General features: G+C 48.8%; 1 long non-coding RNA gene across 1 annotated transcript; it reads left to right on the top strand.

The window, feature by feature from the left end:
- The first annotated feature begins 2232 nt into the window (after positions 1–2232).
- Positions 2233–24698, top strand: LOC144598026 (uncharacterized). The gene is made up of 3 exons (XR_013547815.1): positions 2233–2321; positions 23028–23100; positions 24221–24698. It is a non-coding gene; the product is annotated as an uncharacterized LOC144598026 (long non-coding RNA).
- The last annotated feature ends 37722 nt before the right edge of the window (positions 24699–62420 follow it).

Below are 62420 nucleotides of genomic sequence, written 5' to 3'. Positions count from 1 at the left end.
ATCTGCACCGCTCTCTCATTTAATATAAAGTCATTAGGTCATAAGGAATAGGAGTAGAATTAGGCCATTCAGCCCATCAAGTCTACTCTGCCATTCAATCAAGGCTGATGTATCTCTCCATAACCTCTGACACCGGTATTGATCAAGACATGCAGGTTTATAGGTTAATTGGCTTGGTATAATTGTAAATTGTCCCTAGTGTGTGTAGGATAGTGTAAGCGTGCGGGGATTGCTGGTCGGCACAGACTTGATAGTTTGAAGGGCCTGTGTCTCTGTGTCTCTAAATTCACTGAGCAGCCAGTACTATTTGGGATGGTACAAAACATAAAGCAGTAACTCTGCGAGTCAGACAGTATCTCTAGAGGACGTGGGTGGGTGATGTTTCAGATTGGGACCCTTAAAACCATAAGACATAGGGACAGATTTAGGCCATTTGGCTCATCGAGTCAACTCCACCATTCAACATGGCTGATCTATATTTCCCTCTCAACCCCATTCTCCTGTCTTCTCCTTTGATGCCCTTACCAATCAAGAACCTATCAATCTCTGCTCTAAAACTAAAACAAACTAAACATGATGGCTGACCTGCCGAGTTACTCCAGCACTTTGTGTTCTGCATAAGATTCCACCATCGGTAGTTTCTTTTAGACTTTTAATCAGTGCAGAAACAGGCCCTTCGGCCCACAAAGTGTGTGCTGACCAACAATCCCCGTACTATCCTACACACTAGGGACAATTTGCAATTTACAATCTTTTACCAAAGCCAATTAACCTACAAACCTGTAAGTCTTTGGAGGGTGGGAGGAAACTGGAGCACCTGGAGAAAACCCACGTGGTCACGGGGAGAACGTACAAACTCCATATAGCCAGCACCCGTAGTCAGGATCGAACCTGGGTCTCTGGCGCTGTGAGGCAGCAGCTCTACCGCTGTGCCACTGTGCCATTGTGTCACTCTCTGTGCACACAGACGTTTACACACAAGTTTACACTGAGACGCCAACTTCCAGTTTTCAACAGGCACATACACTGGTTGCTGCCACTCAACACTGGGCGCATAGGTACTCATTGAAGGCTGTGGGCCACAGCCTGAGTGTACATCAACCTGAGCTCAGGTGAGTATGTACAGGTATACCAGGTGAGTGGGTGCATGCATAGGCCCCAGGCAATGGGGGGGAAAGGGCTGATACGGTTTCCATAAGATTGTCTCCATCCCAAGAGGGTCGAAGTTGAGTGTGCATGCATGGGTCCAAGGATGTCTGCAGTAAACAGGTCCAAGGTCAGGTAGATGTGGTCACGCAATAAATTGCAGCAAATTGTGGAGGCAGCCCGGGCCATCACACAGACCAACCTCCCTTCCATTGACTCCATTTGCACCTCACGCTGCCTCGGCAAGGCCAGCAGCATAATCAAGGACCAGCCGCACCCTAGCCACTCCCTCTTCTCCCCTCTCCCATCGGGCAAAAGGTATAGAAGTGTGAAAATGCACACCTCCAGATTCATGTATTGTCTTTCCGCTGACTGGTTAGCATGCAACAAAAGCTTTCCACTGTACCTCACTACACGTGACAATAAACTAAACTGAATTGAACTGGACCAATGCCAGGGTGAATTTGAACAGAGCAGAGGTAAGCGACATAGGTGCTAGCTTGAAGTCAGGGGACATTAGCAAGCCCAAGACCATGTGTGTGTGAATAGGTCCAGAATATCACCACAGAGGGCTGTGGAGGCCAATTCAGTGGATATTTTTAAGGCAGAGATAGATAGATTCTTGATTAGTACGGGTGTCAGAGGTTATGGGGAGAAGGCAGGAGAATGGAGTTTGGAGGGAGAGATAGATCAGCCATGATTGAATGGCGGCATATTGATGGAGTTTGTACGTTCTCCCCGTGACCCACATGGGCTTTCTCCGAGATCTTCGGTTTCCTCCCACTCTCCAAGGACGTCCAGGTTTGTAGGTTAATTGGCTCGGTATAAATGTAAATTGGTCCTTGTGTGTGTAGGATAGTGTTAATGTGCGGGGGTCGCTGGTCGGAGAGCATGTGGTTGGATGGAGGACCTGTTTCTGTGCCGTATCTCTGAACTAAACTAATCTGAAATGCCTGCAGAGGGAGCAAGGACACTATTCTTTTAACATTACAGTACAGTACAATCATCGGTAAATTCATTGACAATGCATGACCCACTTACACAACATCTTATTCACTTCTTTGTTCATTTTTTTTTTTCTCAACAGGACTTCGACTGAAATATTAAGCATGTCTCCATATTGAGCTTTACCTCTGGTGCCATTCCGCTGAAGATATAAGATCCACATCAATCAGGTGAATACACACACTTAGGTTTTCATTTAATTGCGCGGAATAATGGATTACAGGACTGGAGACAGACAACAAAACAGGACCATCGTCATATCTTTAATTTCTTAATTGCCCACTGACTAGCGGCAAGAGAGCTCGCAGTTAATCAGTGAACAAAGGAACGACAGGCTGTACTTCAGAAAGACTGCAAAGCAAACAGAGAGGGACCTTGGTAATTCTTAAAGCAGTCGTGTAGACTCGGCAAGGATGGGAAGCTGGAGTTCTGTTGAATGCTTTGAATGCTTTGAATAAGTTCAAAAGTGATAGGAGTGATAGAAGACGGCAGGGGAAGAGAAAAGACATTGTGGCCTTCCATCACAGTGAGGAGGGGACTGGAGGAGACTCACTCTGATGAATGTTTCTTTTTTTTTGTGTGTTTTGTGTTGGTTGGGGTTGTGTAATTTGCTTATTTCATTGCTCTTATCGTTGGACTGTGGGTGACGAAATCTCGTCCAAAAGACTTGTTTTTTGGATGACAAATAAAGATATCCTGAGCAGAATTAGGCCATTCGGCCCATCAAGTCTACTCTTCGGTCCATTCAATCATGGCTGATCTATCTCACCCTCCTAATCCCATTCTCCTCCCTTCTCCCCATACCCCCTCACACCCGTACTAATCAGCCATGATTGAATGGCGGAGTAGACTTGATCGGCCGAGTGGCCTAATTCTGCTCTTGGGTGCTGTTTATTTGGAGATTACACCTTCTCCTTGTGACCTCCTGGGGGTTTCCTCCGTTTTTCTCCCACATCCCACAGGCATGGGGACATAGGGCGGCACGGTGGCGCAGCGGTAGAGTTGCTGCCCTACAGCGAATGCAGCGCCGGAGACCCGGGTTCGATCCCGACTACGGGCGCTGTCTCAACCAAATGACCTGCGTGGGTTTTCTCCGAGATCTTCGGTTTCCTCCCACACTCCAAAGAGGTACAGGTTTGTAGGTTAATTGGCTTGGTAAATGTAAAAATAAATTGTCCCTAGTGTGTGTAGGATAGTGTTAATGTGCGGGGATCGCTGGTCGGCGCGGACCCGGTGGGCCGAAGGGCCTGTTTCTGCACTGTATCTCTAAACTAAACTAAAAAAGAGGGCAGTGAGATCCTTAATGATAGATTAAGGGTCTCTGACCCGATGTCAACCCGACTACGGGCTCTGTCTGTACAGGGTTTGTACGTTCTCCCCGTAACCTGCTTGGGTTTTCTCCAAGATCTTCGGGTTCCCCCCACACTCCAAAGACGTACAGGTATGTAGGTTAATTGGCTTGGTAAATGTAAAAATAAATTGTCCCTAGTGTGTGTAGGATAGTGTTAATATGCGGGGATCGCTGGTCGGCGTGGACCGGGTGGGCCGAAGGGCCTGTTTCCGCGCTGTATCTCTAAACTAAACATGCGGGTTTTGGAGATTAACTGGCATCTGTAAATTGCCCTGAGTGTGTCGGGAGTGGATGAGAAAGTGGGTTATTAACAGAGAACTAGTGTGAACAGGTGATTGATGCTTGGCATGGACTCAGTGGGCTGAAGGTTCTGTTTCCTCGCTGTTTCTCTCAACCCTCTCTCAAATAAACCATCTGATTCTTGAACCAACCTGCAAAACCGTAAGCCTACCACAGCAATGGATCGTTGCAGACCACCTCTTATACCACCCTCAACTTTTTTCCCAATTATTTATTTTTGGATGAACGTCTTTTTTTTTTGTTGCAGTCTTCTTTATTTCCACTGATCTTGTAGAATTGATGTGTGATTTATGTACAATTCATGTTTCTGTGTGTTTGTCTGAGTCGATGTGCCTGCGTTGCTGCTAGAAGCAATTGTCTTTGCACCGATACTGCACTGTACTTGTGCATATATCTGTACTTGAGATATACTGTATCTCTAAATCTAAAAAATCTAAAATCATATGTCTGAAGAACGGTTCTGAAACATCACCCATTTAGTTTAGTTTAGTGATACAGCGTGGAAACAGGCCCTTCGGCCCACCGAGTCCGCACCGACCAGCAATCCCCTCACATTAACGCTATCCTACACACACTTGGGACAATTTACATTTATACCAAGCCAATTAACCTATAAACCTGTACGTCTTTGGAGTGTAGGAGGAAAACGGAGATCAATAGACAATAGGTGCAGGAGGAGGCCATTTGGCCCTTCGAGCCAGCACCACCATTCAATGTGATCATGGCTTATCATTCTCAATCAGTACCCCGTTCCTGCCTTCTCCCCATACCCCCTGACTCCGCTATCCTTAAGAGCTCTATCTAGATCCTGGGGAAAACCCACGCAGTTCATGGGGAGAACGTACAAACTCCGTACAGACAGCACCCGTAGTCAGGATCGAACCCTAGTCTCTGGCGCTGTGAGGCAGCAACTCTACCGCTGCGCCACCGTGCCGCCCAAATTCTTTTTCTCTAGAGATGCTGCCTGACCCCCTGAGTTACTCCAGCATTCTGTGTCTATCTTCGGTATAAAACAGCATCTGCAGTTCCTACTCAATAAACTCAACTTGACTTGACTAGTTGGAATTAAATTTGCGGCCCAGACTGATTTTCTTTCCTGCATTCAACAGACAGGCCAGCAGGTGGAGTGAAATTCTCCCATTTGGAGAGCTGCAAAAGTCATCGAAGATAGACACAAAAAGCTGGAGTTATTCAGCAGGTCGCACAATATCTCTGGAGAAAAGGAATAGGTGACGTTTCGGGTCTAGACCCTTCTTCAGACTGAGAGTCAGAGGAAAGGGAAACGAGAGATATAGACGGTGATGTAGAGAGATTACTGAACAAATGAATGAAAGGTATGCAATAAAGTAACAATGATAAAGGAGACAGACCATTGTTAGCTGTGGGCCAGGTGAAAACGAGTTACAGGCAATGAGACTCAACAAGACGACTTTGAACCTGGTAAAACGACTTGGGTGGGGGGGAGGGACGGGGAGAGAGGGTGGATGCAAGGGTTACTTGAAGTTAGAGAAATCAAGGTTCTCACCGCTGGGTTGTAAGCTGCTCAAGCGGAATATGAGATGCTGTTCCTCCAATTTGCGTTTGGCCTCACACTGACAGCGGAGGAGGCCCAGGACGTAAGGGTCAGTGTGGGAGTGGGAGGGGGAATTAAAATGTTTGGCAACCGGGCAAAAAGTGGCCCACTGGCTGCAATGAAATTCCTTGTTCAAATGAAGCGCATGGAGTAAACAGTATACAGTCTGAAGAAGGGCCTCGACCCGAAACGTCACCCATTCCTTCTATCCAGGGATGCTGCAAGTCACGCTGAGTTACTCCAGCATTTTGTGTCTATCTTCGAGTAAAGAGTATACACACAGCAATGGAAACATAGAAACATAGACACGTAGAAAATAGGTGCAGGAGTAGGCCATTGGGCACTTCAAGCCAGCACCGCCATTCAATATGATCATGGCTGCTCATCCAGAATCAGTACCCTGTTTCCTGTTTTCTCCCCATATCCCTTGATTCCATTAGCCCTAAGAGCTATATCTAACGATCAATGATCGATACAGAGAGTTGTGAATCTGTGGAATTCTCTGCCTCAGAAGGCAGTGGAGGCCAATTCTCTGAATGCATTCAAGAGAGAACTGGATAGAGTTAAGGATTACGGAGTCAGGGGGTATGGGGAGAAGGCAGGGACGGGGTACATTGAGAATAAGCAGCCATGATCACATTGAATGGCGATGCTGGCTCGAAGGGCCGAATGGCCTCCTCCTGCACCTATTGTCTATTGTCTATTGACATTAAATACAACGACAAGTGCTAAACAGTGGAATGGTGCAAGTCCATAAAGTGGTGCGAAAAGATATTAATGCATAAGTGCATCAAAGAGCAACTCATGGGATGTGCCGACTGGCCACGAGAATGAATATGGGTGGCACGGTAGCGCAGCGGTAGAGTTGCTGCTTTACAGCGAATGCAGCGCCGGAGACTCAGGTTCGATCCTGACTACGGGTGCTGCACTGTAAGGAGTTTGTACGTTCTCCCCGTGACCTGCGTGGGTTTTCTCCGAGATCTTCGGTTTCCTCCCACACTCCAAAGACGTACAGGTATGTAGGTTAATTGGCTGGGTAAATGTAAAAATTGTCCCTAGTGGGTGTAGGATAGTGTTAATGTACGGGGATCGCTGGGCGGCATGGACTTGGTGGGCCGAAAAGGCCTGTTTCCGGCTGTATATATATGATATGATATGAATAAGGCATCAAATATAAAATACCTTGGAGGCCAAACCCGAGTGAGGGTCAGCCACCCACACACAGCGGGAAAGTGGGGAGGGTGAGCCAAGTGTGAACCATCTTATTCTTCTTTAAAAAGATCACACGCAAGCGTGCACTTGGAAAAAACCTTTCGAGATTTCCAAACGCTCTGGTTTAAATTATGTTCGTGAGCAGAGTATTTATTTAACCGGAATTTACAACTTAAACAATTTTGTTAACATGCAGTTAAAACTTAATTGTTAGTTGCTGAGTTGGAGGCAGCTGCAAGTGTACTCCAGTGCCAATTGTATACCATAACAAACCCTTTTTAAAAAACCCCAGAATAAATCTAAAGTGTTTGAAATTACGGCAATAAATAAGGTCCAATTGGGTAGAGTCATCCAAGGTACAGCATTTTTTTTTAAAAAGCACAGTTTTAAACCACAACATGCTGACAAAAGTAAACACTGGCAAATGTAAGCATTCCAATAGTCTTTGCTCATTTATTAATTTTCACCGTGAAGTTTGTTGCTTGAGGGTTTGGTATATTTCTGAACTAAAAACTAATGCTGAGAACTATATTCTGCACCCTGTATCTTCTCCTCTCTAAAATCTCCTCCTTTCTAAAATCTCCTCCTCTCTTCGACGAGAGTTTAGCAACATGCTCTCTCGCTGCTCCCCCTCTGTGATTTCTCCTGCCCTCCTACTCTACGACCACATCTTGATCTCCTCCCCTGTATCTTCCCCTCAGCTCTATCTATTACTTGAGTTTGACTTGATTGTATTAGTGCATAGTCTAATTTGATCTGTTTGGATAACATGCAAAACGAAGCTTTTCACTGTACCTCGCTTCGGTACATGTTACAATAATAAGCCTGAACCTAAATTTAAACCATCCTGTAAATGGGGAAGACGTAAACGGCTCGACGGTAATCGTGTATCGTCTTTCCGCTGACTGGTTAGCGCGCAACAAAAGCTTTTCACTGTGCCTCGGTACACGTGACAGTAATCTAAACTGAACTGAACTGGACTTGGTGAGTTAATGTACCACTTTCCACTCACTGTACGTTTTCCTCTGTTTTGGCTGGGTTCCGTGATAATTTTAAGCCAGGTAAAAATGTTCACAAGTTTTGTAAGTCACCTTGTTGGATGTTGTAGCAGATGGCTGCAGAATAGAAATGTTCTCTTGGGAAGAGTCGTGACATGACTGGGTTAAATAATTAATGGTTGGTTAATGCTTCACAAGAAAAAAATTGCAGGAATGTTTGATAAAACATTTTCCTGAGGAGAGACCATAAATAGAGTGGGTGCACTTGTCATCATTTGGCCCGAACATGGCTCCACTTTATTAGCTGAAGAAAGGTCCCGACTCGAAACGTCACCCATCCATTTTCTCCAGAAAATGCTGCCCGACCCACTGAGGTACTCCAGCATTTTTTATGTCTGTCGACGGTATAAACCAGCATCTGCAGTTCCTTTCTATTCCACTTCATCAGCTCCTGTTATCCATGACAAATTACAAGTACTTTCTGCTTATTCTGTGGGAGATCATGTGGACCTTTTCACCTCTCGCCTTTGTCACTTGCTCCACCTGTCTGCTAATCACCCCTCTTCACCTGTATCCACCTATCACTCGCCAGGCTTTGCCCCACCCCATCTCATCTTTCCAACTTTCTCCCCCCCCCCCCCCCTCCTCTATCGGTCTGGAGAAGGATCCCGACCCAAAATGTCCTATGTCCATCCCCTTCATCACTCTGTTTTTGCTTAAGATTCCAGCATCTGCACTCTTTCATCTTGCTAATGTCATGGGTTAGGTGTAGGAAGGAACTGCCGATTCTGGTTTACACCGAAGAAGGACACAAAACGCTGGGGTAACGCGACGGGTCAGGCAGCACCTCTGGAGAGAAGAAATAGGTGATTAAGTGGTAATGATTCCCGTACGCTCGCACTATCCCGCACACCACAGACAACTTACAGTTTTTGCCAAAGCCAATTAACCTACAAACCTGTACGTCTTTGGAGTGTGAGAGGAAACCGGAGCACCCAGGAAAACGTGCAAACTCCGTATACAGATGGCACTCACAGTCAGGATAGAACCTGGGCCTCCAGCGCTGTAAGGCAGCAACTCTACCGCTGCGCCACCGTAACTGTGGGTCCACCTACTGTAAGTGTTTGACAAGAGTTTTCATTGCTGAGGGCACTCATCCTGAGCTGCAGGGATGGCATTTTGTGGGCGCAGGTTAGGCAGCCTGCCAGGCACAGGGGTGGACATGTAGCTTGGTGGGTGTTAACCTCTACTCTTGGTCGATGCAGACACACCACCCTAAGGTCACAACCATCAATCTAACCCTCCTCCTGGCAAGAGTCATGGAGTCATAGTCATATTGCAGTAAACAGGCCCTTTGGCCCAACCTACCTATACTGACTTCTCTCTCCACAGCAGCACAGCTGGTAGAGCTGCTGCCTCACAGCGCCAGAGACCCCAGTTCATGTCATAAGGGATAGGAGTAGAATTTGGCCATTCGGCCCATCAAGTCTACTCCACCATTCAATCATGGCTAATCTATCTCTCCCTCCTAACCCCATTCTCCTGTCTTCTCCTCATAACCTCTGACACCCGCACTAATCAAGAATCTATCTATCTCTGCCTTAAAAATATCGACTGACTTCACCTCTACAGCCTTCTGTGGCAATGAATTCCACAGATTTACCACCCTCTGACTAAATAACTTTCTCCTCATCTCCTTCCTAAAAGAACGTCCTTTTATTCTGAGGCTATAAAAGGACGTCCTTTAATTCTGAGACTCTAGTCCTAGACTCTCCCACCAGTGGAAACATCCTCTCCACTTCCACTCTGTCCAAGCCTTTCACTGTTCCGTATGTTTCGGTCCCCACATCAGGCGCTGCCTGTGCGGAGTTTGCACGTTCTCCCGGTGACCCGTGAGTGTATTCTCCGGCTGCTCCGGTTTCCACCCTCGTCACGTTTGTACGTTAATTGGCCTCTGTAAAATTGCCTCTCGCATGTGTAGAGCGTGGATGCGAAAGTGGGATAACATTGAACGAGTGTGAATGGGTGATGGATGGGCGGCGTGGACTCGGTGGGTCGATGGGCCTGTTCCCATGATGCATCTCTACACCAAACTAAACGAAACTAAGATGCCTCAAGTGCCGAACGAAGCATTTGACAGTGACAAGCCCATGATAAAGAAGAGATGGCATTTATAGATGATTTCACTGGATCTTTCAAAAACGCTTTATAAACCACAAATTAGATACATAGAAACATAGAAAATAGGTGCAGGAGGAGGCCATTCGGCCCTTCCAGCCAGCACCGCCATTCAATGTGATCATGGCTGATCATCCACAATCAGTAACCCGTGCCTTCCTTCTCCCCATATCCCTTGATTCCACTAGCCCCGAGAGCTCTATCTAACTCTCTCTTAAATTCATCCAATGATTTGGCCTCCACTGCCCTCTACGGCAGAGAATTCCACAAATTCACAACTCTCCGGGTGAAAAAGTTCCTTCTCACCTCAGTTTTAAATGGCCTCCCCTTTATTCTAAGACTGTGGCCCCTGGTTCTGGACTCCCCCACTGTACTGTAAAATTCCTTTGCGGTACAATCACTATGATACATCTATCAATGCAGCTGGGGCCCACATTTCCTGCTGTTGTAGTGCTGCATAACACTGAATGGTAATTAGCTATACACCCCATCCATATGATGAATTTGAAAGATAGAAACTGGGACGAGGGTAGAGTTGTGAACCTACTGCCCACACTGAGGCAGGCTCGCCTGTTCCCCAGTGACTTGGTCATCTGACCAAATTTCACTGCTTGCCTGCTGAATTTATTACAGATAACAGTGCAAAATCAAATCCTTCCACACGAGGTGCTGTTATTCTTCTCCTGCCGTCTGCCGTTTCTCATTTACATAGTTTTGCGGAGTTTCTGGCATGAAAGCTTGCTAATTATGCACAGTGACATTACCAAGATCACATTGCCGCACCTTAATTTAAAGCCAAGACTCGTATTTCCGAACAGGCACTTTGCCAAATGTGATACTAAAATAGTTATGTTGCTGAACTCGTAAACGGAAGATCGACAAAAAATTGCTGGATTAACTCAGAGGGGTCAGGCAGCAACTCTGGAGGAAAAGGAAAGCAGGAAAGTTAACCAGAAGTGTGTAGGAAGGAATTTGCGGCACGGTGGCGCAGCGGTAGAGTTGCTGCCTTACAGCGAATGCAGCGCCGGAGACTTGGGTTCGATCCTGACTACGGGCACCGTCTGTACGGAGTTTGTACGTTCTCCCCGTGACCTGCGTGGGTTTTCTCCGAGATCTTCGGTTTCCTCCCACACTCCAAAGACGTACAGGTTTGTAGGTTAATTGACTGGGTAATTGTAAAAATTGTCCCTAGTGTGTGTAGGATAGTGTTAGTGTGCGGGGATCGCTGGGCGGCGCGGACTCGGTGGGCCGAAGGGCCTGTTTCCGCGCTGTATCTCCAAATCTAAAAAAAAAATTCTAAAACTTCTTCTTTCGTGTCCATCATCCACGTTTCAAATGTTACATCGCTGTCATCATCCGTCCTGAAAAGGGCGCAAGCTTCCAGCGACAATCAGTGGGAGCCATGTCGACGCTTCTGCTATGGGGCCAGGAAGGAACTGCAGATGCTAGTTTAAACTGAAGATGGACACAAAGCTGGAGTAACTCAACGGGTCAGGCAGCATCTCTGGAGAAGAGGAATAGGTGACGTTTTGGGTCGAGACCCGTCTTCAGACTGAGAGTCAGGGGAAAGGGAAACGATAGATAGAGACGCTGGTATGGAACACATGAATGAAAGATGTGCAAAAAGCAACGATGACCATGGAAATGTGGAGCCCACAGTGGTCCATTGTTGGCTGTGGGCGAGGTGATAACGAGTAACGCAAACGTTGAAACTCAACAGGATGACAGTGAAACTAGCAGGACGACTAGGGTGGGGGAGGGATGGAGAGAGAGGGAATGCAAGGGTTACCTGAAGTTAGAGAAATCAATATTCACACCGCTGGGCTGTCAGCTGCCCAAGCAAAATATGAGGTACTGTTCCTCCAATTTGCATTTGGCTTCACTCTGACTGTGGAGGAGGCCCAGGACAGAAAGGTCAGTGTGGGAATGGGAGGCGGAGTTAAAGTGTCTGGCAACCGGGAGATTGTGATGGGCGAGGCGGACTGAGCGAAGGTATTCAGCTTGGTCTCGACAATACCAAAAGTCTGGTTTAGTAGCACAGATGGGCTTGAGAATTAAAATTTTCCTTAAAAAAGAAACCGGGAAATAAAAATCAGATATCAGTCCAATAGAGTCCACAGAGTTGTAGATTTTTTTCTTGGCCGCAGTGGCCCAGCGGTAGAGCTGATGCCTTACAGCACTTGCAGCGCCAGAGACCCGGGTTCCATCCTGACTAAGGGTGCTGTCTGTACGGAGTTTGTACGTTCTCCCTCTGACCGCGTGCTTTCTCTCCGAGATCTTCGGTTTCCTCCCACACTCCAAAGACGCACAGGTATGTAAGCTAATTGGCTTGGTGTATGCCTAAATTGTCCCTAGTGTGTGTAGGACAGTGTTAGTGTGCGGGGATCGCTGGTCGTTGCGGACTCGGTGGGCCGAAGGGCCTGTTTCCGCGCTACATCTCTGAACTAAACGAAAAAAATAAATTAACGTTTGTGCTTTTGGGAAACAGAAAAATCATTGCCCCTATCTGGTCTGGATTTACATGGAACTCGAGTCTAATATTAATGTCATTCTTAATTAAACCATGAAAGTGATTTAACAAACAACTTAGTAACAACAGTCATAATGGGCTTCACAGAATGTAGAGTAATCATTCTGATACAGCAATAATTAACCATTACAATTAAACTCAGATGATGCCTGTTTCTTGCGCTGTGAGATTCTGTCTCCTGTGTCCAACAGTTATCACAAGTCTGCAAGAATATATATACTCGGGCAACAGAATTCTCCACACTGATGATTCCTTATCGGGGCAGATCCATATCTTGCTTTCCTCCACGATGTTATAAACACTGATTGCAGGCACCAAGATAGGACAAAAAGTAAAATAAAGATCTGATACTACCCTAAAGGTATAACATAGGCGTCACAGGGATGCTGCGTGTCCCGCTGACTTACTCCAGCATTTTGTGTCTGTCATGGACAATATGTTGCTGAACGAACCATCCAGCGGCCACAGTGTCGTGGCTGGTAGAACAGCTGCCTCACAGCGCCAGAGACGCAGGTTCGATCCTGACCTCGGGCGCCGTCTGTGTGGAGTTTGCACGTTCTCCCCGTGACTGCGTGGGTTTCCTCCGGGCGCGATGCCATGGGGAAACAAAACAGGGTCTCATAGAAACATAGAAAATAGGTGTAGGAGTAGGCCATTCGGCCCTTCGAGGCTGCACCGCCATTCAATATGATCATGGCTGATCATCCAACTCAGTATCCCGTACCTGCCTTTTCTCCATACCCCCCTGATCCCTTTAGCCACAAGGGCCACATCTAACTCCCTCTTAAATATAGCCAATGAACTGGCCTCAACTACCCTCTGTGGCAGAGAATTCCACAGATTCACCACTCTCTGTGTGAAAAAAAAGTTCTCATCTCGGTCCTAAAAGACTTCCCCCTTATCCTTAAACTGTGACCCCTTGTTCTGGACTTCCCCAACATCGGGAACAATCTTCCTGCATCTAGCCTGTCCAACCCCTTAAGAATGTTGTAAGTTTCTATAAGATCCCCCCTCAATCTTCTAAATTCCAGCGAGTACAAGCCGAGCCTATCCAGTCTTTCTTCATATGAAAGTCCTGCCATCCCAGGAATCAATCTGGTGAACCTTCTCTGTACTCCCTCTATGGCAAGAATGTCTTTCCTCAGATTAGGAGACCAAAACTGTACGCAATACTCCAGGTGTGGTCTCACCAATGCCCTGTACAACTGCAGCAGAACCTCCCTGCTCCTATACTCAAATCCCCTCGCTATGAATGCCAACATACCATTCGCTTTCTTCACTGCCTGCTGCACCTGCATGCCTACTTTCAATGACTCGACCCGAAGCATCATCTATTCCTTTTCCCCAGAGATGCTGCCTGACCCGCTGAGTGACTCCAGCATTCTGTGTCGCAGGTTCCCCTGTGTCAGTTTGAGTTTGCGGTGGTATTTTCTCTGGAGCTTTCGTTCTTAACACACATATAAAAGAAACTTGTCCCGATGGCACTAAAAGATTATTCTTGACATTACCTACCCCAGACTGAGCTGTGAATAGAGTGATTTAGTGCCCTGTGCAAGAGTTTAGAAGGAGATGAGGAGAAATTTCTTTAGTCAGAGGGTGGTGAATCTGTGGAATTCATTGCCACAGAAGGCTGTGGAGGCCAAGCCAGTGGATATTTTTAAGGTAGAGATAGATAGATTCTTGATTAGTACGGGTGTCAGATGTTATGGGGAGAAGGCAGGAGAATGGGATTAGGAGGGAGAGATAGATCAGCCATGATTGAGTGGCGGAGTAAACGATAGGCCGAATGGCCTAATTCTACTCCTATCCCTTATGACCTTATGAGCCCTTGATACCGATTGAAGGTAGACACAAAATGCTGGAGCAACTCAGCAGGACAGGCAGCATCTCTGGAGAGAAGGAACGGGTGACGTTTCGGGTCGAGACCCTCCTTCGATACGATTGCTGCTTCGAATGCCCTGGGCAAAGTCGGGAAACCTGTGACATCCTCTGACTGGGCCAGGGAGCATGGGAATTAATTAAGTCGATAGTCTGGAATTTTAATTTGTTTCGTCGTGGATGCTGTCAGAGTAAACTGTTTGGACTTTTCGAAGACTTCTTGATTACACAGGGTATGAAAATCCACTGCTATTAAAAACTGCTCTCAAATTCAATCTAAAACAGGAAGCAGGAGTCACTGCAGATCAAACATTGCAGTTTTCAATTTATCGTTGCTTGTGAAGTTTATTTTTTGTTTTTAGTGAGGAGGAGATTTTGATATCATAGACCAGAAAAATAATATTTTAGCAGTTGAAAACGCTTATGGCAGTCTTCAGATGCTCAGGGCAAATTCAAATGTGTTTCAACACCGTAGGGTGTTTAACGTCTCCAAGCTTTCTCTGCGAAGGCCACATGTTGGCTATGGTCGAGGCTACGACCAGTTTAATCCAGGATGAGTCGCACCCCGGCCATTTCTCCCCTCTCCCATCGGGCAAGAGGCACAGAAGTGTGAAAACGCACAGCTCCAGATTCAGGGACGGTTTCTTCCCAGCTGTTATAGTTTAGTTTAGAGATACAGCGCGGAAACAGGCCCTTTCGGCCTCCTCCGGGTCCGCGCCGACCAGCGATCCCCGCACACTAACACTATCCTACACCCACTCGGGACAATTTTTACATTAACCAAGCCAATTAACCTACAAACCTGTAGGTCTTTGGAGTGTGGGAGGAAACCGAAGATCTCAGAGAAAACCCACGCAGGTCACGGGGAGAACGTACAAAGTCCGTACAGACAGCACCCGTAGTCGGGATTGAACCCGGGTCTCCGGCGCTGCATTCCCATGTAAGGCAGCAACTCTACCGCTGAGCCACCGTGCCAACTGGAGAGCAGTCCTGAACTACTATCTACCTCATTGGAGACCCTCGGACTCTCTTTGATCGTGCAACTCTCTGCAATTTCTTGCCATCTTCCATAAGTAAGGTAGAGTATACTTGCAATGGAGGGAGTGCAGATTCCTGGGATGGCCGGACTCTTGTCAGAGGAGTGATCTAACAGACTGCATATATATATTGTCTCTTGTGCATACAGACTAGTTGTATTGGTAGAAAGATACACCATGGAAACAGGCCAAAGGTATCACAAAATGCTGGAGTAACTCAGCAGGCCAGGCAGCATCTCTGGAGAGAAGGAATGGGTGATGTTTCGGGTCGAGGTCCATGGAAACAGGCCTCCAACGCACCAAGTCCACGCGATCTCCTTTTCACACTAGTTCCATGCTATCTCACATTCCCATCTACACAATAGACAATAGGTGCAGGAGGAGGCCATTCGGCCCTTCGAGCCAGCACCGCCATTCAATGTGATCATGGCTGATCATTCTCAATCAGTACCACGTTCCTGCCTTCTCCCCATACCCCCTGACTCCGCTATCCTTAAGAGCTCTATCCAGCTCTCTCTTGAATGCACTCACTACACACGAGGGGACGATTTACAGAAGCCCATTCTCCAACAAACCTGCACATTACCTGACTTTAGAGATACAGCGCAGAAACTGGCCCTTCGGCCCGTCGAGTCCGCGCCGACCAGTGATCACCCAGCACGCTATCACTACACACACACACAAGGCACAATTTTATCCCAAGCCAATTAACCTACAAACCTGTACGTCTTTGGAGTGTGGGAGCAAACAGGAGCACCCGGAGAAAACCCACGCAGGTCACAGGGAGAACGTGCGAACTCCGTACAGACAGCAACCGTGGATTGAACCCGGGTCCCTGGCGCTGCAAGGCAGCAACTCTACCGCTGCGCCACCGTGCTACACCCTGCATCCTCCTGGAGCTGTTTGCGAAGAATTTATTTTATAGAGCAATTCAATGTTTCATAAAAATTATGTTTACAAAAACAACAACTTTCTGTTAGCTTAATAACTTTGCTTTGGGCAGATTTCCCAGCGAGGTATATTATTCAAAGAAATTAAAAACCATGTTAATGATGAACATGGGGAATAGGACCAGGAACCAACAGCCCAGCTGTTTGAGCCTCCTCCATCATCAAACGCCCGTCGGTAGTCCCATATTCCAGCTCCATTAATTCCAAGTGTCTTTGTTGAGCCTCGTTATTTGTTAATGTAATCGCAGCAGTGCTTGTGCCATGCAGAAACAAAGAAGTGCTTACGCCATGTAGAAACATAGGGCAGCACGGTGGCGCAGCGGTAGAGTTGCTGCCTTACAGCGCTTGCAGCGCCGGAGACCCGTGTAGGTAAATTGGCTTGGTAAATGTTAAAAAAAAATTGTCCTTAGTGTGTGTAGGATAGTGTTAATATGCGGTCGTGGGCCCAGCCAATTAACCTACACGCCTGCACGTCTTTGGAGTGTGGGAGGAAACCGAAGATCTCGGAGAAAACCCACGCAGGTCACGGGGAGAACGTACAAACTCCGTACAGACGGCGCCCGTAGTCAGGATCGAACCTGAGTCTCCGGCGCTGCATTCGCTGTAAGGCAGCAACTCTACCGCTGCTCCTCACTGTGCCTCCGTATGGCACATGCTACAATACTTTCATTTCATCCAATATTCACCCTATCACCACCCATGATTAAACATACTGTATCCATTCATCAATCAATATCATAAACATTCCATTTTTAATTTTTTTTTTTTTACTGCCCATGATGCCTCCTGGGCATGCAGGGCAATAACAAAGGTTCTCCACTCCTGTCTGTTCTGGGCTAGTTTCTGGACACTACCCCAGGTCAATTCCATAGTTTTCATTTCCTCCTCTACAGTTCGACACCATGTGGGTTTGGGTCTCCGTCTTTTCCCTTCTGGTGTTCAGTGCAGGGCTATTCTTGGGCTGCTGTCTGCTTCTCTTCTCAGTACATGGCCAGTCCAGTCCCAGCACTTTCTCACGATGATGGTATCCATACTCTCTTGCTGGCATTGAGCAAGGAGATCTTGGTTGGATATGGTGTTTGGCCAAAATATTCCAAGGATTCTTCTCAGGTTCTTAGTATGGAAGACTGACAGCTGGTTGATGCCACTCTCTGTCATTCTCCAGCATCCCGAGCCATGCCAGAGGGTGGAGAGGACACAGCTCCCGTATATCTTCAGCTTGGTCTTGGTGGTGTATTGCTGGGACCGCCATACATTGTTCAGCATTCTGAAAACATTCCTCGCCTTGTTTAGCCGGTTCTTAATGTCATTTTGTGCTCCACCATCGTATCTGACTTTACTACCAAGATAAATAAACTCCTCAGTTATGGGAAAGTCGTTTCCATTCACTTGGATTGGTAAGGGGTTTTTGAATGTTTAGTGTCATTAATTCAGATTTCTTCTGGTTTATCTTCAAGCCAATTTGTTGTGCAAAGTCACTAAGGCGGGATGTTTTTACCTGCATGTGTTTGTGAGTGCGGGAGACCAGAGCTATGTCATCAGCAAAATCAAGATCTTCCAATGTTGAGAAGAGGGTCCATCGTGTGCCTCTTGCTTGGTCTTCGGTTGCCTGACGCATCACCCAGTCAATAGCAATATTGAAGAGTAGCGCTGGCATCACACACCCTTGTCGAACTCCTGTCTTCACCTGGAATGTGTGGTTACTATTCCCTACTCTGCAAGAGAAGTTGGCGTAGAAGCTCTTAATTACTTCGACGATGTGCAGTGGGATCCCATACATTCGTAATACAATAGTCAATAGTCAAGTTTATTTGTCACATACACATAAATGTGCAGTGAAATGAAAGATGACCCACAGTCCAACAATAAGAGCAATAAAAATAAGCAATAACACACACAATCATAAACCAACACCAAACCAAAAGAAACATCCATCACAGTGAGTCTCCTCCAGTCACCTCCTCACTGCGATGGAAGGCCAGAATGTCTTTTCTCTTCCCCTGCCGTCTTCTCCCGCGGTCATGCTATTGATGTTGCCACGTTCCAGGCCGCGCCGGACGGTGAAAGGTCCGCGGCGGGCCGACCCAAGCCCCGCGATTCGGGGAAGGCGAAGACGCCGACGCTGCCGCTGCCTTTACCACTGCCGCTGCACATCGGGGCGGTCGTTGCTCCCGTCATTGAAGACCACGCCGGGCGGAGAAAATCCCACGGCCTATTTCAGGTCGCGCCGGATGGTGAAAGGTCCGCGGCGGGCCGACCCAAGCCCCGCGATTCGGGGCGGGCGAGCTCCCGATGTCGGCCCCCACCCAGGGGAAGCTGCGAGCTTCCGACTTCCCCGCGGCCGGAGCCTCCACAGGCGAGTCCCAGGTGGAGGCCGCCAGCTCCAGGTGCATGGCCGATGGTAGGCCGCAGCGGGAACGGAGACACGACCCAGAACAAAAGGTCGCGTCTCCGTTCGGAAGAGACAATTTTACATTTACAGTTCCCTTTCCCCCCCCCCCCCCCATAGTACACAACCCCAAAAAACTACATCACATTTACACTACAATCAAGACAAAAAAACAACATAAAAACACAAAGACAGACGGACTGCCGGTAAGCCGCAGCTGACAGGGCAGCGCCCCAGAGACTGTCCCGGTGAATGCTGTCAAATCCTTTCTCGAAATCAACATTTCATTATAAGCTTGAAAATCCCTTTAAAATATACAGGAGAATTTGCTTACAGTGGGATTTCCACAGGTAGGAGAACATGGATAGGTGACGTTTTGGGTCGGGACCCCTCTTCAGACTGACGTTTCTGCATGTTTCTACATATTCCCCTGAATTTGATTTTGTTGGCTGCTTTTCCAGAGGCAGCATGGTGTAGCTGGAGCCAATGGCAGTGGGTCAGGCAGCAACTCAGGAGAACATGGAGAGATGGAAAGGTGACGTTTCAGATCAGAACCATTCTTCAGATTGATGGTACAAAGAGCTGCAGTAACTCTGTGGGTCAGGCAGCATCGTTGGAGAACATGGATGGGTTACGTTTCAAGTTGCAGCCCTTCCTCAGCCTGAGAAGTAGAGACGTATAAAATTATAAAAGAGCTAGACAAGCTAGATGCAGGAAAAATGTTCCCAATGTTGGGGGAGTCCAGAACCAGGGGCCACAGTCTAAGAATAAAGGGGAGGCCATTTTAAACTAAGGCGAGAAGAAACCTTTTCACCCAGAGTTGTGAATTTGTGGAATTCTCTGCCACAGAGGGCAGTGGAGGCCAATTCACTGGATGAATTTGAAAGAGAGTTAGATAGAGCTCTAGGGGCTAGCGGAATCAAGGGATATGGGGAGAAGGCAGGCACGGGTTACTGATTGTGGATGATCAGCCATGATCTCAAAGAATGGCGGTGCTGGCTCGAAGGGCTGAATGGCCTCCTCCTGCACCTATTTTCTATGTTTCTATGTTTCTGTAGATGGACAACCTTCTTCAAATGGACTTGACTGATTTGCAAGACTCAACCTTTAAATATGGTGATATAAAAAATATATAATTGAACCATCAACACTTTACTTGTTAAATGAGAGAGCAATTGCCAGTTCACAGTTTTGTGGCCTTTATGGCATGTTGACCATCGAGATTATGGGCGGCACGGTGGCACAGCGGTAGAGTCACTGCCTTGCAGCGTTTGCAGCGCCAGAGACCCGGGTTCGATCCCGACTACGGGCGCTGTCTGTACGGAGTTGGGAAATTCTCCCCGTGACCTCGTGGGTATTCTCCGAGAACTTTGGTTTCCTCCCACGCTCCAAAGACGTACAGGTTTGTAGGCTGTGTTAGGAAGGAACTGCAGATGCTGGTTTAAACCAAAGATAGACGCAAAATGCTGGAGTAACTCAGTGGGACAGGCAGCATCCCTGGAGAGAAGGAATGGGTGACGTTTCGGGTCGAGACCCTTCTTCAGACTAATTGGCTTGGTGTTAATGTAAATTGTCCCTAGTGCGTGTAGGATAGCGTTAGTGTGTGGGGATCGCTGGTCGGCGTGGACCTGGTGGGCTGAAGGGCCTGTTTTTGCGCTGTAACTCTAAACTAAACCAATCTAAATAAAATAAACAGACCAAGAGCACCGTGATGTACACCACTTACAAAATACTGCTGATAGTTCACCAGTCTAATAGACAGCACTTCCACAGTGAATACAACTACAGTACTGCCAATTTATTGCCCCTGACATTTACATAGAGCAGTATTAACGTTGACATTAACATGATGTGAGAGAGAAAAATCACAAGTTTTACAACTCGTATAAATACGTTATATTTATATCTGGATGGATTGAATTTCTTCTCCCTGCCTTCTTCTTAGGCAGTCCTTTGAAGATGGGAATTTCTGTTCCTGAAGTGGCTGGAATAGCCGAGACAGGGTCCACAGACTCTGCATAGGTGTAACAGAGCCGTAGAGACATACAGCAAGGAAACAGGCCCTTCGGTCCAACTCATCCATGCCGACCAAGAGGACCAGTCTGTAAGATCACCTCTGAATCTCCTGCACTCCATGGTACAAAATCCTCGCCTGCCCAACCCTCCCAACTTAATGACATCCTTCCTATAGCAGGGTGACCAAGCCAAAACACATTAGTTTTAAATGGAGTTAATTTAGTTCACTCCAAATGTAGCCTCACCAACATCGTTTAGATTAGATCTATCTTTTAGTTTGGAGATACAACGCGGAAACAGGCCCCTTCGGCCTACCGAGTCCATGCCAACTAGAATAAGAAAATAACTGCAGATGCTGGTACAAATCGAAGGTATTTGTTCACAAAATGCTGGAGTAACTCAGCAGGTCAGGCAGCGTCTCAGGAGAGAAGGAATGGGTGACGTTTCGGGTCGAGACCCTTCTTCAGACTGATGTCAGGGGGGCGGGACAAAGGAAGGATATGGGTGGAGACAGGAAGATAGAGGGAGATCTGGGAAGGAGGAGTGGAAGAGAGGGACAGAGGAACTATCTAAAGTTGGAGAAGTCGATGTTCATACCACTGGGCTGCAAGCTGCCAACTAGAGATCCCCGTTCACTAGCCCTATCCTATATATTAGGGACAATTATATATTTTTTACCGAAGCCAATTAAGCAAAGACACTTGGACAGATACATGGATATGAACGGTTTGGAGGAACATGGACCAGGTTCACTCATTGGGACTAGCTCAGTTAAACAACTTGATCTGTATGGATGAACTGGGCTGAGGAGCCAGTTTGCCTGCTGTATAGCTCTATGAATCTCCATCCCTGTGTTACAGTTGCACAGGTTTAGAAACATAGAAACATAGAAAATAGGTGCAGGAGTAGGCCATTCGGCCCTTCGAGCCTGCACCGCCATTCAATATGATCATGGCTGATCATCCAACTCAGTAACCCGTACCTGCCTTCTCTCCATACCCCCTGATCCCTTTAGCCACAAGGGCCACATCTAACTCCCTCTTAAATATAGCCAATGAACTGGCCTCAACTACCTTCTGTGGCAGAGAATTCCACAGACTCACCACTCTCTGTGTGAAGAAATGTTTTCTCATCTCGGTCCTAAAAGACTTCCCCCTTATCCTTAAGCTGTGACCCCTGGTTCTGGACTTCCCCAACATCGGGAACAATCTTCCCGCATCTAGCCTGTCCAACCCCTTAAGAATTTTATAAGTTTCTATAAGATCCCCCCCTCAATCTTCTAAATTCCAGCGAGTACAAGCCGAGTCTATCCAGTCTTTCTTCATATGAAAGTCCTGCCATCCCAGTTTAGGGGCTGCACGGTGTCGCAGCAGTAGAGTTGCTGCCTCACAGCGCCAGAGACCCGGGTTCGATCCCGACTACGGATGCTGTTTGTACTGGAGTTTGCACCTTCTTTCCGTGACCTGCGTGGGTTTTCTCTTGGTGCTTCACTTTCCTCCTACACTCCAAAAATGTCTAGGTTCGTAGGCTAATTGGCTTCGGTAAAAATTGTAAATTTTCCCTAATGTGTAGGGTGGTAGTAGTGTGAGGGGGTCGCTGGTCGGCGCGGGTTCGGTGGGCCGAAGGGCCTGTTTCCCATGCTGTGTCTCTAAATTAAAAACTAAACTAAACTAAAAGACGTCGGTGAGGTTACATTTGGGATCATGTGTTTAGTTTTGGTCGTTCCTCTATATAGGAAGGGTGTCATTAAATTGGAAAGGCTGCAGAGAAGATTCAAGAGGATGTTAAACTAAATACTGAAACGTGGACGGAGGTATGAATAACCAACGTGTGCGCGGTTACAACAGGATACTGTTTAAAACCAGAGTACGTCCTTGTACAAACCATTCCCGCTTTGAAATCTACATTAACATCAAGCCTCAATTATGTGGAAAGACATTAGATCGTAATTTAAGCTCAGCATTATCCAATTTGCCCTCCTTCTCCTTGTCACTGGTTCTCTTAATTGGCTCACAAATATTAGAACACATTTGGCAATTTGGCTAATAATTCCATGGCTGGGGGTATTAAAGAGAATTCAGCACAAAGAGCCTTAACTAACACAAAACTGGCCCGGCTGGGTCAGGGTTCAAGGGAAGTCTGATCAGCTCATTTCCCCCCCCACTGCCAAATAACATTTGATCTACGAAGCCCTTTTTTTTAATTGTCTAACCGAGAGGTACCTTGAATACCTTCACAAAATTAGCATCGTCCGCCACTCACATTCTGTGCTTGAAGAAACGTGTTCACTTTTAACCTTTCTGGAATAAGAACACAGTTTTAAAAAACCGATTGTTAAATGGCACTACAAAGATTTTTTTAGCATGGCATTTGCTGGAGGTTAGATTAAGAAAAATAACCCAGGTGCTAGTTCATGAAAAGAGAGGAAATTTGCCTCAACATGCGTTTCTTGGTTTCTATCCAGGGCTCAGAGAGGTGCAGGGACGTTCGGGCTACAAGAGATCGCTGGTCCAGGCTTGAGGACGGTTCACCAGCGGGTTGGTAAATGTGTTTCTTTCTGCATCGGACACTGCTGTGCTAGCTTCGTAGTAAGGCCACCTTCTCTGCAGCGCTTTGTACCACACCTGCTGGCAGAGGGAGAGGAAGCACAGACAGAGAGGAGGTATGAGAGAGAGGGAGAGGGTGGGAGTGAGTGAGAGCGAGAGAGGGGGAGAGAGATGGAGATAGCAGGAGGGGGAGAGAGGGGGGAGGGAGAGAGGAGGGAGAAGGAGAGAGAGGAAGGAGAGAGAGAGAGGAGGTACGAGAGAGAGTGAGAGGGTGGGAGTGAGTGAGAGCAAGAGGGAGAGAGAGAGAGAGAGAGGGGGAGAGAGATGGAGATAGCAGGAGGGGGAGAGAGGGGGGAGGGAGAGAGTGAGGGAGGAGGGAGAGAGAGAGAGAGAGAGAGAGAGAGGAGGTACGAGAGAGGGAGAGGGTGGGAGTGAGTGAAAGCAAGAGGGAGAGAGAGAGAGAGGGAGAGAGATGGAGATAGCAGGAGGGAGAGAGCAGGAGAGGGAGAGAGGGGGGATGGAGAGAGTGAGGGAGAGGGAGAAGGAGAGGGAGAGTGTGTGGGAGAGGGAGAGATGGGGAGAGAGTGTGTGTGGGAGAGAGAGAGAAAGAGAGTGGGGAGAGAGAGAGATATTGAGAGATTGAGAGAGAAAGAGAGGGGAGAGAGCTGGAGAGGGTGAGGGAGAGAGAGAAAGAGGAGAGGGACAGAGAGAGGGTGCAAGAGATGGAACGAGAGAGAGCAGGAGAGAGAGAGAGCAGGAGAGTGTGAGGGAGAGTGAGAGAGAGAGAGAGAGAGGGCACGTTGGCCTACTGGTGCAGTCCCTGGTGTGGTTAATAACACTACCCTCTCACTGCTGATTTGCAAGAACAGATTAATCAGAGTGCAGCCTGATGAGATTTGCTGTTATTGTGCACATTTTTAGCAACATCTTTTATTATCGTCATTATTCATTTACAGGGGGGGGGGGGGGACCAGCATCAATTATGCAAATGAGTTTGCACACTCTGCAGATTACTTCATTGTTTTGTGGAAATTCAATTATTAAATATTATTAAAGCTCGCACTTTCTTCAATTTTCCAAGGCTTAGTTTTGTTTGATTCTTCCCTCCCAGCTGCTCTTCTGCCGTTTCCGTGCCAAGAAGTGTCCTCGTCAAAGCCAGTCCTGGCATGAGATGACCAAATGAAATCTCCTCAGTTTAATAATTCTGATGTTCCTCCCTCGTTCTCAACTGCCCGCACGCGGCCGGGGTAACAGGGAGCAGCGCACACTCAGTTTAACCACCAGAAATTGAATTCATACGGTCATAAGTGACAGCAGCAGAATTAGGGCCATTCGGCCCATCAAGTCTACTCCGCCATTCAATCATGGCTGACCTATCTCTCTCCCTCCTAACCCCATTCTCCTGCCTTCTCCCCACAACCCCTGACACCCCCCTACTAATCAAGAATCTATCTATCCCTGCCTTAGAAATACCCACTGACTTGGCCTCCACAGCCGTGTGTTGCAAAGAATTTCCCCAGGCTCACTACCCCACAACACTGAAGAAGGGTCTCGACCCGAAACGTCACCCATTCCTCTCCCGAGATGCTGCCTGACCTGCTGAGTTACTCCAGCATTTTGTGAATAAATACCTTCGATTTGTACCAGCATCTGCAGTTATTTTCTTATAACACTTCAACTTTGTTCAGAATTGACTTCAATTAAGCATCACCTGAATGATAAATTAATATATATTTTTTAATTCAGTGGTATTTTTTTTGCGTTCTCACTGGAGTTAAGAAGGATGAGAGGGGATCTTATAGAGACATATAAAATTATAAAATTATATAATACGTAAATAAATACATATATAATAAAATATAAAATTATAAAAGGACTGGACAAGCTAGATGCAGGAAAAATGTTCCCAATGTTGGGCGAATCCAGAACCAGGGACCACAGTCTTAGAATAAAGGGGAGGCCATTTAAAAATGAGGTGAGAAAAAACGTTTTCACCCAGAGAGTTGTGAATTTGTGGAATTCTCTGCCACAGAGGGCAGTGGAGGCCAACTCACTGGATGGATTTAAGAGAGAGTTAGATAGAGCTCTAGGGGCTAGTGGAATCAAGGGAAATGGGGAGAAGGCAGGCACGGGTTATTGATTGGGGACGATCAGCCATGATCACAATGAATGGCGGTGCTGGCTCGAAGGGCCGAATGGCATCCTCCTGCACCTATTTTCTATGTTTCTATGTTTCTGTAAAGTAGCAACCCCGACAAAGGGTTTTAATGTGAGGTTACCTGATAAGAGACTTAACTGGAGGATTCAACCATCAGGGTTAGAAGTTCAGAAAAAGTAAGCACTAATTCTGTTACACTCTTATTGCAATTTGCCTTTTTTTTCCCCCTTTTAGATGCCAAATTAGGTTTACAATTTTAAACATAGTTAAAGTGGGAGTCTAAATGAGACAATGCCTACAGTGAATTATGCCAGTGTGCTGTTCAAGCTTAATCTTTATTATGAAGTTCAGACAGCACTGGAAAAAGCTTTTTCAAATGGTTGGAGATATGCATAAAAAGTTTCAAGCTCTAATCCTTCGACATAACACTCAGTAAAACTTCATCTTCACTTACAGGCCGATCAAAGTGAGTGCTTATAAATCTGTAAACACTTGGGCTTTAGAGTAAAGGTATTGCACTAAAACTCCAGTGTCTGTGACCCCTGCAAATTCACTGTGTTACTTTAAACTGACAGAGAGGGAAAAGTAGGCACTTTGCACCAAATGAAAATAGCTTGTTAAATAGCTCTTAATCCAGACCAACCCCCAAACCCCCCCTCCCCCACCCCCCCTCCTGTCTGTTCCACTTTGAGAATGTGAGGATAGAAGTAAGAATAGGTGGAGTCATAGAGTGATACAGAGTGGAAAACAGGCCCTTCGGCCCAACTTGCCCACACCGGCCAACACGACCCAGCTACACGAGTCCAACCTGCCCATGTTTGGCCCGTATCCATCCAAACCTGCCTCAACTACCTCCTCTGGCAGCTTGTTCCATACCCCCCACCACTCTTTGTGTCAAAAAGCTACCCCTCAATTTCCTATTAAATCTTTTCCCCTTCACCTTAAGCCTATGTCCTCAGGTCCTCGATTCACCTACTCTGGGCAAGAGACTCTGTGCATGTACCCGATCTATTCCTCTCATGATTTTATACGCCCCTCATTCTCCTGCGCTCCACGGAATAGAGTCCCAGCCGACTCAACCTCTCCCTATAGCTCAGACCCTCTAGTCCTGGCAACACCCTCGTACATCTTCTCTGTACCCTTTCCAGCTAGTCATTCATTTTACCATTCATAGCTGACCTTCTACACTAACTCTGTTTCCCTGCCCTATCTCCATACCCCTAGAATCGTCTAACAGCCCGAAATCTATTTCGCTCTGTGTTGGTTTATGTTTAGGGTCAGGTTTTTTATCATCACCTGTACCGAGGTGCAGTGAAAAGCTTCGCTTTGCACGTTATCCGATCAGATCAGACAATACTATACATCAATGCCATTAAGTCAAACTTAAGTGCAAGAGGTCGAGCAAAGGGGAAGATACAGAGAAAGACACAGAGTGCTGGAGTAACTCAGCGGGTCAGGCAGCATCTCTGGAGAACATGGATAGGTGACATTTCACAGAGTGCTGGAGTAACTCAGCGGGTCAGGCAGCATCTCTGGAGAAAATGGATAGATTATGGCGAGTTGTAGGCGAAGTGCGTTGAGGTAGACGTTTATTGTAATATTAACAACCGTGACAACCAATGCACCAAACGACAGACAACCATAAATCTTACTGTCTCTCTCCGAGTTCTAAACCAGACTGCTCTGTACCTTTTCCTGCGCACCACCTCACCTCTTCTACCAATCAGAGGGTTCGATGGTCTGGACCAATCCCTGTGCCCCTACATGACCCCCCCCCAGAATCCTCGGCGCGGTACCGGGCAGGAGCCCGGACCACCCGACCGGAGCGGGTTCGGAGAGGAGAGGGAGGCCCCACCCGGGGTGGGGACGGGGAAGCCGGCACCGCGGGAGGAGGGGGAACTGACGGAGCCGGAGGCGGCAGTGGCAAGGCGACCGGGAGAAGAGGAGTCCCGAACGGGGGCAGCGAGGGGGAAAACTGCTGTACGGGAGCCGCGGCCGGAGGTCGGCCCCGGCGAGGAGGTTGTGCCGCTGTGATGGGCTGGTCTGGGTCCAAATAGGCAGGTTTGAGGCGGGACACCGAGACGACCTCCTGTCGTGTGCCCACTTCCAACGTGAAGGTGACTGTGCCTTTCTTCACTACCCTGAACGGACCCTGGTAAACCGGCCGGAACTGGGGACGGTGGGCATCGATGCGCCGGAACACAAACTCGCAGTCGCCCAAGGCCGGCGGGACATATGAAGGGGGATCCCCGTGACGAGAAGCAGGGACCGGGGCCAGGGACCCCACCCACGCTCGGAGTGAAGCTAAGAGTGCTGGCATGGAGGGAGGGGGGGTAGAACATTGAGGGAGAACGTCGCCTGGTACCCGCAGGGGCGAGCCATAGACCAAGTCTGCCGAGGAAGCTCCGAGATTGTGCTTCGGAGCCGTGCGGATACCCAGGAGAACCCATGGGAGCTGGTCGGCCCAGTCGGGGCCGGACAGGCGGGCAGTGAGGGACGCTTTAAGCTGCCTGTGGAACCGTTCCACAATCCCGTTGGCCTGGGGGTGATAGGCGGATGGGTCCCTTTCGGAATGGCAGGCAGTGACCAGTGGGGTACCGCAAGGTTCGGTGCTGGGACCCCAGCTATTTACGATATACATTAATGACTTAGACGAAGGGATTAAAAGTACCATTAGCAAATTTGCAGATGATACTAAGTTGGGGGGTAGTGTGAATTGTGAGGAAGATGCAATAAGGCTGCAGGGTGACTTGGACAGGTTGTGTGAGTGGGCGGATACATGGCAGATGCAGTTTAATGTAGATAAGTGTGAGGTTATTCACTTTGGAAGTAAGAATAGAAAGGCAGATTATTATCTGAATGGTGTCAAGTTAGGAGGAGGGGGAGTTCAACGAGATCTGGGTGTCCTAGTGCATCAGTCAATGAAAGGAAGCATGCAGGTTCAGCAGGCAGTGAAGAAAGCCAATGGAATGTTGGCCTTCGTAACAAGAGGAGTTGAGTATAGGAGCAAAGAGGTCCTTCTACAGTTGTACCGGGCCCTGGTGAGACCGCACCTGGAGTACTGTGTGCAGTTTTGGTCTCCAAATTTGAGGAAGGATATTCTTGCTATGGAGGGCGTGCAGCGTAGGTTCACTAGATTAATTCCCGGAATGGCGGGACTGTCGTATGTTGAAAGGCTGGAGCGATTGGGCTTGTATACACTGGAATTTAGAAGGATGAGGGGGGATCTTATCGAAACATATAAGATAATTAGGGGATTGGACACATTAGAGGCAGATAACATGTTCCCAATGTTGGGGGAGTCCAGAACAAGGGGCCACAGTTTGAGAATAAGGGGTAGGCCATTTAGAACGGAGATGAGGAAGAACTTTTTCAGTCAGAGGGTGGTGAAGGTGTGGAATTCTCTGCCTCAGAAGGCAGTGGAGGCCAGTTCGTTGGATGCTTTCAAGAGAGAGCTGGATAGAGCTCTTAAGGATAGCGGAGTGAGGGGGTGTGGGGAGAAGGCAGGAACGGGGTACTGATTGATAGTGATCAGCCATGATCGCATTGAATGGCGGTGCTGGCTCGAAGGGCTGAATGGCCTACTCCTGCACCTATTGTCTATTGTCTATTGTCTATTGCTGTAATCGGGACCCGCACAGCTGAGTCAGAGCCACCCACAGGGATGAGGTGAATTGGGCGCCCCGGTCGGTAGTGATGACGTCCGGGACGCCGAAACGGGCAATCCAATTTAGTGCCAGAGCCCGCGCGCAGGAGGCTGCTGAGATGTCGGACAACGGGAGCGCCTCCGGCCACCGGGTGAACCGCTCGACTACTGTGAGGAGGTGGGTGTAGCCCCTGGAGTGGGGTAACGGGCCGACGAGATCCACATGGATGTGGAGGAATCGGACTGCGGGAACCGTGAACTGCTGGACGGGGGGCCGAGTGTGCCGGTGAACCTTGGAGGTTTGGCACGGAATGCAGGAGCGGGACCAGGCGGCCACCCGCTTCCGCAGCCCGTGCCAGACAAATCGAGCCGCAATCAGAGCCGAAGTGGCCCGGATGGACGGATGTGCCAGGCCGTGAATAGTATCGAAAACCTGGCGCCGCATGGAAGTGGGCACTACCGGGCGGGCGCGCGGCAGAGAAACATCGCACCAGAGTTTGGTACGCGTGGGACCACAGGCTACCTGTGCCGACCGCAACCCCGAGGTGGTGTGGGGGTACAGGGAGGGGGTGTCTTCCAGGCGCTGAGCCTCCGCGAGCTCCTGGAAATCCACCCCGGAACTTACCTCGGCAACCGGGGAAACCGCCGGTCTGGACAGGGCATCCGCCATGGTGTTTAGTTTACCCACAATGTGCCGAACGTCGGTGGTAAATTCCGAAACGTAAGTGAGGTGTCTCTGCTGGCGGGCCGACCACGGATCGGAAACCTTCAAAAAAGCAAACGTCAGTGGCTTGTGGTCAGTGAAGGCCACGAAAAAGCGACCCTCTAATAAATAGCGAAAATGACGGATCGCCAGGTAGAGGGCCAGGAGTTCCCGATCAAAGGCACTGTACGCTATCTCGGGGCGAGTGAGATGGCGGCTGAAAAACGCCAAAGGTTGCCAGAGACCGTTAACCTGCTGTTCTAAGACGCCTCCCACCGCCACGCCGGAGGCATCGACGGTGAGGGCGGTGGGGGCAGAGGAGCGCGGGTGGACGAGCATGGTGGCGTTCGCGAGGGCCAGCTTGGCCGCCGCGAAAGCCGCGTCGGCAGCAGGGGACTACACGAGCTCGGTGGGGTTACCCGCGAGGCATTAGAAAAGGGGGCGCATGATCCGGGCTGCTGCCTGGACGAATCGGTGGTAAAAATTCACCATGCCTACAAATTCTTGTAACCCTTTGATAGTGTCTGGGCGGGGAAAGAGCGGATAGCAGCCACCTTCTCGGGCAAGGGAACGGCACCGGCCTGTGTGATCCGATGGCCCAGGAAATCGACTGAGGATAGTCCGAATTGGCATTTGGACGGGTGTAGGATCAGACCGTGGTCCTGCAACCTTTGGAATATGGAGCGCAGGTGGGACCGGTGTTCGTGAGCCGACCGACTTGCCACGAGAATATCGTCCAGATAGATGAACACAAAAGGCATACCCCGACCCACATGATCCATGAGGCGTTGGAACAAGCGCCTGGGCGGCGTTGTTGAGGCCGAAAGGCTTCCGCAGCCACTCAAAAAGCCCGAACGGGGTGATGGTGGCGGTCTTAGGGATGTCTGCGGGGCAAACCGGGATCTGGTGATACCCTCGGACTAAGTCCAGTTTTGAGAATACCGTGGCACCCTCTAGGCTGGCGGAAAAATCCTGAATATGCGGGATCGGGTATCGGTCAGCCGTGGTGATGGCGTTCAGACGTCGGTAATCGCCACATGGTCTCCACCCCACAGATGCTTTTGGGACCATGTGTAACGGTGAGGCCCACGGGCTGTCTGACGGGCGCACGATCCCCAGCCGTTCCAAAGTGAGGAACTCTTCGCGAGCGACTGCCAGCTTATCAGGGGGTAGGCGTCGGGCTCGGGCGAAAACAGGCGGTCCCTCCGTAGGGATGAAGTGCACGACTCCGTGCTTGGCGGCAGGTGTGTCGAAACGCTGGACTAGGAGCTCCGGGAATTCAGCGAGTATCGCAGCAAACGGGTCGGAGGTCGTGGTGACGGCCTGGACGGTCGGGCTGGATGACACGGAAACCGAAGGAGCGGGGGGGTCAACGTTACTGGACGACGGTTGCTTCTACAGTTGCGTGCCGCTGCTCCCCACCGTCTATGAAAGAAACACCAGCCACGCTGGTGTGTTTCTATGTCGCGGGCCTGTTTCAAAATGGCTGCAGTCGACGTAGCAGCTTGGCGGGTTTTTTGAAAAGTGGCGGGCGGATGGGCGCCATCTTGGCCGCGCGGTCGGTCGCTCACCGGTGTGGAAACCCGATTTACTGAGCCGGGGCGCCTCGTCTTTGCCGCGACCAGTGCGTCCGCCTTTTCTGCGAAATCCATCGGGTCCCCGAAAGTAACGTCTGCTAGGACTACGCGGACGTCCTCTGGCAGCTTCTCGCGGGATGACTCCTCGAACATGAGGCATTTGGTGTGCTCTCCCGCTAGAGTCATCATCTCCATCATGAGGACCGACGGCAGTCGGTCCCCGAGCTCAGGTAAGTGCAGGAGTGTGCTGGCCCGCTGTTGTTGGCTGCGGCCGAAGGTTTTCAGCAGCAGCGACTTGAGGCCCGCATACTTGCCGGTTTCTGGCGGGTCGGTGACGTACTGCGCGACCCGTGCGGACGTCTCCGACGGCAGGACGCTCAATAGATGGTAGAACCTGGTCTCGTCCTCCTGTATGCCCCGGAGGTGGAACTGTGCCTCCGCTTGGGCGAACCACAGGCGTGGTTGGTGGGCCCAGAACGGGGGCAGATGAACGCTGACTGCGTTCGGCGTCGATGCCTCCCGTTGGGACATCTTGGTGATCTGTGATCACGTCGGGGTCACCACTATGGCGAGTCGTAGGCGAAGTGCGTTGAGGTAGACGTTTATTGTAATATTAACAACCGTGACAACTAACGCACCAAACGACAGACAACCATAAATCTTACTGTCTCTCTCGGAGTTCTAAACCAGACTGCTCTGTACCTTTTCCTGCGCACCACCTCACCTCTTCTACCAATCAGAGGGTTCGATGGTCTGGACCAATCCCTGTGCCCCTACAAGATGACGTTTCACAGAGTGCTGGAGTAACCCAGCGGGTCAGGCAGCATCTCTGGAGAACATGGATAGGTGACGTTTCACAGAGTGCTGGAGTAACCCAGCGGGTCAGGCAGCATCTCTGGAGAAAATGGATAGGTGTCGTTTCACAGAGTGCTGAAGTAACTCAGCGGGTCAGGCAACATCAGTGGAGAACATGGATAGGTGTCGTTTCACAGAGTGCTGGAGTAACTCAGCGGGTCAGGCGGCATCTCTGGAGAACAAGGATAGATGGCGTTTCGGGTCGGGACTCTTCCGACTGATTGTGCTTGGAGGGGAGGAAGGACATCAAAGTTTACGGGGAGAAGGCAGGAGAATGGGGTTGAGAGGGAAAAATAGATCAGCAATGATTGAATGTAAAATGGCCCTCTCGTGTGTGTAGGGAATGAAAGAGAAAATGGGGTAACATAGAACTAGTGTGTGGGAAGGAACTGCAGATGCTAGTTTAAATCGAAGACAGGCACAAAATGCTGGAGTAACTCAGCGGGTCAGGCAGCATCTCTGGAGAGAAGGAACGGGTGACGTTTCTGGTCGAGACCCTTCTTCAGACTCTCTGATCCAGTGTGAACTGTGAACTGGAGCCAGTGCGAACGGGGTGATCGACGGACTGGGCGGGCCGAAGGGCCTGCTTCTGTTCTGTGCTGTGCCTCCGAAACGAACTGAACTACGGTGACCCAGAAAGGTGAAACTGTTTTTCCTCATCTCCGTCCTTTGAGTCATAGAGTTATTCACCCTTTCACCCAACCTGTCCAAGCCATCCACGTTGCCTACTTAAACTGGTCGCATTTGCCTGTGTTTTGCCCGTCTCCCCCTCAATCTTCCCTGTCCATGTACATGTCCAAACATCTCTGAAACAATGTAATTGCACCCGCCTCGACCACTTCCTTTCAGTTTAGTTTTGTGATGCACCGCTGAAACAGGCCCTTTGGCCCACGAGTCCGCGCCGACCAGTGATCCCCGTACACCACACTATACTACGCACCAGGGACAATTTACAATCCTTACAATTAACCTATAAGCCTGTACGCCTTTGGAGTGTAGGAGGAAACCGGAGCACCCGGCGAAATCTCACGCGGTCACGGGGAGAACGTACGAACTCCGTACAGACAGCGCCCGTGGTCAGGATGGAACTCGCGTCTCTGCCGCTGTAAGGCAGCAACTCTATCGCTGCACCAGCTGGCAGCCTGTTCCACATCCTCTGTGTGAAAAGCTTGCGCCTCAGGTCCCCTTCAAATCTTTCCACTCTGAACATAAGTCCATGCCCTCTAGAGTCATACAGCTTGGAAACAGGCCCTTCGGCCCAACTTGCCCACAACGACCAACATGCCCCATCGACACCTGTCCCACCTGCCTGCATTTGGCCTATATCCCTCTAAACCTATCCTACTTATATGCCTGTCTAAATGTTGCTTGAACGTTGCGATAGTATCTGCCTCAATGACCTCCTCCGACAGCCTGTTCCATATTCCTACCATCTAAGTCTAATCTAAGGCCCCTTCTCGGTCATGGCTGACCGTGGGTGATGCATCCTGGGTGTTGGCTGCTTGCTCCAAACCTCTGCTAGAGCAGTGTTGATGTGTGGTGGGATGCAAGGCTGGCGATGTCATATGAAGGACAGGCTGTTGCCCATGCAGCACGTCCCCCCCTCTCCACGTCGCCGATCGATCCAAAGGAACAGCAGAGCCGTTACAGTTTGGCACCAGCACTGTCGAAGGAGCTACCAGAACGAGGTTGTGGACAACGACGAACTGCCTCAGGGACTCCGACTCCGGATTTGTCTTGAGGTTTACTCCTGGAGCCTTTTCCGTGACTGGATGTGGCCACAAGGCAGTGGAGGTTTCCGATCAGAGTTTTCCCTCTCCTAGATGGACTGCCTTCCCAGGCTGACGAGCCTCATCTGCCATATTCCTACCACCCTTTGTGTATAAGAGTTGCCCCTCGGGTTCCTATAGTTTAGTTTAGTTTAGAGACACAGCGTGGAAACGGGCCCTTTGGCCTACCGAGTCCGTGCCGACCAATAATTGCCCTGTACACTAGTTCTAATCTACACCCTGGGGACAATTTTGCAGAAGTCAATTAACCTAAGCACCTGCACGCCTTTGGAATTTGGGAGGAAACCGGAGCACCCAGAGAAAGCCCACTTGGTCACAGGGAGAACGTGCAAACTCCGTACAGACAGCACCTGTAGTCAGGATCGAACCCAGGCCTCTGGCGCTGTAAGGCACCAACTCTACTGTGCGCCCACATTCCTATTAAATCTTTTCCCCCTCACCTTAAACCTACTGGATGTCCTCTGGTTCTTGATACCCTCACTCTGGGTAAAAGCTCATTGGGGAAAAGTGCATTGATCCTATCTTTTTCCTCTCATGATCTTATACACTTCTCTCAGATCCCCTGCGCTCCAAGGAACATAACCCTAGCCTGCCCAACCTCTCTCTATCGCTCAGGCTCTTGAGTCCAGTTTCCCCAGAGCCTCTAGTTTTACACTCTCCAGACCTGGGATTTCAACATCAGAATCCTAAACCTGAACATCAGAATTCCGTATGGAAAAACATTTTTCCATTTGAAAAACACAGCCAAGGTCATTAAGAAGTAAATCTATGCGCTACAATGCTGAGAACTGTATTCTGCATTCTGTAACTTTTGCTTTGCTCTATCTATGGCCTCAGTACCCATTGCCTGCACGCTGCCTCGGCAAGACCACCAGCACAATCAAGGACGAGTCTCACCCGGTCACTCCCTCTTCTCCCCTCTCCCATCAGGCAAGAGGTACAGAAGTGTGAAAACGCACACCTCCAGATTCAGGGACAGTTTCTTCCCAGCTGTTATCAGGCAACTGAACCTCATTGAAATGGACAGAATAGTGAAAGGCCTGGATAGAGTGGACGCGGAGAGGATGTTTCCACTAGTGGGAGAGTCTAGGACCAGAGCCTCAGAATTAAAGGACGTTCATTTAGGAAGGAGATGAGGAAGAATTTCTTTAGTCAGAGGGTGGTGAATCTGTGGAATTCTTTGCCACAGAAGGCAGTGGAGGCAAAGTCAGTGGATATTTTTAAGGCAGAGATAGATAGATTCTTGATTAGTGCGGGTGTCAGAGGTTATGGGGAGAAGGCAGGAGAATGTGGTTCAGAGGGAGAGATAGACTAGATGGGCCGAATGGCCCAATTCTGCTCCTATCACTTATGATCTTATGACCCTATCTCCTACTAGTGAGCGGTCCTGAGCTGCTATCTACCCCATTGGCGACCCTCAGACTATCTGTAATTGGACTTTACTGGTCTTTATCCTGCACTAAACGTTATTCCCTTTATCCTGTATCTGCACGGCTTGATTATGTTCATGTCCAGTATGGTCTTCCCACTGACTGGATAGCACACCACAAAAAAAAAGGCTGTTCACTGTACCTCGGTACACGTGACAATAAACCTGAACTAAAGTTGAGTGTTGCTTGATTGTATTTATGTATAGTATACCCGATCTGTTTGGATAGCATGCAAAATGAAGCTTTTCACTGTACCTCCGTACACGTGACAATAATAAAGCTAAGCCCAGATCCCAGGGTTTAAGTCCTCCGAGCTACTGCGTGATTTGAAACCTCTACTCTGCAATACAAAGGCGTCCTTGTGAGAGAGTGAAATTCATTATAGTTTTCTTGTGTGCAGTTCTTTGAAATTGAGCAGCTTTATTATGAACTGGCACATCAGATAATAGTCCCTCTTAAGAGAGTGCGATATTACCTAGTGCAGCACAGACAAGGAACATAATCTCACAGATCAGTAGGTTATTATGGATGACTACAAGTCAATCATCTTCCCTGAAGCTTGCTGCCGGATGCTGAATTAGCGAGGAAAAATAGATCGCAGGTGCTTCCTCACACACATCAGTGATGTTGGTCGACACAAAATGCTGGAGTAACTCAGCGGGACAGGCAGTGTCTCTGGGGAGAAGGAATGGGTGACGTTTCGGGTCGAAGTTGTAGGAGTAGAATTAGGCCATTTGGCCCATCGAGTCCACTCCGCCATTCAATCATGGCTGATCTCTGCCTCCGAATCCTATTTTCCTGCCTCCCCCCCCCCCCCCCCCCCCATAACCCTTGACACCCGTTCTAATTAAGAATTTGTCTATCTCTGCCTTAAAAATGTCCACTGACTTGGCCTCCACAGCCCTCTGTGGCAATGAGTTCCACGGATTCACTAAGATGTGGAGAAGATGTTTCCAGTAGTGGGGGAGTCTCGGACCAGAGGGTATAGCCTCAGAATGGAGTTGAGGAGCAATTTCTTTAGTCAGAGGGTGGTGACTTTGTGGAATTCATTGCCGCAGATGGCGGTGGAGGCCAAATCATTGGGTAATTCTACTCCTACAACTTGTGTACCTGTGAACAGCCACTCTATCCAGACTATTCATTATTCGGTAGGCTCCAATGAAATTCCCCCCTCATCCTTCTAAACTCATTCCCATGGAATACTTTCTAAATTCTTGTCGACCAGTTTGAACACCTACCACTGTTCACCTGCTATCTCTCCCTTAGCTTATTCACCTGCTCATCATAGAAAAAACTCTACCTTCGTATTGCAATTATTTTCTATTTTTCTATTTTCTATTTTTCTATTGCCTTTGTTTAAGATGACTTCAGTCTGATTTGCAAACAAGGTCAAATGTGTAATGGACAAAGTGCTGAACCATTACACCACATTACATCCACATCATCGAATGGTTCAAGGAACAATCGATGGTTGAATGCTGCTTTATATGCCACTTGTGCAACTGCACAGTGAAATTCCTTTTGCATATCTTACACATGCGTGCGCCGCCATTTTTGGCGCCATTGTTCCGAGTCCAAAGTCCGGTCGGCCCGCGCGCTCGATGTACTGGAGCAGGTCCCGCGAACCGACGTCCCTCTCCTCTCCTCTCTCCTCTCCTCTCTCCTCTCCTCTCCTCTCCTCTCCTCTCCTCTCCTCTCCTCTCCTCTCCTCTCCTCTCCTCTCCTCTCCTCTCCTCTCCTCTCCTCTCCTCTCCTCTCCTCTCCTCTCCTCTCCTCTCCTCTCCTCTCCTCTCCTCTCCTCTCCTCTCCTCTCCTCTCCTCTCCTCTCCTCTCCTCTCCTCTCCTCTCCTCTCCTCTCCTCTCCTCTCCTCTCCTCTCCTCTCCTCTCCTCTCCTCTCCTCTCCTCTCCTCCCCTCCCCTCCCCTCCCCTCCCCTCCCCTCCCCACCCCTCCCCTCCCCTCCCCTCCCCTCCCCTCCCCTCTCCTCTCCTCCCCTCCCCTCCCCTCCCCTCTCCTCCCCTCTCCTCTCCTCTCCTCTCCTTCTTTGTGTCACCGGGTTGCCTCCTGCAGCTGACCTTGAAGGCGCTGGAGGCGTTACCCCGGTTCTCCCACTCCTAGATCCCGGCGTCTCGTGCTCCCTCTGAGTTATGCTGGCCAACGAGCCTTCGGGCGGGTTTCCCGACCCCGACGGGCAATCTTTGGTCACACAGGGATTTGTAGACTTGCATCAATAGTCAATAGGTGCAGGAGTAGGCCATTCGGCCCTTCGAGCCAGCACCGCCATTCAATGTGATCATGGCTGATCATTCTCAATCAGTACCCCCGTTCCTGCCTTCTCCCCATACCCCCTGACTCCGCTATCCTTAAGAGCTCTATCTAGCTCTCTCTTGAATGCATTCGGAGAATTGGCCTCCACTGCCTTCTGAGGCAGAACGTGAGGCACTCGGTGGACTCGTTGGGCCGAAAGGCCTGTTTCCACAGAAATCAAACCCTGATCTGCACAATTAGATTCATGAATAACATGAATACAGAGATGGATCGAGCTGCTTCCCAAAATAGTATGAATATATTGTCAACATCAGTCAATACCTTCTGCATCTTCCAACTATTTTATTTTCAATCTTATTAAATATTTTACTGTGAAGAATGAATCATACCACGGACTGATTTAGGTAGATAAAATCACAATGTGCACTAAAATGCCTACAAGGCGCCATCTGGTAATAGTTCTGTTTGTGAAGATTTGGATCACAAGCCCTTTGAAAATCCTACGGATATCTACGGCCCGTGTTAAGATTTCATATTTAATAAATAGATGTTTTGTGATGCACATCCCCAGTGTTAGTGCAGTGATGGAGTACTTACAGTCAATAGAGATACAATGGCCCTGAAATATCGGGGTGGCATGGTGGCGCAGCTGGTAGAGCCGCTACCTCACAACGCCAGAGACCCGGGTTCAATCCTGACTTGGGCTGCTGTCTGTGTGGCGTTTACACGTTCTCCCAGCGACCGCGTGGGTTTCCTCGCGGTGCTCCGGCTTCCTCCCACATCACAGGGCGCCACGGTGGCGCAGCGGTAGAGTTGCTGCTTTGCAGCGCTTGCAGCGCTGGAGACCCGGGTTCGATCCCGACCACGGGTGCTGTCTGTACGGAGTTTGTACGCTCTCCCCGTGACCTGCGTGGGTTTTCTCCGAGATCTTCGGTTTCCTCCCACACTTCAAAGACGTACAGATTTCTAGGTTAATTGGCTTGGGTTTGTGTACATTGTCCCTAGTGTGTGCAGGGTACTGTTTATGTGTGGGGATTGCTGGTCGGTGCGGACTCGGTGGGTCGAAAAGCCTGTTTCCGCGCTGTATCTCTAAACTAAAGTAAACTAAACTAAATCCGAAGTTTGAGGCTTAATTGGCTTCTGTAAATTGTCCCTTGTGTGTGGGGAGTGGATGGGAAAGTGGGGAAACATACAAACTAGGGTGAATGGGTGATCAATGGTCGGTGTGGAATCTGTGGGCCAAAGGGCCTATTTTCATGCTATATCATTCAATCAATCCAATCTGTATTTCAAACAATGGCATATTAGCAATAGCAGGCCATTCGTCCCCCTGAGCCTATCCCACCATCCAGACACATCATGGCTCCTCTGCGACCCAGCTTTTCATTAATTTAAAAAAGACATTCGGTCCTAAAGAATGTCCACAAAGAAAATAGGTGCAGAAGTAGGACATTCGGCCCTTCATCTAAAATCAGTACCCTGTTCCTGCTTTCTCCCCATATCCCTTGATTCCGTTAGTCCTAAGAGCTAAATCTAACTCTCACTTGAAAACATCCAGTGAATCGACCTTCTGTGGCAGAGAATTCCACAGATTCACAACCGTCTGGTTGAAAAAAATGTTCCTCATCTCAGCCCTAAATGGCCTACTCCTTATTCTTAAACTGTGACCCATGGTTCTGGACTCCCCCAACATCGGGAACATTTTTCCTGCATCTAGCCTGTCCAATCCCCTAAGAATTTTATATGTTTCTATAAGATTCCCTCTCATCCTTCTAAATTCCAGTGAATACAAGCCCAGTCGAACCATTCTTTCATCATATGTCAGTCCCGCCATCCCGGGAATTAACCTGGTGAACCTACGCTGCACTACCTCAATAGCAAGAATGTCCTTCCTCAAATTAGGAGACCGAAATTGCACACAATACTCCAGGTGCAGTCTCACCAGGGCCGTGTACAACTGCAGTAGGACCTCCTTGCTCCTATACTTAAATCCTCTCGTAACGAAAGCCAACATGCCATTTGCTTTCTTCACTGCCTCCTGCACCTGTTTCAAATTAGCAATAGCCCCGACACGAACTCCCATTTAAGGAAGATCTCTCAACCTTTGCATCTGTGTGCTACTTTGGTTCTTGGATGTCCCTCTCAACCCCATTCTCCTGCCTTCTCTTCAATAACAGTGGTTGGCAAGGTGGTGCAGCGGTAGAGTTGCTGCCTTACAGCGCCAGAGACTCAGGTTCGATCCTGACTACGGGTGCTTGTTTGTCCGGAGTTTCTACGTTCTCCCTGTGACTGCGTGGGTTTTCTCTGAGATACATAGAAACATAGAAAATTGGTGCAGGAGGAGGCCATTCGGCCTTCGAGCCAGCACCGCCATTCATTGTGATCATGGCTGATCATCCGCAATCAGTAACCCGTGCCTGCCTTCTCCCCATATCCCTTCATTCCGCTAGCCCCTAGAGCTCTATCTAACTCTCTTTTAAATTCATCCAGTGATTTGGCCTACACTGCCTTCTGTGGCAGAGAATTCCACTAATTCACAACTCTCTGGGTGAAAAAGTTCCTTCTCACCTCAGTTTTAAATGGCCTCCCCTTTATTCTAAGACTGTGGCCCCTGGTTCTGGACTCCCCCAACATTGGGACCATTTTTCCTGCATCTAGCTTGTCCAGTCCTTTTATAACTTTATATGTCTCTTCGGTTTCTTTCCACACTCCAAAGACGCACAGGCTTGTAGGTTAATTGGCTTGATATAAAATGTAAAAATCGTCACGAGTGTGTGTTTAGGGTCGTGTTAGGGATCACTGGTCGGTGCGGACCCGGTGGGCCAAAGGGTTGTATCTCTAAACTAAACTAAACTAAACCAAACTGAAGCTTTATACATTTTTTCGCTGGCGATTCTAAACTATCTGCCCTGGAATTACATTTGACTATTTTTCAACCTTTTGCAACCTTCCCTGAAATTATACAATTTTGGACATTCAAAGCCAATGCATTAGCTGCCTCGCTGGTCACTTCTGGATCGTGGACTGTGAGGAAGGATGTCAAGGTACACATCGAGATATATAGGTCACCTACAGAAACGGGCAGAGAAATGGCAGATGGGGTTTAATCCGAGCAAGTATGAGGTCAAATGTAAGGAGATAACTAATACAAACAATGGCCCGATCCCTCACAATGTTGGTTGTTAGTGGTTATGCCAGCATCTGTAGTTTATTCCTCCTACAGTTTTGTAGCTTAATTGGCTTCTGTAAAATGTAAATTGTTCCTAGTTTGACCAATTTCCCTCCTGGGATAAATTATGTTCTCTCATATGGTATCGTATCGTATCGCATGTAGGATAGTGCCAGCACAGGGGGTAATCGGTGGTCGTTGTGGACCCAGTGGGCCTAAAGTCCTGTTTCCACTCTACATCTCTAAAGTCTGAAGTATAAAGTCTAAAGCTCGTCATAAGGTCATTCCCAAACCGTCCTCATTTTGGTGTAGAGTTGAAGCCAAGTTGGGTTTATTGTTTATTGTCATGCACAAGTGGGATGAGGTACAGATGTAATGAAAGTCTTGCTTCAGTGGTTCAAAGGTGCTTTATTAATGGTGCTTACAGCGGCTTCACATAGACTCAAACGTACAAAAGCATAAATTATGTGTAAAACTCTGCAATTTTTGGGGTGGCTTATGCCCGTGATGGCCCCATGACGTGTCATAAGATTATAAGGTCATAAGTGATAGGAGTAGAATTCGGCCATTCGGCCCATCAAATCCACTCCACCATTCAATCATGGCTGATCTGTCTCTCCCTCCTAACCCCATTCTCCTGCCTTCTCCCCATAACCGCTGACACCCGTACTGATCAAGAAGCTATCTATCTCTGCCTTAAAAATGCCCACTGACTTGGCCTCCGCGGCCTTCTGTGGCAAAGAATTCCACGGATTCACCACCATGTAGGATACAGCAACAGCAGTGAATGCTGACGATCTGTGTTATTTTGCATTCAATGTCTTTTTGCTCCCAGGAGACTCTCCATCATTAACCTCGCCCCGCAACATATATTATATTTATTTTCTTACTGTTTTACCCAATCCTTATACAAAACGATCTCAAGGCAGATATATTAAATACGGGCAAGAACCAATATTAATTACGTGTAAAGTGTTCAGTCTAATGGGATGTTTAATTTTATAGACCGGACTTACTGGGAAAAGTAGATCTTTAGGAATCACTACGGGACTGTAAATCACAATTGCAAAGATGCTCAGAACAGTAAATGGTGGTTTCTTATGTGGAGATAAATTATAGGTTACTGCCATCATAAAACTCATTAATTCCCTCCACCAGCGATGCCTTTTCTAGATTTCATGTATCATTAACATAATAAACACAATTTTGTGCAGCGGGAAGATTAATTTAAGGCACGAACAGACACTCAGTGCCTGGGCAACTCAGCGGGTCAGGCAGCATCCCTGGAGAACATGGACAGGTGACGTGTCGGGTCGACGACCAAGTTCAGACTGATTGCCGGGGTAAGAAAACTGGGGAAAGCTGGAAAAAGAGGAAAGGCGGGTCAAAGCGGTGGCAGGTAATAGGTGGATGTAGCTGAGGGGGAGTTTTTGATCGGCAGATGGTTTATTTCAGTTTAGTTTAGTTTAGAGATACAGCGCTGAAACAGGCCCTTCGGCCCACTGAGTCCGCACCGACCAGCGATCCCCACACATTGACACTATGCTCCACACACTAGGGACAATTTACAATTGACACCAAGCCAATTAACCTACAAACCTGTACGTCTTTGGAGTGTGGGTGGAAACCGAAGATGTCGGAGAAAACCCACGCAGATCACGGGGAAGAACGTACAAATCTGCCTGACCTGCTGAGTTACTCCAGCATTTTGTGAATAAATACCTTCGATCTGCAGTTATTTTCTTACACAACTCTGTACAGACAGCTCCCGTAGTCGGGATCGAACCCGGGTCTCCGGTGCTGCAATAGCTGTTACTCAGCAACTCTACCGCTGCGCCACCGTGACCGCCCTAATGTTGGTTGGAACAAAGGCCAGAGGTAAGAGCAGAAGGCGTGAGACAGGTTTGAAGAGTTGTGGATTGTGAAGCTAGAGGGAGGAAAGTAGCGGGAGGGGGCATGCTATTTATTTTTTGGAAAATAAATCAGCTTGTAAACTGTAAGGTAAGTAAACTATTGTTATGTTTAAGAAATATTTGGACAGGTTCATGGATGGGATAGGGTCTAGAGCAATGCTTCTTGCAGTGAATGAAATTAGAGGGGTGCATGAAGGGTGAATGACTTAATATATATAAAATAATACAAAAGGAAGAGTAAGACGAAAATGACCAAAAAACAGAAGAACATTTAGTCGAGGGTGAATGAAATGTTGTGATAAAGACACAAGGGTGAATGAGTTTAAGAATGGGCGTCACGGTGGCGCAGCGGTAGAGTTGCTGCCTTACAGCGAATGCAGCGCCGGAGACTCAGGTTCGATCCTGACTACGGGCGCCATCTGTACGGAGTTTGTACGTTCTCCCCGTGACCTGCGTGGGTTTTCTCCGAGATCTTCGGTTTCCTCCCATACTCCAAAGACGTACAGGTATGTAGGTTAATTGGCTGGGCAAAAATGTAAAAATTGTCCCTAGTGGGTGTAGGATAGTGTTAATGTGCGGGGATCGCTGGGCGGCGCCGACTCGGTGGGCCGAAGGGCCTGTTTCTGCGCTGTATCTCTAAATCTAAAAAAAAACTAAAAAAAAGAAGCACTGGTCCAGAGGGTTATGGATCAAGTGTGGGCAGATGGGATTGTTGTAGGTGGGGCATGTTGGCCAGCATGGCCAAGTTGGGCCGAAGGGCCTGTTTCCACTTTGGATCACTCTTTGACTCTATGACCACCAGTGCCACCGTGTGGTCAGGTACTGGGCTGCAGCAACGAACCCCTAGCCAGCCAGTGCCTCCACTAAGACTAAGATTGAGTGACCGGGGCAAGTCTGAGATCCCAGTGCCTCTTCCTGCCCGCGGACAACGAGGGACTGCACCCATGCACAGGGGCAAAGACTGAGTCGCCGGGATAATCCAGAGGCTGCCAGAGCTGCCTTTTCAAGTCCCAAAGCTGAGCTGCCAGGATACGCCCTGGGATGGCAGGCATCCCCTCTCGGGGCAAGGGTGAACTGCAGGGTGAAGGCGGTACCGCCACACCTCCTCCTTTGAAGACAAGGACTGAGCTGCCGCGACAAGCCAGAGGTCGGCAGCGCCACCGCACACATGCCCTGACGACGAGCGACAGCGCCCCCATGTGGTCCTGGACTTTCTTGTCTCTGTGAATAAAACACATCACGTGAGTTCACCCTGTTGCGGTTGTCGGTGTGGTCCCTGACGAACCTGGCGCCCACCATCCCCGACGTAACAGTCATCAGGTGTTGGAGCAGAAATTAGACCATTCGCCCCATCGAGTCTACTCTGCCATTCAATCTTGGCTGATCTATCTTTCCCTCTCAACCCCGTTCTTCTGCCTTCGCCCCATAACCCCTGACACCCTTACTAATCAACAACGTATCACTCTTCTGCTTTAAACTACCTAGTGTCTTGGCCTCCAAAGCCATCTGTGGCAACCGATTCCACAGATTTACCACCCCGCCAGTATAAATGAAGGACGAGCCGCACCCCGGCCACTCCCTCTTCTCCCCTCTCCCATCGGGCAAAAGGTGCAGAAGTGCGAAAACGCACACCTCCCGATTCAGGGACAGTTTCTTCCCAGCTGTTATCAGGCAACTGAACCATCCTACCAACAACTAGAGAGCAGTCCTGAACTACTATCTACCTCTTTGGAGACCCTCGGACTATCTTTGGTTGGACTTTACTAGACTTTATCTTGCACTGTACGTTATTCATGTTATTCCCAGATCATGTATCTGTACGCTGTAAACGGCTCGATTGTAATCATGTATTGTCGTTCCACGAACTGGTTGGCCGCAGCAAAAGCTTTTCACTGTACCTCGCTACACGTGACAATAAACTAAACTAAACTAAACTAAACTAAATTGGAGGAACAGCACCTCATATTTCGCTTGGGCAGTTTACACCCCAGCGGTATGAATATTGACTTCTCTAACTTCAAGTAAGCCTTGCTTTCCCTCTCTCTCTCCATCCCTCCCCCTTCCTAGTTCTCTGACCAGTCTGACTGGCCCCCTGATTAAATTATATCTCTGGTATTTATTCACAAAATGCTGGAGTAACTCAGCAGGTCAGGCAGCATCTCAGGAGAGAAGGAATGGGCGACGTTTCGGGTCGAGACCCTTCTCCAGCATTTTGTGAACAAATACCTTCGATTTGTACCAGCATCTGCAGTTATTTCCTTACACTAAATTTTATCTCTGTATGCTTCGTTGTCGCCTTCTCCCAGCTAACTCAATGATCTACTCTCCGCACCTGGAGTATTGTGTGCAGTTTTGGTCTCCTAACCTGAGGAAAGATGTTCTAGCCTTAGAGGGAGTACAGAGAAGGTTCACCAGATTAATCCCTGGGATGGCGGGACTTGCATATGAGGAAAGACTGGATAGACTGGGCTTGTACTCGCTGGAATTTAGAAGACTGAGGGGGGATCTTATAGAAACATATAAAATTCTTAAGGTAGTTGAGGCCAGTTCATTGGCTATATTTAAGAGGGAGTTAGATGTGGCCCTTTTTGCTAAAGGGATCAGGGGGTATGGAGAGAAGGCAGGTACAGGCTACTGAGCTGGATGATCAGCCATGATCATATTGAATGGCGGTGCAGGCTCGAAGGGCCGAATGGCCTACTCCTGCACCTATTTTCTATGTTTCTATGTTTCTATGTTTCCTTGAACATTATCTCTTTTGATGTCTTGTTTGATGTCACACCTCACCCGTCCTTATCTCTGTGTTTCCCTCTCCCCTGACTCTCAGTCTAAAGAAGGGTTTTGACCACGAAACGTCACCCATTCCGTCTATCCAGAGGTGTGGCCTGTCCCGCTGAGTTTCTCCAGCGTTTTGTGTCTATCTTCTTAAACTCAGGCTAAAGAAATTCCTCCTCATCTCCGATCTAAAGATATGAATAATAAAGGATCGGCAAGTATTCAAACGGTGTCCCTGCCCTTGTACAATACTGCCAACTTCTTGCGCCGGGGCCAATTTCAACGCAGATCACAAAACAGATCGTCGGAATTTTACGAATGAGAATTGTGTGCCTGTTAATATTCTAAAGCTCTCTCCAGAGTCCTCCAAGCAGAAATGTTTAAAGGAACACAGTTTCTTCGCTTTGGACCAGATATATCTTTTGAGTGTGGTTGTTCTATTGTACAGAAAGAGGTAAACAGACAACTGACGTGGGGGCAAGTACATGTGTCATAATCTGAGCGAAAGAAGCTGGCGAAAAGCCATTAGCCAGTTCCCAAACAAAGACAATGGAAGAAATTCTATCACTACCAGATGAGTCGCCCGAATTCCCCATGGCCTCTATTAGTGTGTCAGCCGAGAGGCTGTGCTATTAATCCAAAGGTCAGACAGTACAGTTTTAGCGAGATTTACTTTATTGGAAATGCAGGAGGAAATTATATTTCGTGTCAGGGTTTTCGAAGCCTAAAAGATGACACTTTTAGAAGCCCGCTAAATGGCACAAGGCCGTGAGTGATAATTTTATCTGTCTTACACAGCGGATGGCTGCCGACACCCTATGATCAAAAAGTAATTAAATTATAATGTGAAAGCATATCGAGAATAAGTGTGCTTTGAATGATAGGTACACATTTAGAACTTCAAATACACAGGATACGTTGGCAGAAGGGGGGGGGGGGATGGGTGCAGACAATGCCACTGAAATCCCATTCACAGGCCTTTCCGAAGAAGAAAAGGCCGTAATGGTTTTGAAGTGTATAAAGTGTTGGTCTATAAATAATACATGTACAGCTTTTCACAGCCTCTCTCGTGTTTAAGATGTGCCACTCCCAAACGATGGTTTATTAAACTCAACGCAGTGCAAAGAGGAAAAGAAGACAAGAAATTCCAGCCCAGTCCATCGCACAGACCAAACTCCCCACCATTGACTCGGGAAGGCAGCCAACATAATCAAAGGCCTCTCGCACCCTGGTCATTCTGTCCTCTCCCCCGTCCCTGTCCGGCAGTAGGTCCATCTCCACTTCCCACTGCCTCGGCAAGGCCACCAGCACAATCAAGGACTAATCTCACCAGAGTCACTCCCTCTTCTCCTCTCTCCCATCAGGCAAGAGGAACAGAAGTATGAAAACGCGCACTTCCTTATTCAGGGACAGTTTCTTCCCAGCTGTTATCAGGCAACCATCCACTCACCCACTTAAGAGCAGTCCTGAGCTACCATCTATAGACAATAGACAATAGACAATAGGTGCAGGAGGAGGCCATTCGGCCCTTCGAGCCAGCACCGCCATTCAATGTGATCATGGCTGATCATTCTCAATCAGTACCCCGTTCCTGCCTTCTCCCCATACCCCCTGACTCCGCTATCCTGAAGAGCTCTATCCAGCTCTCTCTTGAATGCATTCAGAGAATTGGCCTCCACTGCCTTCTGAGGCAGAGAATTCCACAGATTCACCTCATTGAAGACCCTCGACCTATCTTTAATTGGACCGTGCTGGACTTTATCTTGCCCTAACAGTTATATCCTTAATCCTGTAACTGTACACTGTGGATGACATGATTGTAATCATGTGTAGGCTTTACGCTGACCGGTTCGCACGCAACAAAAAGCTTTACCTCTACGTCGGTGGACGTGACAAAAAACTAAACTAAACTAAACGTGAAAGCGTACACCACCAGGTTCCGGAAGAGCCTCTTCCCCTCTGTTATCAGCCTTGTGAATAATCCTTCGGCAGGCTTGGGTGCTGTGTGATTCAGCTCCACCCCGTTGCGCACTTTGGACTTTGTCTCTGGAACTGATGCGCTACACTGCTGAGAACTACATTCTTCACTCTGTATCTTCCCCTTTACCCCACCTATAGGATATTCTTGCTATGGAGGGCGTGCAGCGTAGGTTCACTAGGTTAATTCCCGGAATGGCGGGACTGTCGTATGTTGAAAGGCTGGAGCGATTGGGCTTGTATACACTGGAATTTAGAAGGATGAGGGGGGATCTCATTGAAACGTATAAGATAATTAGGGGATTGGACACATTAGAGGCAGGAAACATGTTCCCAATGTTGGGGGAGTCCAGAACAAGGGGCCACAGTTTAAGAATAAGGGGTAGGCCATTTAGAACGGAGATGAGGAAGAACTTTTTCAGTCAGAGAGTGGTGAAGGTGTGGAATTCTCTGCCTCAGAAGGCAGTGGAGGCCAGTTCGTTGGATGCTTTCAAGAGAGAGCTGGATAGAGCTCTTAAGGATAGCGGAGTGAGGGGGTATGGGGAGAAGGCAGGAACGGGGTACTGATTGAGAGTGATCAGCCATGATCGCATTGAATGGCGGTGCTGGCTCGAAGGGCTGAATGGCCTACTCCTGCACCTATTGTCTATTGTCTATTGTCTATTGTCTATTGTATCTGAGGTTGGCCTTATTGTACTTGTGTATAGCATTAACTGGAAGGTAGACACAGAATGCTGGAGTAACTCAGAGGGTCAGGCAGCATCTCTGGAGAGAAGGAACGGGTGACGTTTTGGGTCGAGACCCTTCTTTCAGACTGAAGTAGGGTCTCACCCTTCCCTTCTCTCCAGAGATGCTGCCTGACCCTCTGCGTTACTCCAGCATTTTGTGTCTACCTTCGATTTAAACCGGCATCTGCAGTTTTTTTTCCGATAGCAATAACTGATTTGATTTGACAGTAGGCAAAACAAAGCTGTTCACAAGACCCAGGAACATGTGATACTAATAAAACCAAACACTATCACTCAAACACTACAGTGAAATCGCCTGTTAAAAAGAACAATGTCATCCCTCCTTTTTCTCCAGAGACGCTGCCAGACCCGCTGAGTTGTCCCGCAACGGGGACAGTGTGGAGAGAGTGTCCAGCTTCAGGTTTCTGGGCACTCACATTTCGGAGGACCTAACATGGTCCAATAACGCCGCTGCGCTGGTCAAGAAGGCACAGCAACGACTGTTCTACCTAAGAACATTGAAAAAGTCTGGTCTGCCCCAACAGCTGCTGACGACCTTCTACCGCTGCACCATAGAGAGCATCCTAACGCATGGCATCCCTGTGTGGTACCTCAGCTGCACGGAGGCAGAGAGGAAAGCTCTTCAGCGGGTAGTCCATAGAGCTCAGAGGACCATCGGAACACAGCTACCAGCCTTGGAGGGCATCTACGACACACGATGCCTCAGAAAAGCCACCAACATCCACAAAGACTCTTCACACCCCTGCAACAGTCTGTTTAAACTTCTACCATCTGGCAGACGATACAAGGCCTTCTACGCCCGCACCTCCAGACTCAGGAACAGCTTCATCCCCAGGGCCATAGCTGCTATGAACCGGTCCTGCTGAGCCGGATGGCCACAACGCACAGTGAACCGGCACAGATCTACTTGCACTTTATTCTGTTTTAAAACTGTTACAATTTGTTTCATTGTTTTAAAAAAATTAATACTGACTAGCGAATTAAATTATTGCATCGTATGAGAGGCGCATTCCCAATCTCGTTGTACCCCTGTACAATGACAATAAAGATGTATTGTATTGTATTGTTACTCCAGCACTTTGTGTCTGTCTTATCTTAGACCTGCATCTGCAGTTCCTTCCCACAAAATTCTGGACTAACTCAGCGGGTCAGGCAGCATCTCTGGAGAACAAGGATAGGTGATGTCTCAGGTCGGATTCCTTCTTCAGACTGCAGAAGGGTCCCGACCTGAAACATTAGCTCCACTCTTGCTCCCCCTCCCTCTATTCGTAACGAGGACAGAGTCCCCCTTGTCCTCACCTTCCACCCCATCAGCCGTCACATACAGCATATAATCCTCCAACATTTCCGCCACCTCCAACGGAATCCCACTACTGGCCACGTCTTCCCATCTCCACCCCTTTCTGCTTTCCGCAGAGACCGTTCCCTCTGCTACTCCCTGGTCCACTCGTCCCTTCCCACCCAAACAACCCCCTCCCCAGGTACTTTCCTCTGCAACCGCAGGAGATGCAACACCTGGCCCTTTACCTCCCCCCTCGACTCCATCCAAGGACCCTAACAGTCTTTCCAGGTGAGGCAGAGGTTCACCTGCACCTCCTCCAACCTCATCTATTGTATTCGCTGTTCCAGGTGTCAACTTCTCTACATCAACGAGACCAAGCGCAGGCTCGGCGATCGTTTCGCTGAACACCACTGCTCAGTCCGCCTTAACCAACCTGATCTCCCGGTGGCTCAGCACTTCAACTCCCCCTCCCATTCCCAATCTGATCTTTCTGTCCTGGGCCTCCTCCATTGTCAGAGCAAATTGGAGGAACAGCACCTCATATTTCACTTGGGTAGTTTATACACCCCAGCAGTATCAACATTGACTTTGCTACCTTCAGGGACATTGACCCTGCTTTCCCTCTCCGTCCCCTCCCCCTTCCCAGTTCTCCCACCAGTCTTCCTGCCTCCTACTACATCCTGTCTATGTCCCGCCCCCTCCCCTGACATCAGTCTGAAGAAGGGTCTCGACCCGAAATGTCGCCCATTCCTTCTCTCCAGAGATGCTGCCTGTCCCGCTGAGTTACTCCAGCATTTTGAGTCTACCTTCGACTTAAACCAGCATCTGCAGTTTTCTTTCCTACACGTGCTGCCTGACGTTAGCACTATCCTACGCGCGAGGGATAATTTACCATTTTACCAAAGTCAATTAACCTACAAACCTGTACGTCTTTGGAGCGTGGGACGAAACCGGAGCATCCGGAGAAAACCCATGCGGTCACAGGGAGAACGTGCAAACTCTGTACAGACAGCCCCCGGAGGTTAGGATCGAACCCGGTTCTCTGGCCCAACTCTACCGCTGCGCCGCTTGACATTGTACCATTATTCCCGTTAAGGTAGAGCCTTGACATCTTTTGGTTTCGCCCTGGAAATCAGGGAATGCTTGTCCTCGGCTGGTCAGGCAGGATCCGTGGGGAATTGAATTGAATTTCTTTCTATGTCATTCAAAACAGGTTTGAACGGAATTTGGTTACCATGCAGTCACAACAATGAAAGAGCAACAGAAACATACAACTGCATAATTCAACACAAACATCCATCACGGCGACTCTCCTCCAGGCACCTGCACACTGTGATGGGAGGTAGAAACCGTAAGGACAATAGACAATAGACAATAGGTGCAGGAGGAGGCCATTTGGCCCTTCGAGCCAGCACCGCCATTCAATGTGATCATGGCTGATCATTCTCAATCAGTACCCCGTTCCTGCCTTCTCCCCATACCCCCTGACTCCGCTTTCCTTAAGAGCTCTATCTAGCTCTCTCTTGAATGCATTCAGAGAATTGGCCTCCACTGCCTTCTGAGGCAGAGAATTCCACAGATTCACAACTCTCTGACTGAAAAAGTTTTTCCTCATCTCCGTTCCAAATGGCCTACCCCTTATTCTTAAACTGTGGCCCCTTGTTCTGGACTCCCCCAACATTGGGAACATGTTTCCTGCCTCTAACGTGTCCAACCCCTTAATAATCTTATACGTTTCGATAAGATCCCCTCCCATCCTCGTAAAGGACGCCTGCAGAGCTCTCCCCTGCCCACCTCTGGGACAACCCGATCTCCTCTCACTGTTCCTACTGCCCGCACACAAACTCCTCATCCGCAAGACCAAACCTGCAATTAAGACGGTCAAAATATGGCCCGAGCACGCCACCCTACAACTCCAGGACTGCTTTGATCGCACCGACTGGGACCTGTTTGCACAACAGGCCACCTGCGGTTCAGAGGTAGACTTGGAGGAATACACATCCACTGTGCTCTCCTACATCAACTGCTGTGTGGAGAATGTCACGGAGAACAAGGAAACAAAGATGTTCCCAAACCGGAAAACATGGATGAACAAGGAGGTACAGAATCTGTTGAGGGCACGCAACAATGCCTTTAAATCTGGTGACACTTCAGAATACAGTGTTGCCAGATCAAACCTGAACAGAGGTATAAACAGGGCCAAAGACACCCACAGACAAAGGGTGGAAGACCACTTCAACACCACGGACACCAGAAGCACGTGGCAGGGTGTCAGGGACATCATTGGCTACAAGAGCAGCCCTGCCTGCCCCCACAGCGATATCACACCAACCAACGAGCTTAACACCTTCTTTGCCCGCTTTGAAACTGGCAACACCACCATGAGTGGAAGAACCCCAGCCGAGGCGGAGGAACAGGTCTTAACACTGAGCACACAGGAGGTACAGCGCGCTCTGCGAAGGGTCAACCCACGCAAGGCTGCAGGCCCAGAAGGAGTTCAAGGAAGGGTACTTAGGGACTGTGCTGAACAGCTGGCTGAGGTATTCACCAGGATCTTTAACCTGTCGTTATCTCTGGCTACGGTCCCCAAGTGCCTGAAGTCGGCTATCATAGTTCCGGTGCCGAAAAAAGCAAAGATCTCCAACCTGAACGACTACCGTCCGGTTGCCCTAACACCGATAGTCATGAAGTGCTTTGAAAGGCTGGTCCTCTCACACATCAAATCCAGCATCCCTGACTCACTGGACCCACATCAATTTGCATACAGGGCAAACAGATCCACAGAGGACGCCATCTCTCTGGCTCTTCACACTGTCCTGACTCACCTAGAGAGACAGGGCACGTACGTGAGGATGCTATTCATAGACTATAGCTCCGCCTTCAACACGGTCATCCCCACCAAGCTCATCACCAAACTCCACCAGCTAGGCCTCAGCTCCTCGTTATGCGACTGGATCCTGGACTTCCTGCTGGAGCGACCGCAGACAGTGAGAATGGGCCCGCACCTGTCCTCCACTATCACCCTGAGTACCGGCACACCACAGGGCTGTGTTCTGAGCCCCATGCTCTACTCCCTCTTCACACATGACTGTGTTCCTGCATTCGACACCAACACCATTGTCAAGTTTGCAGACGACACAACGGTGATCGGGCTGATCACCAACGGGGATGAAACAAAATACAGAGCGGAGGTGCAGAACCTGGCGGACTGGTGCTCTGATAACAACCTGTCCCTAAATACCACCAAGACCAAGGAGCTCATCATCAACTTCCGTAGGTCACACAACAGGGAATACGCCCCGATCTTTATCAACGGGGACAGTGTGGAGAGAGTGTCCAGCTTCAGGTTTCTGGGCACTCACATTTCGGAGGACCTCACGGTCCAATAACACCGCTGCGCTGGTCAAGAAGGCACAGCAACGACTGTTCTACCTAAGAACACTGTAAAAGTCTGGTCTGCCCCAACAGCTGCTGACGACCTTCTACCGCTGCACCATAGAGAGCATCCTAACGCATGGCATCCCTGTGTGGTACCTCAGCTGCACAGAGGCAGAGAGGAGAGCTCTTCAGTGGGTAGTCTGTAGAGCTCAGCGGACCATCGGAACACAGCTACCAGCCTTGGAGGGCATCTACAACACACGATGCCTCAGAAAAGCCACCAGCATCCACAAAGACTCCTCACACCCCTGCAATAGTCTGTTCGAACTTCTACCATCTGGCAGACGATACAAGGCCTTCTACGCCCGCACCTCCAGACTCAGGAACAGCTTCATCCCCAGGGCCATAGCTGCTATGAACCGGTCCTGCTGAGCGGGATGGTCACATCGCACAGCGAACCGGCACAGACCTATTTGCACTTTATTCTGCTTTAAAACTGGTTCTAATTTTGTTTCTCTGGGTTGTCTAAATTTAAGCTGACTAGCTAATTAATTTATTGCATCGTATGGGAGGCGCATTCCCAATCTCGTTGTACCCCTGTACAATGACAATAAAGATATGTTGTATTGTATTGTTGTATGGTATAAGGAAGTCTTATCTTCTTCTTGCTTCTTCACCCGCGGTTGGCCAGTCAAAACCGCTGTGTCGAGGCGATCGAGGCTCCCGACTCTGAATCCCCCGCTGGGCGATGGAAGATTCCGCGGCCGATTTTAAGCCGCGCCGGACGATGAAAAGTCCAGGAGCGAAGATGCTCTTGCTGGAGCCCCCGAATATCGGCCGCCAACCGGGGACCCGCGAGCTCCCGATGTCACAGTCCACAGGGCCCGCGTCCGAAGCCTCCGAAGTCAGCCAGCTCCGCGATGGTGAGTCAGTCCACGAGCCCTCGAGGTCGATTCCAGCTGGAGGTGGCCAGCTCCCTGGTGCTAGGCCGCAGCGCGAACGGAGACACAACCCGGAAAATGGTCGCGTCTCCGTTGAAGAAAGAGATTTAAAAAAAGTTTCCCCCCCCACCCCACATAATGCACAACTAAAAGCAAACTATAACATACATCTAACGTTACATTAAGACAAGAAGGAAAAAAGACAAGCAGGCCGCAGGCGAGCCGCAGGCAGCTAAGGCAGGATATGGAAGGATATGGGCCAAACGCAGACAGGTGGGACAAGTGTAGATGGGACTTGTTGATCGGTGTGGGAAAGCTGGGCCGAAGGGCTTGTTTCCGAGCTGTGTCACTCTATGACTCTGTTGACTCCATGAGTCTAAATGCTCACGAACCAACATGTCTAAAAATAGGTGAATTATTCATACTCCATTGGTGCTTGTGGCTTCCTCCATGACAACAATCACACTTCAATAAGTGGCTCAAAGGAAGGGAAACTGTCTGAGATCGAAAAGAATAGGTGCAGCAATAGGCCATTCGGCCCTTCCAGCCAGCACCGCCATTCAAAATCAGTACCCCTTTCCTGCTTTTTCCCCATATCCCTAGATTCCGTTAGCCCCAAGAGCTAAATCTAACTCTCTCTTGAAAACATCCAGTGAAATGGCCTCCACTGCCTTCTGAGGCAGAGAATTCCACAGATTCACAACTCTCTGGGTGAAAAAGTTATTCCTCATCTGAGCCCTAAATGGGCCACCCCTTATTCTTAAACTGTGACCCCTGGTTCTGAACTCCCCCAACATCAGGAACATTTTTCCTGCATCAAGCCTGTCCAATCCTTTAAGAATTATATTTGTTTCTATAAGATCCTCTCTCACCCTTGTAAATTCCAGTGAATACAAGCCCAGTCAACACATTATTTCATCATATGTCAGTCCTGCCATCCCGGGAACTAACCTGTGTAGGAAAATAACTGCGGATGCTGGAACAAATCGAAGGTATCACAAAAAGCTGGAGTAACTCAGCGGGTCAGGCAGCATCTCAGGAGAGAAGGAATGGGCGACGTTTCGGGTCGAGACCCTTCTTCAGACACCAGGAATTAACCTGGTGAACCTGCGCTGCACTCCCTCAATAGCAAGAATGTCCTTCCTCAAATTAGGAGACCAAATTCGGAGACACGAGAGGATGAACTGAAGTGGTGCGGCTTGGTTTCAGATCCACGTTTCCCCTTCTCGTTACCTGGCAGGATTCCTTTACTTTGAACCTGCCTGAGAGTTTGTGCAGTGTCTGAAGGTGACCTACATACAAACGCCAAGACATGGAACAATACTGCATTGTGCCAACTGGCAATTCCTTCTAGACCTTCGGAAAGGGAAACATTAAAGGGGCAGGAAACGTCCTTTCAGATGAGGAGAGATATATCTGCTCGCAATTACTGTAATGATGCTCTGTTTGCACACGCTAGACGACGTCTGAAATTCAGCGCCACAGTGCAATCCTTTGACAGGCGTCTCGGTTCGGAGCCTCATATTCACTTTTATCACACAGATAAACAGTCGCTCAGATGGATCCCGTCAGAAGAAATTTGATCACCTTAAACAGGGAAGAGGAAAGCCTGTTGTTAGAAGTAGCTCTAAATCTAGACCGTGTTTTCTCAGCCTCAGGGCGGATGTTACATTAGGCCTCTGTCATTCTACCGGGGGACAGTAATTGAGCCAGAATATAGTCGGAAGGATTTGCGGTCTCATATTTCTGCCTGCAGTCTGCCTGGCTTAGGGCGGCTGTCAGTTTGGGACTTAATTCGAGAGGCTTCCAGTGGCAAGTTTCATCAAAGAATCCCTTATGCTGTGCTCTGATCAGCCGCTCCATCAAACGGGCAGCTTGTCCTGTGAACGGAATTCCTCCACTTGCTCGTGTTCACGGTGGCGCAGCGGTAGAGTCGCTGCCCTACAGCGTGGACAGCGCCAGAGACCCGGGTTCGATCCCGACCGTGGGTGCTTGCCTTCCACGGAGTTTGTACGTTCTCCCCGTGACCTCCGAGATCTCCCACACTCCAAAGACGCGCAGGTTTGTAGGTTAATTGGCTTGGCATAAATGTAAATTGCTCCCTCGTGCAATACTGCAGCATTAATACCAAACATAAGATGCATGATAATTGATATTGTCGCTGGGACTATCCCAACGTTTAAGAAACAGTTAGACAGGTACATGGATAGGACCAGTGTAGCTGGGACATGTTGGCCGGTGTGGGAAAGTGGGCAAGTGTAGGATAGTGTTAATGTGGGGGGATTGCCGGTCGGTGCCGACTCGGTTGGCCGAAGGGGCCGGTTTCCACGCTGTATCTCTAAACTAAGGTAAAGTTTGGGTTGGGCTTGACTGATGAAGAGCCTGGAGGCATCTGACCGAGAAGCCTCAGCCTCTCATATACTCTGGGAATGTATGCTCCTTGGGTGAGATAGATACGGGTGAGTATCGAGTCGTAGAGTGATACGGCATGTAAACAGGCCCTTCGGCCCAACTCGCCCACACCGGCCAACATGTCCCAGCTACACTGGCCCTATCCATGTACCTGTCTAACTGTTTCTTAAACGTTGGGATAGTCCCAGCCTCAACTACCTCCTCTGGCAGCTTATTCCATACACCCACCACCCTTTGTGTGAAAAAGTTACCCCTCAGATTCCTATTAAACTTTTCCCCTTCACCTTGAACCTATGTCCTCTGGTCCTCGATTCCCCTACTCTAGGCGAGAAATTCTGTGCATCTACCCGATCTATTCCTCTCATGATTTTACACACCTCTATAAGATCCTCATCCTCCTGCGCTCCAAGCAATTGAGACCTAGTCTACCCAACCTCTCCCTATAACTCACACCCTCTAGTCCTGGCAACATCCTCGTAAATCTTCTCTGAACCCTTTCAAGCTTTACAATATCTTTTCTATAACATGGTGCCCAGAATTGACCACAATACTCTAAAAGTGGTTTCATCAACATCTTGTACAACTGCAACATGACCTCCCAACTTCTATACTCAATACTCTGACGGATGAAGGCTAATGTGCCAAGAGCCTTTTTATCTACCAGCAACTCGACCTTCAAGGAACCATGCACCTGCACTCCTAGATCCCTCTGCTCTACAACACTCCACAGAGGCCTACCATTCACTGTGTAGGTCCTGCCCTCAATATTTTAGAGAGATACAAGTCTGAAAAGAAGGGTCTCGACCCGAAACGTCACCCATTCCTTCTTTCCAGAGATGCTGCCTGACCCGTTGAGTTAATCCAGCATGTGGTTGTCTATCTTCGGTGGAAACTGGCCCTTCGGCCCACCGAGTCCGCGCCAACCAGCACTACACTAGCACTACCCTACACACTAGCGACAATTTACAATTTTTACCAAAGCCAATTAACCTACAAAACCTGTACGTCTTTGGAGTGTGGGAGGAAACCGAGGCACCCGGAGAAAACACGCGGTCATGGAGGAGAAGGTACAAACTCTGTACCGACAGCATCCGTAGTCAGGATTGAACGTGGGTTTCTGGTGCTGTAAGAGAGCAACTCTACCACTGGGCCAGCGCATCGCCGTTCTGCACCACCGTGCCATCCTATTTCTTACAAGATGGGAGGCGCTGGTGGGATGGGTGGCCATTGCTCCTTTCTGGGGTCGGGGAAGTGCGGAGCGCGTACAAAAATGTTTTTCGTAGGATACCACTCAGCAGTGATATGCAGGATGTAAGGATAAAGGCATTGATTGGTGCGCAGTGAAGATTTAATTCCATGCGTTGCTCAAAGCAGATCTCACTCGGCAAGTATCAATCGCCTCAAGCCAATGGATTCAAATAACAAGCTGAAGTCTTGTTCGTTTTAGTTCAGTTTAGTTTAGGGACACAGCGCAGAGACAGGCCCTTCAGCCCACCCAGTCCAGCGATCTACACACTAACATATCCTGCACACACACCAGCGACAATTTACGATTTTACCAAGCCAATGAACCTATAAACCTGAGGTATTTATTCACAAAAAGCTGGAGTAACTCAGCAGGTCAGGCAGCATCTCAGGAGAGAAGGAATGGGTGATGTTTCGGGTCGAGACCCTTCTTCAGACTGATGTCAGGGGGGCGGGACAAAGGAAGGATATAGGTGGAGACAGGAAGATAGAGGGAGATCTGGGAAGGAGGAGGGGAAGAGAGGGACAGAGGGACTATCTAAAGTTTGAGAAGTCGATGTTCATACCGCTGAGCTGTAAGCTGCCCGGGCGAAATATGAGGTGCTGTTCCTCCAATTTCCGTTGGGCCTCACTATGCCACTGGAGGAGGCCCATGACAGAAAGGTCAGACTGGGAATGGGAATGGGAGGGGGAGTTGAAGTGCTCGGCCACCGGGAGACCAGTTTGGCCAACGTGGACCGAGCGCAGGTGTTGAGCGAAGCGATCGCCGAGCCTGCGCTTGGTTTCGCCGATGTAAATTAAGTTGACATCTATTTTCACAAAGAGCTGGAGTAACTCAGCAGGTTTTTCACAAAAAGCTGGAGTAACTCAGCAGGTGTACGTCTTTGGAGTGTGGGAGGAAACCGGATCACCCGAAGAAAACCCATGCAGGGCACGGGGAGAACGTACAAACTCCGCACAGACAGCACCCCTGGTCAGGATCGAACCCAGGTCTCTGGCGCTGTGAGGCAGCAACTCTACCGCTGCGCCACCGTGTGGGCCCATTCCTAGCCTTGATATTGAGCAGTTCACACTAACTCTACTTACCACGGTGAGGCAAAGAGGACACATGTATTTGGTGATTTTGGTTTGGTTGGGATTATTTTCACTTGTACCTTACTGACTATCCTTACTGATTGTGGTTGGCAGGTCAAGTAGCGTGCGATCGAGTTAGAGAGGGCAGGTGGCGACTCCGAGGTTCAGGTGTTTGGGGATGAGGGTGGTTGGAATGATGGTGTTGAAGACAGAGCTGTGGTTAATAAATAGGAGACCGGTATGGCAGTCCTTATACAATGCGATACGATACGGTAAGACTGGAGCGGCTAGGCTTGTATACACTGGAATTTAGACGGATGAGAGGAGATCTTATCGAAACGTATCAGATTATTAAGGGGTTGGACACGTTAGAGGCAGGAAACATGTTCCCAATGTTGGGGGAGTCCAGAACCAGGGGCCACAGTTTAAGAATAAGGGGTCGGCCATTTAGAACTGAGATGAGGAAAAACTTTTTCAGTCAGAGAGTTGTGAATCTGTGGAATTCTCTGCCTCAGAAGGCAGTGGAGGCCAATTCTCTGAATGGATTCAAGAGAGAGCTAGATAGAGCTCTTAAGGATAGCGGAGTCAGGGGGTATGGGGAGAAGGCAGGAACGGGGTACTGATTGAGAATGATCAGCCATGATCACATTGAATGGCGGTGCTGGCTCGAAGGGCCGAATGGCCTCCTCCTGCACCTATTGTCTATTGTCTATTGTCTATTGTCTATTGATAGAACTTTATTTATCCCAGGAGGGAAATTGATCTGCCAACAGTCATAAAAACACAAAATACACAAAACACAAAATACATGAAACATGAAATTAAAGTGATGAGTGCAAAGGCTTGGGGGATGTGCAAAGATTGGGGGGGGGGGGGGAGAGAGGAGGGTAGTCAGTCTCAGTCTACCCCATGACAGAAGGGGAAGGAGTTGTACAGTTTGATAGCCACAGGGAAGAAGGATCTCTTGTGGCGTTCTGTTCTGTGCTGCATCTTGGTGGGACCAGTCTGTTGCTGAAGGTGTTCCTCAGGTCAGGGCCGTCTTAACGCATGGGCCTGATGGGCACTTGCCCCGGGCCCCATGAGCATAGGGGCCCCATGCTGATCTGTGTATGTTAAGTGACTTGCAATAAATAAATACTACTTTAAAAATGTAGGTTCAATAAGTGCTTTTTTCGCAACATTTTCGGTCCCTAAGTGTTTTTTCCGCAACATTTTCCATCCCTAAGTGCTTCTCACAGCGATCTGTTTCGCAATAATTAGCTCCCTAAGTGCTTTGCTTTTCCATCCCTAAGTACTTCTCACAGCGATCTGTAAGTGCTTTTCGCAACAATGTAGCACCCTAAGTCCATCGCTAAGTGCTTTTCGGTAAGTGCTTTTCGCCGGCACGACAGGGGGGGGGCTAGTAGGGAAAGGGGGGTGGGGGAGAATAACGGTGGGGGCAACGGGGAGGGTGGGAGGAGGAGAGAGTGGGGGTGGGAGGAGGCAGAGTGGGACTGGGGAGGAGGACAGCAAGGGTGGGGTTTGGTGGTGGGGGGGGAAGAGAGAGTGGGGGAAATGGGGGTGCTGGGGAAAGGGGGGTGGCCGAGAGTAACAGTTGGTCTGGGGGAGAGAGAATGGGGGGTCTGAGAATGGGCACTGGGGAGGGGGACAACAGGGGTCGTGAAATTGTGTTTAGGATTTTTCTTCAGAGCCCCACTCATGCACTCCATTCCCCCCTTAATCCCCCTTAAAACTCCCCCAGACCTGTGCTGCATTAACTTAAATTGGTTTCAGGGTTTTTTTTTAAGAGCCCCACTCACCCACTCCATCCACACCCCCTCAACTCCACTTATCATCCCACCCCCCACAACCCACCTCATCCCCCCCTTATCCTCTTCTCACCCACTCCATCCCCCCAGCCCCCTTATCCCCCCCTCTCTTCCACCCTCCATTCACCCAATTCATCCTCCCTGAACCCCCTTTGAAACTCCCCCAAACCTCTACTGCATTGGTCTAACACTCAGCCACTCCATCCCCCCGCGTTCCCGGGTGGGGGCAGGGGAGGGGCAAGTGGGGGTGGCTCGGGGGGGTTGGAGTGGGTCAGTAGGGGGAGGAGGGGGGGGGATAAGGTGGGTGGGGGGTACTACAATACACGAGAGGCTTTGGGTCTAGGCCTCACTCAATCATACCCTCTTCCCCTTCCCTGTTCCCCCTCTACGAGGAATGGGCCCAACGGGTCCACTTGGTCTAGTACTAAACTATAAATATTTGCTGCAATGTTATTGTGTTACAAATGGACATTGTGATTTGTCTCTGATTCAGTATCCCCGGGTTAGTATCGCAGTCACCTCTGCCACCTCACTTGCATGTAGGCCTATGTGTATGGATCTCATGCTGTATAACATAATTTAGCGTATATAGAAACATAGAAAATAGGTGCAGGAGTAGGCCATTCGGCCCTTCGAGCCTGCACCGCCATTCAATATGATCATGGCTGATCATCCAGCTCAGTAGCCTGTACCTGCCTTCTCTCCATACCCCCCGATCCCTTTAGCAAAAAGGGCCACATCTAACTCCCTCTTAAATATAGCCAATGAACTGGCCTCAACTACCTTCTGTGGCAGAGAATTCCACAGACTCACCACTCTCTGTGTGAAGAAATGTTTTCTCATCTCGGTCCTAAAAGACTTCCCCCTTATCCTTAAGCTGTGACCCCTGGTTCTGGACTCCCCCAACATCGGGAACAATCTTCCCGCATCTAGCCTCTCCAACCCCTTAAGAATTTTATATGTTTCTATAAGATCCCCCCTCAGTCTTCTAAATTCCAGCGAGTACAAGCCCAGTCTATCCAGTCTTTCCTCATATGCAAGTCCCGCCATCCCAGGGATTAATCTGGTGAACCTTCTCTGTACTCCCTCTAAGGCAAGAACGTCTTTCCTCAGGTTAGGAGACCAAAACTGCACACAATACTCCAGGTGCGGTCTCACCAAGGCCCTGTACAACTGCAGCAGAACCTCCCTGCTCCTAAACTCAAATCCTCTTGCTATGAATGCCAACATACCATTCGCTTTCTTCACTGCCTGCTGCACCTGCACGCTTGCTTTCAATGACTGGTGCACCATGACACCCAGGTCACGTTGTATCTCCCCTTCTCCCAATCGGTCACCATTCAGGTAATACTCTGCTTTCCTGTTCTTGCCGCCAAAGTGGATAACCTCACATTTACGTCACTTCAACTCAGTTCACATTACTCACATTAGACCTACTGTAGTACTATTAATAGCAATGACATGATTATTGGTTATATTTACACATTGTATATGAACACAGGTATAGGGCTATGCATAGATTATTAGTGATTAAATCTGAGGTTCATTCACAACATTGAACACTTGTACGATAAGCATGTAGTAGTTATTTAAGATTACGAATTTATGATGCAATACTAATAACCAGGTATTAATAGTTTGTGAATATACGAATGGATAAGCTTTTTATCTGTGCAAGTTGAGAAAATGTTGAATGTAGTCTTGTAGACCTATACACAGAGATGAGGCTAGATCAGTGCCAGACACCCTAGCCAATAATAAAGCAATTCTCTGCAAAGAAATGCCGCAAATGCTTGTTATAATAAGAAATTCGTAGTAATTTCATACTGTGACATCTAATCTGTATGGCTTACTGAGTATTATTGTGTTTTTCAAACCTCGTGTGTTGTTCAAATGTTTATCATGTTGATTAGTTGTTGCTGTACAGCATGTTTTTAATGTTTCAACACCGATTTTGTTGGAAGTGCCAATAAAATAAATATATGTTTAATTTTTATCGACCATTTACATTTTGATTCCTGTGAGTAGTTGTCGTAGGAGCCCCAGTACACTGCTTTGCCCGGGGCCCATAATGCTGTAAAGACGGCCCTGCCTCAGGTTGACCAGTGTGTGTCATGGAGGGGGGTGAGCTGTGTTCTCCAAGATGCTCCGCAGTTTGAGGA

This window comes from Rhinoraja longicauda, chromosome 11 (assembly GCF_053455715.1).
Source record: "Rhinoraja longicauda isolate Sanriku21f chromosome 11, sRhiLon1.1, whole genome shotgun sequence".
Taxonomy (NCBI): domain Eukaryota; kingdom Metazoa; phylum Chordata; class Chondrichthyes; order Rajiformes; family Arhynchobatidae; genus Rhinoraja; species Rhinoraja longicauda.
This window is presented reverse-complemented; position numbering and strand designations above follow the sequence as displayed.